Source organism: Hypanus sabinus, chromosome 6 (genome assembly GCF_030144855.1).
Source record: "Hypanus sabinus isolate sHypSab1 chromosome 6, sHypSab1.hap1, whole genome shotgun sequence".
In the NCBI taxonomy this organism is placed as follows: domain Eukaryota; kingdom Metazoa; phylum Chordata; class Chondrichthyes; order Myliobatiformes; family Dasyatidae; genus Hypanus; species Hypanus sabinus.
In genome coordinates, this window is record NC_082711.1 from 163,589,687 (window position 1) to 163,661,775 (window position 72,089).

At 42.1% G+C, this 72,089-nt stretch overlaps 1 protein-coding gene across 1 annotated transcript; it reads left to right on the forward strand.

Annotated features, from left to right (window-relative positions):
• Positions 1-11,114: 11,114 nt before the first annotated feature.
• Positions 11,115-41,499, forward strand: LOC132395111 (trafficking regulator of GLUT4 1-like). Its single transcript, XM_059971420.1, has 3 exons — positions 11,115-13,880; positions 23,166-23,298; positions 40,694-41,499. The coding sequence occupies exons 1-3, from the start codon at positions 13,470-13,472 to the stop codon at positions 40,702-40,704; spliced, it is 555 nt and encodes a 184-aa protein (XP_059827403.1). The 5' UTR covers positions 11,115-13,469; the 3' UTR covers positions 40,705-41,499.
• Positions 41,500-72,089: the final 30,590 nt, after the last annotated feature.

Below are 72,089 nucleotides of genomic sequence, written 5' to 3' on the forward strand. Positions count from 1 at the left end.
TCTCATTAGTACCATCAAGGTACAGAAGCCTGAAGACCCACTCTCAGTGATTCAGGAACAGCTTCTTCCTTTCTGCCATCTGAGTTCTGAACAGACGTTGAATCCATGAACACTACCTCACTAATTTTTTGCACTACTTCTTTAACTTTTTACTTCATACATTTTATAATTATATTTATATATACTTCTTACTGTAATTTACAGTTTTTATTATGTATTGCATTGTAGTGTTGCCGTATAACAACAAAGTTCATGATGTATGCCAGTGAGATTAAATCCAATTCAGATTCTGATACCACTTTCAGTCGACTGTGCACCTGAATTTCTAGGTCTCTCTGTCTCACAACAGCCTCCAGCGCCCCACCATTCACTGTAAATCCTACCTTGGCCTGATCTCCCTAAACGCTATACCTCATAGTTACCTGGATTGAAAGCTAATCTTCTCCCCACATACCTAGCTGATCAAGATCTCCCTGCAATTTTTCATAACCTTCTACACCATCTGCACCACCATCTACCTTAGTACCAGCCACAAACTTACTGACCAAGTCTTGTGCGTTCTCATTCAAATTGTTTATGTACGTTACAAACACACAAAGGTCCCAGCACCAACCCCTGTGGCATGCCACCAGACACAGGCCTCTAGGCTGAGAAACAACCCTTGACCGACCCTCTGCTTACGATCACAGAATCCAATCCACTAGCATTCCACGAAATCCAACTTCCCAGCCTAGCCTGACACAAGGGCCTCGCCAAAGTCCATACAGACAGCAGCCACTGCCCGACTCTCATTTACCTCCTCAAAGAACTACAAGAGATCTGTCACCTACAACTTCCAAAGCACAAAGCTACGTTGACTGTCCCGGGTCAAACCCTGTTTCCCATATGCAGTTAGATTCACTCCCGCAGAATCCCCTCCAAATTCACCGCCACTGATGAAAGGCTCATTGGCCTGTAGTTTCCTAGCTTGTTTTTGCTGCCCTCTTCAAACACGCGCATGTTTTTTTTAAACACACCTGAAGGGAGTAAGAAAAAAAATCACACCAGTTTGTGTACTAGCGTGCATTGCAAATCATGGTTCAAAATGCAGCAATTTTGTTGGACTTGTTATTGAACTGAATAGATTTATTTAATGAAGGACTCCCGTACCAGGGTAGTACCTAATTTGTGCCATTAGGTGGCAACAGTGCTGTCCTAACACAGTGGTAGCATCCAGAGACACTGTTGTTAAACACCAGAGAAATTTATCATAACTAAATGAAAAACACTGAAAAATTGGAAATAAAATATTACATATGCTGACTAGGTCAGCCAACAGCAAAGTAAGAAAGATTACCGTAACCTTCTGAGCAGCATAGCAACTAGCGCGACATTATTACAGCTCAGCGTGCCAGAGTTCAGAGTTAAATTCCAGAGTCCTCTGTGAGAAAGTTAGTACGTTCTTCGTGTGTGTGTGGAGATTTCTCCGGGTGCTCCAGTTTCCTCCCACAGAACGACGATGTACCAGTTAGTAAGTTAACTGGCAATTGTAATTGTTCTGTGACTAGGCTAGGGTTAAATCGGCACAGCTCAGTGGGCTGGACTGCACTGTATTTCAAAATAGATAAATTAATTTTGATCCTTGTTTGAACTTAGATAATTGGGTTGACATTCTAAGAAATGAAATGTGTCTCCACATGCTGCCTAGCCTACTTCTGATAGCAATTTTTTACCAAGGCAGGAAAATGCCCAGCACATGTTGAAAAGTGATGCATAGAGTCTATTTTGCCCTGATATGCCTGGTTTTTTACGAGTACACATCTAAATCTTCCAACAGAACCTTCAAACTGCTCAGGATCCAATCACTCTTTTTGCTTTGCTGCTTATTAATAAAGCTATATCTTTATCAACTGTTGCAAATAAAGACAACGTGACTAGGGAGCAGTTAGTTCATTCAGCCCATTGAGTCTGCTCCACCATGACTGATTTATGTTCCCTCTCAGCCCTATTCTTCTGCCATCTTCCTATAACCTTTGATGCTTTTAGTAATTAAGTACCTATCAACCTCTGCTTTAAATATATGCAATGAAGTGGCTTCACAGCAACCTGTAGCAACAAATTCCACAGATTCACCACCCTCTAGCTAAAGAAATTCCTCCTCACCTTTGTCCTACGGAGACATCCTTCTAATCTGTGGCTATGCCCTCCGGCCCTAGACTCTCTCACTATTTGAAACCCCCTCTGCATGTCCGCTCTATCTAGGCCATTTATTATTTGGTTATTTTCAATTTTCTGATTCTTCTAAACCACAGTGAGCAAGTGTCCAGACCCATCAAATGCTGACACATGAATCCTTTCATTCCCAGGATCATTCTCATAAACCCCAGTATGTTATAATAAAATTGTTAAATAAAGTTTTGTAAAACAAATCAGACCCTGGTTGAAGACCACGAAGTTACAAAATCGCAGGAAATTAACGGGAGTAGTCCACCAGGCCTGTCGGATCTGTATCAGTTCTAAATAAGTGCAATACAGCTAACTTCACGAAGGGTAATGAGAATCAGCACATTTCTCTTTTCTGTTGCTTATCGTGTTCACTCTGGAATGGCACAAGATGGCTGGCAATCTGTATCCCGGTGTTCTGTATTCCATCTGTATCCTAGTGTGCTGGAATTGTATCCCAGTGATTCTGATTCACTGTTAGATACATCTGAAATTCAACACTGCACTGAAATATTGTGACAGTGGTGAAGATTGACTGATAACTTATCCAATTTTGGTTCCCGCTTTAAAGCAAAAGGAGATCTCTACTGGCCTGGCTGGGCTCCAAAGAAGGATATCCTAGCTAAAAACAATCTCCTTTTCCAACACAACTCATAACAATAATGGCTGTAACATCTCAGGAAATGTACCCAGGCTGTAGGGATCACAGAAGAACTAATAGGACATCTCCTGAGATATAACCACAGAACAGCTCAGAAATCATATCAAATAAATTTGATTCTCTAAATTGTAAGTGCATTAAACCATGTGATAGTGGCATATTTAGATTTCCTTAGTAGACGTCATTTCTGTAATGCAGGGTGAGCTTGTTATTGGAAATGACTGTTTATGATAACCCATGCCATTAATGAAGATCTCAGTGCCTTTACGTAATGCTTATCCCACCCATTGTTGTTAGCTGGCCCTTCCCCTGTACTGTAATTATTTTAGTTAATTCTAGGTAAGGCAGGCTTGTCTCAATTTTTCTCTGAAAAATTAATCTCACTAAATGCTTCATTCTAGATAGAATACAGGAAAATGACAAAGGACTTAAATGACTGTTTATAAATTTACCACATGTGTCAATTTTATAAAGCAAAACCTAATCTATGATTAAACTCTAAAGCCTTCTAAAATCAATCAAACTTGCCAATGGGAAAGAAGTTAACAGATAGAGCAGCCTTGAGCAGAATTCATTTATTTTCTAATGGCTGGAAGTAATTTGCTCTCTGCAGAACATGAAAAGGTGCCAGTTTCTTTGGGCACATTACCACAGACACCAGATTCCAAGGACTGATGCAGATAGCAGTGGTCTTAAGAAACTTCCAACCTATAGAAAGCCTGCACACAACAGCAATAGCAGTGAAGTAGTCTCATTTACATCGGAAAATACATCAGGATGCTGAATCATAAAATCATGAATGCTGAGCCGAAAGAGAGGAAAATTGAAGGGGCAACCCAACGTTTGGTTAGTGAGATGGTAAGTGAGGAAATTCGTCAAGGTGACGAAGTTGGAAAGGCACAGACAGAGTTGCGAAGCACCAGTCCAAATCAGAGAAGGACTGCAGCACGTGATTGTGGAACAAAGAGGGGCGGATATGTAAGAGTCTGATCTCTTGAATTGAGCAATGATTTAAATTCAGAAGGCATGAAGGCCTTTCCAATGAAGGAAAAGAAGAGTGAAGTGGAGAATGTTAAACCTTGCATCACGGCAGGAAAGGTGTTTTGTGCACTGGAGAGGGCATGGGCACAGATGAGTTAATAGAAGATAGAGGACGGTTGTCCAGGTGGGCATAAGTGGTCTGAAATGGAAATTAGAGAAACATAAATGAGGGTTTATCAACAGAATAGCCAGTTTAAGACCAAAGCAAGAAGTTTTGCAAAGCCTGAAGTAGAATGCATGATGTCCAGTTTGGAAGATCCACTCAAGGTTGAAAATGGTGTCAAGGTTGTAAATTGTCCAGTTCACGTTAAGAGGACAGGAAGGTGAATGGAATCAATCCTTAGGCGTGGAGTTCATTGTGTGGTGTTTGGTGTGTGGGGTGTGGGGTGTGGGATGGGGGGGGGGGAAACAATTGTTTTGATTTCCTTGCCTTTAACAGGATGAAATAGCAGCTAATTTAAAATAAGATGGAATTTAGCCACTCCAAAAAACATGGAGACAGGAGACAATGGTAGATTAAGAGGAAGCTGGCTCTTACTAACATGTCAGTGGGTATTATTGCCAAGGTAAGGGGACCAAGGAGATCAAATGAAAGTCTTAAAGGCAAGGTAGTTACAGAAACCATTTAAACTGCCTTCTCCCCTTGACCTGCACCCAGCACCATACACCGACCGTCCATGTACCTATCCAAACTTCTCTTAAAAGTTGAAATTGAGCTTGCATGTGCTGGCAGCTTGTTCCACACTCTCACAGCTTCCCCTCATGTTCCTCTTAACCCATGACCTCTGGTTGTAGTCCACCCAAACTCAGTGGAAAAAAAGCCCGCTTGCATTTACCCCGTCTATACCCCTCATAATTCTGTATACCTCTATCAAATATCCTCTCAATCTTCTACATTCCAAGCAATAAAATCCTAACATATGCAATCTATCCTTATAATTCAGATCTTCCAGACCCAGAAAATCCTTATAGTGAATACTCTCTACTCCAGGAAACACCTTGCTGGACCTCTTGGATGAAGTAAAATATTGTAAACTTGATCAAAAAGGGAAAAAAAAAGCCAATGTAGGTTTAGGAAGTTAAAATCAGAGGCACTTGGGGGATATAAAGGAATTGGAAAGAACATAAACTCGGAATTTGGAGGGATAAGACGTGGCCAAGAAATAAACTTGGTAGTAGAATTAAGGAGAAGTCTGATTCTTTTTAAGAATATATTAGAAACATAGAAAGCCTACAGCACAATACAGGCCCTTTGGCCCACAAAGCTGTGCCAAACATGTCCTTACTTTAGAAATTACCAAGATTTACCCAGAACCCTCTATTTTTCTGAACTCCATGTACCTGTCCAGGAGTCTCTTAAAAGACCCTATCATATTCGCCTCCACCACTGTCACTGGCAGCCCATTCCACACACTCACCACTCTCTGCGTAAAAAACTTACCCCTGATATCTTCTCTGTACCTACTTCCAAGCACCTAAAAATTGTGCCTGCTTGTGCTAGTTATTTCAGCCCTGGGAAAAAGCCTCTGACTATCTAAACGATCAATGCCTCTCATCATCTTATACACCTCTATCAGGTCACCTCTCATCCTCTGTCCCTGCAAGGAAAAAAGACCAAGTCCACTCAACCTATTCTCATAAGGCATACTCCCCCAATCACAGCAACATCCTTGTAAATCTCCTTTGCACACTTTCTATGGTTTCCACATCCTTCTTCTAGTGAGGCGATCAGAACTGAGCACAGCTGCAACATTACCTCTTGGCTCCTAAACTGAATCCCATGATTGATGAAGGTCAATGCACCCTATGCTTTCTTAACCATACAGTCAACCTGCTTGGCAGCCTTGAGTGTCCTATGGACTCCGACCCTAAGATCCCTCTGATCCTTCACACTGCCAAGAGTCTTACCATTAATACTATATTCTGTCATCATTCTTGACCTACCAAAATGAACCACCTCACACTTATTAACAGCAAGAGGGAAAGGGTATGTCCACTCAAAGACAAAGAAGGGAATTTACGCATGCATCTAAAGGAAACGGGCAAGATCCTTAATGAGTACTTAAAATCATATTGACATCAATGATGGTGAGACCTGGGAGGGAAATGTTGACATCCTAGGACATGTTATTAAGAAGGAGATTTTGAATCTCTTTAAAATATTAAAGTGGTTAAGTCACAAAGGTCTGGTGAGATCTAGTTCAGAAATCTGAGAGATGCAAGGGGGCATATTGCTTAGGCCTCAACAGAGAGATTTGTATCATGTTCAGTTCCAGATGAGATACTAGAAGGCTGGAGAATAACCAATGGTGTTTCAATGTTTAAGTCGAACAAAAAGGAAAATCCAGGAAATAAGACCATAAGACATACTGTAGAAGCAGATTTAGGCCATTTGACACATCCAGCTTCCCTTCACTATTTGCTCATGGCTGATTTATTTTCCCTCTCAACCCCATTCTCCTTCCGACATAATTATAGACCAGTATGCCTTATATCACTGGCAGTGAAAGTACTGCAGACAATTCCTAGGGAAAGAACTGATTCACATTTTGAAAAGCTTGGGATTGTTAGGGATCGTCAGCAAGGCTTTGTGTGAGGGAGGTCCTGCCTCACAGACTTGACGGAGTTTTTTGAGGGGTGACAAAGATGATTGATGAGAGCAGGGCAGCAGTTGGTGAGTTAGTAAGTTGGATCCAAAGTTTGCTTGGACACAGACTGCAAAGCAGAGTGGTAGAGGGGTGCTTTTTTTGCTGACTGGAGATCTGTAACCAGTGGTGGTAATGAAGGCATATGGCATGCTTGCCTGCTTTTGTAGGGGCAGGCGTTCAGCATTACAGAAGGTAAGCCATGTTACAACTTCAGTATATAACACTTTGGTTGGGCCATATTTGGAGTATTGTGTGCCAATCACATCAGCACCCTATAGTAGATGTTTAAGAGAGGTTGCTGAAGAAGTTCACTAGAATGTTGCTATTACTGGAGAGTATTACTATAAGGGGGAGTTACATTAACTTGTTTTTGCTGGACCATCATAGGCTGACTGGCTTGATAGAAGTATATGTTATAAAAGGCATAAATATAGTAGTCACAATCTCTTCTACCAGGATTTGAGGGAGCAATGTTGAAAGCTGCAGATTATGGAGTCATAAAGTCTATTCAAGTCAGAACCATTTCTCTCCTCAGATCACATCAATACTTCCCAAAGGACTCACTGAGTTGCAGTAGCAAAAATCTTTGTTAAACTCTGCCCTTTCTGAACCTTGAAAAACTGATCCAGTAAGATGGTCCACTCTCCTCTCCTATCAGATTCCTTCTTCTTCAGCCCTTTACCTTTTCCGCCTATCACCTCCCAGCTTCTCCCTTCAACCACCTACATCCACCCCTCACCTGGCTTCACCTATCACCTTCTAGATTGTTCTCCTTCCCCTCCCCTCACCTTCTTAAAATGGATTCTTCCCACTTCCTTTTCAGTCCTGATGAGAGATTTCAGGCCAAGACGTCGACTGTTTATTCTCCTGCTTATGCTGCCCGGCCTGCTGGGTTCTTCCAGTTTTCAGTGTGTTTCTACTACCCAGCAGTGCACAGCCCTTCAAGGAACTTAATTTTACTTTAAATCAGAACAGGAAATTTGAACAAGTGCCAGAGTAACAATAAGGATCAAAATATGAGCAGTATGCGTACAGAAGAATTTTTTTTTTCTCTGGTATAGTGACAATAGCTGAGCTACAATGAAATAATGGGACCTTTGTATTTGCTGACCACACAAGGCTAATGAGATTCTGTTAATGTGAAGCAACCTTTTCAGCTTCTTAATTTTAAATGAAGATTCCAGTTACAAAAGCAATTTCAGATACTGATGGATTTCCTCTGACAGTGATTACTGTAAGTCAGAGGGTGGGTTGTTTCATATTGTGGATTTTCCAAGTACCAATCAATTATTTGCCCCACCCAGATGAGTCAATGTCCCACCCGAACCTCCCCATATCTTGGAGACATAAGAGACTGCAGATGCTGGGATCTGGAGCAACAGACAATCAGCTGAAGGATCTCAATGGGTTGAGCAGCACCCGCGCGAGGAAGAGAAATGCCGACATTTTGGATCTAAACCTGGCATTGGGACTGATGGCAGAGAGGCGAGACCAATTCTTTTCCTCCCATAGATGCTGCTCAACTCTTCAGCAGATTTGTTCCTCCCCATATCTCTCAGCATATTGCCTATGTGCAAGCTCAGCTTTTGGCCTTACACAATCATTGTCTGGAAAGATGTAAATTAACCTGTGCACTTCCAGGTGAATAATGTCCTTGGGGTCAGAGGTAATACAGCCTAGAGGCAAGGCCTTTGGCCCACCAACTCTGTATCAGCCATCATGCAGTTATTTACATAAACCTCATTTTATTCTTCCTTGTCCCCCAACATTCCCATCAACATTCCCCCAGATTCTACTACTCACCAGCGGGAACTTACCATTGCCAATTAATCTACCAACCTGCATGTCTTTGGGATGTGGAGCCCCCAAGGGAAGCCCATGCGGTCACATGGAAAATGTGCAAATTCTACTTAGAGAGCACCGGAGGTCAGAACTGAACCCGTGACATTGGGTTAAGGGAGGCAGCATCTCTACTATTTGCTACCCACCAAGCTGTGCCAACGTATTCCCATCTAACTGCACCTCAAGATGCACAGCATGGACCTAGAGAGCAATACCCTTCTTTCTAGGTTTCCACGGCTATGGCTGTATCTCATTTTCACTAATTCTCCTGTATCTCATTGAGGATATTTCCTACACCAATCCCACCTGCAGCCGTCCCAGAGAAGGTCTCCTCCCCCCAACATCTTTTCCCCTCTAGACAGCAGAATAGGTAGCCGATTCTGTGTGACCGATAAAAATGCAGCACTTTGCAACTCTGGTATGATCCAGGATTATATGATCCTGATTACGTGGCCACAGAGACTAGGCAATCTCTGAACGGTATTTATAATGGCTGGGGTCACTCGTCTTGTGAAGACACTGCCCAGAAGAAGACAATGGTAAACCACTTCTGAAGAAAGATTTGCCAAGAATGACATGGCCATGGAAAGACCATGACTGCCGATATCATATGACAGGGCACATAACAAATGAACGATGATCCCGGAAAGCTATAAGCTAGTCTTTTATAATGATCATTCTATTTAAGTTTGAATTAAACACATCAGCAGGAACTAAATACAGAAAGAGGGCTAGAGGAAGAGATGTGCATTATACTAAATATACAGCAACCAAAGAAAACAGTTCAGGTCCAATGCCAATGACTGAAATATTCTGCACAGAATTCAACTGAACCAAAGCTGAATGCATTTTCCTCCCATTTGGGTGACGCTTGAATCGCTCAGAAATGCTTCATGTGGACAACAATTGTTTGGAACCAGTTGGCTTTAAAGAAAATAAGATGGTCCTCCTGGAGAAAGTTGCACAAGCAACAAACCATAAATGCAAGAGATTAGGCAGATGCTGAAAATACAAAGCAACCACACAAAATGCCGGAGGAACTCAGCAGGCCTGGCAGCATCTATGTAAATGAGTGAACAGTCAACGTTTCGAGCCGAGGCCCTTCATCAGGACTGGAAAGGAAGGGTAAAGAAGCCAGAGTAAGATGGTGAGCATGGGGGAGAGGAAGGCCTTTCCTTTCCAGTCCTGGTGAAAGGTCTCGACCTAAAACACTGACTGTAATTCCTCTTCTTCGATCAGGGGTTCTCAACCTGGGGTCCATGGACCCCTCAGTTAATGGTAGGGGCCCATGGCATAATAAAGATGGGTAACCCCTGCCTTACATGCAACTGAACATGCTGAGCTCCTCCATTTTACTCTGGATTTCCAGTATCTGGAGAACCTCGTGTATTTATGACTTGCCAGTCCCACTACGAAGTCTCTTTGAGGTACGCTGACCCAGAAAAAGATTGAATCTTCTCTTTGACAGGGGTTTAGTGAGGTCCTCTCTCACCACTTCCCCCCACCCCTTCATGATCCCTGCTACTCTCTGATTCTTTGTTTCACCTGTCACCTGCTAGCCTGTACTCCCTCCCCTCCCCCCACCTTCTTAATCTGGCTTCTATCCCCTTCCTTTCGAGTTCTGATAAAGGGTCTCAGCCTGAAATGTCATTGGCCAATTCCTCTTCCTAGATGCTGCCTGACCTGCTGAGTTCCTCCACTACTTTGTGTGTATTGTTCAAACAAATAAACAATTATATTTCTGTGACTGAGGGCCTTTTGAGAGTACTCTGCTTAAAGTCAGAAGGTTTTGGGTTCAAGCTTCATGAAAAGCTTTAGCAGGTTACTTAAATTTAGAGTCGGTGCACCGTTGAGGCACGATGCACTGTCAGCAGAGATGATAAGCCAAGGCTACGTCAGACTAAAAGGATCGCTTGGCATGATTTTCATCATAGTGAGTATGTTGGCTAATGCTTCTCCCTCAGCTAATATCTCAGCAGGTCAGAGAGAAATGGTCAAGAGAGAGATTTAGAATAGATTAGAGATAATGCTTGAGACAGGTGGCCTTTTGTCAGTACACAATTGTGAAGAATGAAGCCTTTTCTCCAATCGTGGATGCCGATTGTCCCGTGGAGTATTCCTAGATATTTTCAGACAGAATTGACAAGGCTTGTATATTCTCTAGAGTTAAGAAGAATCAGGGAAGAATTCATTGAAATGTACAAAGTACTGACAAGCTGGATGAAGGGAGAATGTTTCCCTAGGCTGCAGGGTCTAGAAACAGTCATAATTTCAGGACAGACAATAATACTTTTATGAATGAGATGAGGAAGAATGTTTTCTCTCAGAAATTGGTGAATATGTGGAATTCTATGTCACTTAGGCAGTTAAGATCACTTACTGAAGACGTTTAGGAGGAGGTGGACAGGTTTCTAGACACAAGATGCATCAAAATATATGAAGGAAGAGTCAGGATTTGGGTTTGAGCTAGAGGATCAGTCATGATTGCATTGAATCTCAGAGGAGGTTAGAGGGCTGAGCGGCCTACTGCTCTCACTTTCTCGTTTCTATGTTTCAGCCGTGTATATGGTCACTTTCTTGCATGGGCTCCTGCTTTGTACAAAATGGCTCGCAGCGATATGCAAAACAACTTTTATTTTACTTCAAAAGAGAAAATACCCATATAAATTGAAGTTATTTCAATCCACTCTGAACACGTTTGCAATAAACTGCAGGTGCTGGAAACCAGAAACAGAACAGCAGAAAATGTTGGAAAAGCTCAGCAGGTCAGGCCACACCCACAGGGTGAGAAGAGTTAAAATATAAGGGCAGACACTCATGGTCAGTTGTATGGAAGAAGCCATGGAATGTGTATTGATGAAGGGAACTCTGGTCTAACACCCATAGGACAAAGTCAGAACCTGGTCTAACATTTAGAGATGGTGGGACACAACAAATCGGAGAATCTCAAGCAGGATCAGGGGATGGGATATTTGGTTCAAGGAAGGCAGGAGGAGAATCCATAGGAACAAAGCAAGTTGATAAAATGCTTTGGAGTAAGACTGTAAGACCGTAAGCCATTGGAGCAGAATTAAGCCACTCAGCCCATTGAGTCCGCTCTGCCATTCCATCATGGCTGGTCCATCATTCCTCTCAACCCCACATTCTCCTGCCTTCACCCCGTAACCTTTGACATTCTGACTAAGCAAGAACCTATCAACCTCTGCTTTAAATATACTCAGACTTGGCCTCCACAGCTATCCACCACAATGAATTCTACCAAACTTACTCCCATGCTAAATGCACATTTCTCTATTCAGAGGCTGTGCTCTCTGGTCCTAGACTGATAGGAAACACCCTCTCCACATCCAATGTATTTAGGCCTTTCAATAGTCAATTAGCTTCAAAAAGTTTTCCCCTACACACACACTATTCTTCTAACCTCCAGCGAATACAGGCCCAGAGCCATCAAGAATGATGTTAACCCTTTCACTCCCAGAGTCATCCTCATGAACCTCCTCTGGACCCTCTTCAACATGCCAGTATATCTTTTATTTATTTATTTCTGTATTGAGGTACAGGCCCTTCAAACCACACCACCCAGCAATCCCCGACTTAGCCTAATCATGGGATAATTCACAATGACCAATTAACCCACCAACCGGTATGTCTTTGGAGTGTGGGAGGAAACCGGAGCACCCGGAGGAAACCCACACAGTCACGGGGAGAAAGTACAATCTCCTTACAGACAGCGGAGGGAAGATAAGGGCCCGGAACTGCTCACAATACAGTACTCCCAAGTGCAGTCAGACCACTGCCTTATAAAGTCCCAGCTTTGCACCTTTGCCTGTATACTCTGGTCCTCGGGAAATGATTGCTAACAATCCCCTTGCCTTTCTTCCCTGCACAAGGTGTCTCAAGTCCCTTAGCACCTCAGATTTTCAAATTTTCTCCCCGTTTAGAAAATCAGGGGAAGCAGAGCAAAGGAGAATGGTTTAATTGCTTTTCTGCACATAGACCAAAACAATCTGACAAAACAGCTTGGATTAAACCATCAAATGGAACAATTTGCCAGTTCAATTTTCTACAGGAGGAACCTGTTGCAATCAAAGTCATAAATCTTGAGGTCGATCCTAATTAGTCCTATGGGTGTCACAGTCTTATACTTAAATGTTAAATCTGAATACCGTTATCTGTACAACTTTAATCTTAAACAGTGACCAGTGAGATTAAACGAAAACAATTAGCTGACAAGCGAGCACACTTATCATTCTATTCGATGGACTTGGAATTAGTTACCTCGAGTGTATAAACTCTGACAAATACACATATATAACTTAATCCTGAAACATTTTGTGTGCGTTACCCTTGATTTTGTTGCATACGGTTCAAACGATCGCTTTTAAACGGAGCCTGACCATCTGAAAGCATTAGCCGGAGTTACTTGTAATATCGATCAATCTTTTTTTTCAAATGGAGTTCTGTGGCTCCGCAAATACAATTGTATGAATTATGTAGAAAGCAATCATAGTGCAGCGAGTGGGGAGGAGGAGGATGTGTGATACAGAGCCTGACTCGGAAAGAAGCACGCTTTAAATGCAAGTATTCCCCAAGGTCTGGCAGCGGAGGGAACGGGCAGGTTGCAGACCGCCTCGTCTGCCTGTCGGGCAAAGGCATTCACAGGCAGGTAGGGAAGAGGGACACGTGGAGTCGATTCCATTCACTCGTCAGCGCAGGATCCGATTATTTTCCTCCCTAATTGTCTTAGAGGTTCGTGGAATTCCGCAAGTGGAGAGGGGACAGAGGAGTCCGCGTTGCAGCTTCGGAGAGATTGGAGCGCTATTTCTGACCAGCCCACCACATCTGCATGGGTTCGTCTGGTGCGAGGGAGCCCAGTGTGTCCACGCAGAGGGTGGCACTGTCAGACTGAGGAGAACGGCGGCTCGTGGCAAGGCGGGAATCTTCACCCTTTACCTCGCCGTCCACTTTCTTGTCCCCACCCCGACCATTTCAATGACCCGCGTGTTTGTTTAATCCCTCCGTTTCCTCCCTTCCCGAGGATGAGACTGTAAGACCTGCGCAGCGAGCGAGCAGCGATGGCCGTAAACACGGACGCGGAGTTTGAGAAGAACTTGGGTGAATCTGGGGACTCGGCTCTACCGAAGGATCACCAGGAGATGGAGAAGCTTCTGTTGAGCACGTCGCAGGCAAGCCTGGGGAATGGCATCAAGAACTCCAGGTCGTTCACTGTTAGCCTGCCGAACGCCAAGGAGCTGGAGGCCGAGCCCAATGGCCACAACATGAAGTACATGTCCTCGGAGTCAATGTCTAAAATTGGCGCCACACCCACTTCGCCGTCCCGGGTGAGCGTGGGAAGGGCATCGTCCACGGGCACAGGTAGTGCCCGGGAGCAGGCCCGGCCCAGGGATTACCTGATCCTGGCCATCCTCAGCTGCTTCTGCCCGATGTGGCCCATCAACATCGTGGCGCTCGTCTACTCCATCATGGTGAGTGTCCGGCGCGCTTTATCAGACTTAGTGTGATGCTGTGTTTCACAAGTTGGATCCCACGGCAGTGGAGGACGCTTGTGATGTTCCTCGTCGGTGAGGAGGCGATGATGCGGCGGGGGTTCTGTACTTAGCCGGGGAAGCCCGTGCGAGGGGAGGATGTGGGACGGCGAGGCTGCCCACGGGCGAGAAACCAAGAGCAGCAGGCGGCTTCCGGGGGCAGTCTCGAAGCGTGTACAGTTAGTTATCAGTGGATTCCCCCCGGAATGCCCAGACCAGCGAGGGGATTACCAAGAGATTTCTCTAATTTCACGGCCAGCCTTAACAATTTCCAACTCTTGAGTTCACGCCAGTCTTCAAGTAAGAAAATTATCGGGAGTCCCGGTCCAGAAACGGACCGCATTACCGGGGGAAATAAAGCTACCCACTTTAAACTGTGGAGAAAGTCGCCCGAACGGGAGATACATTTCCCCTCCAACCCCAGACGATGATCACCTTTCCTTAAAAATATTTTACTGGGTAAAGCATTTAATGGAAAGTAATTCGCCGAGTAAACTCATCGACAAGCGTCTTTTGCTTTCCAGATGAGAATGCAATTGAATCTGGAAATCTGAAATTTAAAAAAATAAAATAAAATGCTGGAAAAACTAAGCAATTCAGGCAATGTGGAAAAAGAGAGTTGATTTTTCAGACGGGAGACCTGCTCATTGGCAAGGTTTCCGACCCGAAGCGTTCTCTCCCTTTTCTACACGTGTTGTCTGACTGGCAGAGTTATTCCTGTACTTTTTGTATTTATCTTGCTTTGAAGAAGATGCAGGGATCTTTCTGCCTCCCTCACGGTCGAGAGGGAGACTCGAACCGCTGCCGGAGGGTTTAGCTGGGAGAACGCCTCCCGACTCGGGTGGCGGTGTGAGGTGGGAGCGGCGTCGCGCCCCACGCGGGTTGCTGAGTTTCGGGGTGATATCTCTGTGCCGGCAGAGCTGGCAGATCGGTCTGAGGATTAGTCTGAGATCGAGTTCGGGCTGGCGGCTCTGCCCGCAGCTGTCCGGATCCTGTCGCTGTTGGTTCTGGGTTCCCTTCGACCACGGACACCTCGGTTAATTGTAGAGGGTTCGTGGGGACCCCTGGCTTGGATTTTGAGACTCTCCAGTCGGACATTTCCCGATAGAAGACCAAGCCAGACACCCATTTCTGCTACAGGCAAATTGGCACTGATCTGACATTACTTGGGAGTCGGGGTCTGGCCTGCGGCTGTTAGAAATGATCCAGAGTCGTGCTCCACTCCCCTACAGTTTACAGGGAGCACCCGCCCTGTCCCAGCCCATTCCATCCATCAATTCTCAGCCCACCTTCACTTCTCGTCGACCTGACTGGATGAACACAGCGCTGGGCTACCTTTTAGTGGAAAAGAAGTCTCCTAAATCTGGTATGCTAAATGACAATATATGCAGTTCCCCTAAATTAGCATCTCAGCTCCATCTGCCAAAAGCAGAACTTCCCTGTAGCCCAATAATTTACATTTCCTACTCCCGATCTGAGATGTAGGTACATGGCCTCCTCTTGTGTCACAAGGAGGTCACCCTCAGGGTGGAGGAGCAATATATTCCCTCTCAATAGCCTCCAACCCAGATGGCATGAATATCAATTTCTCCTTCAGGTTAAAAAATTCCCCGCCCATCCTTCTATTCCCCAATTTGACCTCTTATCTCTTCTCACCTGCCTATTACCACCCCCAGTGCTCCTTCTCTTTCTTCTATAGTCCATTCTCCTCTCCGGTCAGTTTCTTTCATCTTTGGCTCTTTACCTTTCCCACCCACCTGGCTTCACCTATCTCGCTCTCTAGCTGCCACCTTCCAGCTATTCTTCTTCACTTCCCTTCATCTTCTTATTCTGGCGTCTTCCCACTAAAGACGTGCCCCTGCTGGAAATATGGATTGTTCATTCACTTCCATAGATGCCGCCTGACCTGCTGAGTTCCTCCAGCATTTTGTGTGTATTGCTTTGGGTTTCCAGCATCTGCAGAATTTCTTGTGTTTAAAACAGAGCTTTGCCAGTCATGTTAGGGTTAAGTTTAGGACAGGTTACCTCAGTCAAAGATTGTTTTAAAGAGCATCTTTAGGGTGTGGCAGAGGAAATTTCAAGCCTGAGGAAGGTGTCAGCTGTAGGACCATTAACAGTTGTAGAGTAATTGGGTTCAGAAGCTGAAATATCTTGGGAGGGTTATAGATCTGGAGGAGATTAAGCCAAGGATTTGAAAATAAAAGAGAATTTTGAAATCCAGTCATGGCTTAACTGGGTCCCATTGTAGCTGTCACAAAAATTGGAGGACAGAGCATAATTCTGATTTTTTTTGTGACCGCTTAGCTGTATTGCTGTTTTAATATTCCTTTATCCTTCACCTCTTCAGGTTTAACGTTTGATTCAACAATTAACGTTAACAAATGCTTAAAGAACTTTGGGTTGCAGAGATCTGGCGGCCCTTCCTATACCAACTGTTCATTGATTAATATCATTGCCTTGTAAAAATAGTTTAGATTGCTCTCTCTTTTGTAATATTCCACAACAGAGAGAGAAAGCATAGCAAAAAAAAAGAATTCTTGTGGGTTTTAACTGTACCCATCCCTAAAATTCTGTTTCGTTTACGTCCTTTCAAGTCCATGATTCGAGCTATTTTGGAGTGAGTCAGTGTTCCAATCTCACAGTAATCACCACAGACAGGGTATATTTCTCAGTTCAGTCAACAATTGCTTTTAGTTCAGCGGTTCCTTTCCCTGCAGACATTGGATTGTTAAAATGCTCGACTGGCTCAGGACAATATTACTGGTTTCCATAAAATTAAATATCCATGGCATAAATGGAAATATTCATTAATAATCGCTAAAGTCGAGCCTTAAGGTAGCAAATGTGCATTAGTCTTTCCAATAATGAAAATATGTTGTCATAAATAGGATTGGATAACTACTACAAGCACTTTCCCTTCTGACATCTTAAGTATAGAATCTTTGGCAGGTTCATTAGTTCTTTTCACCAGGAATTAACAGATAGAAATTATGAAAATTTGGAAATTTGCAAATGGTTTATTGATTTTATCTTAACTTGGACGGTTGCAATTCAGTTTACAAAAAGCTGCTTATAGATCAACATTAAAGGTACAATATGACTGGTTTATAGATTCAAATTACAAGAGAAATAAATAAACAATATGTCATCCGGCAGGTGTACAGTGCAGATTGACACACCCATTGTCAAAAGGATGTACCATTTGAAATGTAATATAATCTCTTATTTATAAACTGACCGTAAATCTAAACCGTGTTGAGGTTCTGTTAGAAATAAATCAGTCACTCAGATGGTTGCATATTTTGAGGCTTTCTCTGGTTGAATGCCTTTGACAGAAGTAAAATTCAAAATGAAATATACTGAGAAAAACAAATGCCTTGTATGGTCCTCAGCCGCCAATAAAAGTGCTTGTTTAGATTTTATAGTTTTTTAATGTTATTATTGGTGAGGCAGTATTATTGGTTTGCAGAAAATAAGATGAGGATAGCTTGTGCAAATGTACAGCTAATGCTTGCTCTGCCTCGTAAACTTCCAGGATAATTTCTAATTGATGGGGTTACTCATTTCAGGATTTTATAGCTTCTGGACCACATTTAACATCAATGTTCAACAACAGGGAGACTAATCAGCCTAGGCCTATTGTTCTTGTTTGCTGTGCCTTGTCTTTTTTTATATGAATCAGAAGATGCAGTTGTGAAGTCTTCAATGAACGTGATAACTACCGATGGTACTTGCACAGCGAGTCTGTATTAAAGGCTGGTCATTATTTTTGGAGTTGCGCCAAGCAACTAAGTGCCTCAAGAGGCAGAAACAATGATGGGAAATGCTGGAAATTCTCAGCAGGTCGTGCAGCATCTGTTGAGAGAGAAACTGAGGTTAACATTTCCAGTTGAAGTTTCTTCATTTGTCTCCAATATTAATTCTGTTTCTCTGTCCACAGATGTTCAAAGGTTCATTTATTATTAAAGTATGTATCCATATACAAATCTGAGATTTCTCTTCTCCAGATAGCCACAAAGCAAAGAAAGAAGTTACAAGTCGTTTAGAGAGAAACAGCAAACCAACTCTCCCTCCCCTGCACAAAATGGAACAAGAACATTAACCCCCCCAGACAAACTCCCCCCTGCACAAAAAAGCTAACAGAACACAACAAGAACATCAACCCCTCCCCCAAGATCAACTCCTGTCGCACAGCAAAACAGAAAAAGAACGAGTGATAAAGAACACAATATAAAAACCATAAGTCTGAAACAATCCACGGTCCACAAACTGGTGCATTTCCGGTATTTTCTCTTTTTATTTCAGATTTCCAGCATCTACCTGTTCTTGAGTTCCCGAGTTCCCTCGAGAGGAGATTATAGTGAGCAAAAATGACAACTTAGTTAAAATTTATGATTTGAATAAAACATATCCTTGTATTTTTTTTAAAAAGCTTTGACTTTTGCTTAATTACATCTTGATTAATATTACATTTATGCTAATTGCAATTGTAAGCAATAATGAAAAAAAAATGCCCCTGGGTTCACTGGGGATTTTAGCTCAACAGGGATCATGTTGTGAAGCTGGGAGTTAACCTTGGCTCTGGAAAGCCAGTTTCGGTGTAAATAACACTGCTTTAAGCCCAGCATTACCTCCCAAATTAATTATTTCTGTTCAATATATCTGTTGATCATTCCAACTTCAGATCGTACAATGAAAAGTCAGTGATTCTGAGGTTGAATGGAGTTCTCACAAGAGCAACCATAATCTTTTTTATCCAGGCAGAATACCTCCTTTAAGACTGCTGCAATCTAATAGAATGTTCTCTACTTAAGCTATTGTTACGGTGAAGTGCAGTGCTCCAAGAGAACTGTTAATGCAGATCCGTAGCTGTTGTCCAAGCTGTAATAATTTGCAAGGAAATGCAAAACTGTGAAACCAGACCTCTTGGTTCAAGTGATATTACATTAATGAATGCTTATTGATTTACTGTAATAACTTGTGGCATCATTCAATCCTAATTTAATCTCTAATGGAATACTTGATGCCTTGGCCAAACATAATACCACACCCCTTCCAAAAACCAAAATTCTTTTTGTCATCCACTATTTACCTTGGGCTCTAAAACTCATATGACAATGATTTCTCTAACTTCCAGTAATTTTTCCCTCTTCTTCATTCCCCACTCTGGCTCTCCTCTTACCTCTTCTCTTCTCCTCACCTGCCTATCACCTCTCCTTGGTGGCCCTCCTCCTCCTTCCCTTTGTCCCATGGTCTACTCTCCTCTCCTATCAGATTTCTTCTTCTTCAGCCCTTTACGTTTTTCACCTCCCAGCTTCTCACTTCATCCCCCTGCCCCCTCCCCACCCATCTACATTCTCCCTCACCTGGCTTCAGCCTATAACCATCCAGCTTGTACTCCTTCCCCTCCCCCACCTTCCTTTGCAGTTCAGATGAAGGGTCTTGACCTGAAACATCAAATGTTTATTCTTTTCCATAGATGCTGCCTGACCTGCTGAGTTCCTCCAGCACTTTGTGTGTGCTATTCTGGATTTCCAGAATCTGTCTTTCTAATTTATTCATTTATGGGATGTGGGTGTCGCCAGCATTCATTCCCCTTCCCTAATTGCCCCTGAGAAGGTGGTGATGAGCTGCCTTCTTGAACCGCTGCAGTCCCTGAGGTGTAGGTACACCCACGGTGCTGATAGGGAGGGAATTCCATGATTTTGCCCCAGCGATAATGAAAGAACAGTGAAATGTTTCCAAGTCAGGATGGTGAATAACTTGGACAAGGGTTTTCCAACTAGCTCTGCTCCCAGGGCTCAGTTGTCTTCATCCTTCTAGATGGTAGTGGTTGTGGGTCTGGAAGGTGCTACCTTAGGAACTTTGGTTTGTTGTTGCAGTGCATCTTGTAGAAAGAACACACTTCTACACTCGTGTTTATGACATAAGACCTCCAATGTCACTTTTCTTTAAACAAGGATTTAGATTGCCCGATAGCAACAACTCCCATTCGCAGCTGAGAAATCAGAGAGGTGACTTGTTCCCATGCTTTTTCTTCAGATGGCACAAGATTGTCCTTTATTCACCAAGTTTAACTTGTGCAGAAATTCCATACAACTTCCTGAATGTTTGGCTGAAAAAACACACTCACTGTCTGCTGACGATTGATGTTATTGCGATATGGCAAACCCTGCTGTCAAGCCCAAGTTGTTGGATTGACAGTGCTCTGTCTAACTTCCAACAGTGCAGAAAGAGGCCACTCATCCCATTGACTCTGTGCCAGATCCCAAGAGCTGTCCCATCAGTCCCTCTCTCTTTCTTTATTTCCCCATTTTCCTGCAACGTAATTTCAAACATAGATGTCCACTAACTCCCCTTTGATGTTGGTTTTTTGCCACTAACCTACACCACATTGTAGCTATTGAACCTAAATACCTGTCTTTAGGATGATAAGAAATCAGAAAACCTGTGGGAAACCCACATGGTCACTCCATAGGAGTATTATTTATTGAGATACAGCACAGAATAGGCCCTTCTGGCCCTTTGAGCCACACCACCCAGCAGTACCCAGATTTAAACTGAGCCTAATCAAGGGACAATTTACAATGCCCAATCAACCTCCCAACCTGTACATCTTTGTACTATGGGAGAAAACGGAAGCACCTGTTCATGGGGAGAACGTACAAACTCCTTACAGGCAATGGCAGGAATTGAACCTGGGGCACTGGTATTGTAAACCATTGTGTTAACCACTATGCTACTGGTACCCATATTCTTCCCATATCTCGTCATGATACTGGCATATCAATATGATGGATGTCAGTACTGAGAGATAAAATTACTAATGTTTATTAGTATTCATTTGTACTTGTTGCCTTTCATTGTGTAAGGACTAGAGTATAAGAGCAAGGAAGCAATGCTAAGGCTTTATAAGGCACTGGTCAGATTGTACTTGGAGTATTGCGAGCAGTTTCGGGCCTTTAGCTAAGGAAAGATGTGTTGGCATTGGACAGGGTCCAAAGCAGCTTCACGAGAATGATTCTGAGAATGAAAGGGTTAATGTATGAGGAGCATTTGATGGCTCTGGGCCTGTACTTACTGGAATTTAGAAGAATGGAGAGGGGGATCTCACTGGAACATATGAGTATTGAAAAGCCAAAATAGAGTGGATGTGGAGAGGATGTAGTGGGGAAGTTCTGGGAATGAAAGGGTTGAAGTATGAGGAGTATTTCATGGCCTTGGGTCTGGACTCACTGGAGTTCAAAAGAATGAGGTGGGGATCTCATTGAAACTTATTAAAAATCAAAAGGTATAGACAGGCTGGGTGTGAAGAAGATAATTTCAATAGCAAGGGAGTCTAGCACCTGCGGGCACAGCCTCAGAATAGAAAGATGTCCCTTTAGAATAGAGATGAGAAGGAATTTCTTGAGCCAGAGAACAGTGAATCGGTGGGATTTATTGCCACAGATGGTTGTGGAAGCCAAATCATTGGGAACATTTAAAGCAAAGGTAGATAAGTTCTTAATTAGTAAGTGTGTTGAAGTTCAGGGGAGAAGGTAGGAGAATGGGGTAGAGTGGTGGAGCAGACTCGAAGGGGTGAATGGTATAATTCTACTCCTATGTTTTATGTTCGTATGATCTCATGTCTTATTATCAAACATTGTCCCCAACATAGTCCTTGCGTAAGTTAGAAGAAGGACAAGTTGTTTTTAATAATGCCCCCAAAATGATCCACAAAAGCATGGTGTTCATTTTACCTTTATCAAAAATACCAATTCCTTACTTGAGATCAAAAAATGATTGATTTGCTGCAAAGTTTAAAGGCATGAATTGGTACTCATTAGCGAACGGCTTGCCAATGGATACATTCATTTTACCGAAGCCTCTTTGCAATTCAAGACCTTCACCCGAAAGATGGATTGAAATTGTAAAACTATGCATGAAAGAACTGTGCACTTTTAGTCTGCTGAGTCATTTTGTTCTTAGAAACAGCGTTCCTGGGAAAGTAGGTCCAGCCTTTTCAAGAAATCTTCTATAGCAACTTTTATTTAAAGGCTTCATCTAAAACTTTGGTTCATATTTATAAAATTCCAGAGCTTTTAACAGTGAAGTGAGCTCATTAAACCGCCTTTGATCCTTTACCTGACGATCTCTGAGAAATTGAAATCTAATTATAAAGCGAAAAGTGACTTGATGATTAGCATGCATGTGTTTGTTCGAGCTGAGAAATGCCACATAAACAATAATGGCAGCAGGAACAACTCAGCTACCCATAGAGGTGTTCCAGCTCAGTACCTCTGGATTCAAGGAATCAACAGGGGAATGACAGCATAGAGCACAGGCAGGTCTTGTTGTAGGACATTTCAAACCATTTAAATTAAAATCTTTGTCAGAAAAAAAGTGGACAATTTCAACACAGTTATAATAGTCCGGAGAGCATCATGCATCACTAACCAGATTTAATAATATCCATGAGGTACATCTATTCCTTTCATTAATTTTAAAGGTTCTCAGAAATAATCTACCGGTTTTGTAAACCTTTTGCTGTTCCTTAAGACATAGGAGCAGAATTAGGCCTTTCAGCCCATCAAGTCAGCTCCACCATTCCATCTTGACCGATATATTATCTCCCTCAACTCCATTCTCCTCTCTTCTCCCTGTAATCATTGACACCCAGACTAATCAAGAGTCTATCAACTTCCACTGCAAATTTACCCAATGACTTGGCTTCCACAGCTGTCCATGGCAATGAACACCACAGATTTGCCAGCCTCTGGCTAAAGAAATTCCTCCTCTTTTCTGTTCTAAAGGGACGTTGTTCTATTATGAGCTGTGCCCTCTGGTCCTGGACTCCCACTTGGAAGGGGTCATTTGGAAAAAGTTATAATAAATGTCATGTTATTAGTGGACTATTTCCATTCCTGATCTTTTATAGTTTTATGCAATAAAACATCTGTATTAAAGTAAAATGAGGATTCCTGTTTGAAATTGTGTTTTATTTGTTTTCTAAGGCTTCCTTTTATTTTCAAATCTGTACCAGTTCTTTCTGTAATTGTTTGCTTCACATCCCATTTAGCTGCTGTACCTAGCAAAACAGCTCTTCATGATTTGGGTTTATTCCTTTCCATTAATGCTGCCCGACCTGCTGGGTTCCTCCAGCATTTCCAGAATCTGCTGTTTATTCACTCTTTAAAGTACCTTTCTATATAATAAATATCTAATGTCTGTTTTATTTTCCAACAGTCCAGAAACAGCTTACAACAAGGGGACACGGATGGAGCCAGGAGACTGGGACATCTTGCCAGATTACTAAGCGTTATAGCAATAGTCCTGGGGACGCTCATCATAATCACTTACTGTGTGGTCAACTATGCAGGTAAAGGAGGTTGAGGGATGTCACATTTGAGGTTTTGCTTATATGTACAATGTTTTGTAGAATCAGGATTGATATATTATAAAGTTCTTGCTCAAATCAATCTCAAATTACTTTGTAGAATCAAAACACATCAATAGTTCAATGGTTCCACTTAATATCAGAGAATGTATACAGTATACAATCACGAAAGAGGAGAAGAACCCCAAAGAATGACAGAAAAAACATAAGAACCCTCCCCACCAAACACCCCTCCCCCTTCCCAAGCACAAGCAGCATCAAAAGCATCAACCCCCACACTTGTCCCAGCAGGAAGCATTACCCCCACCACCAACAAGCAAACAATAGCAAATCAGTCAAAGAGGCCCTGATCTGGGTCCATCAGAAACTGTAGTTTGTAACCCAGCACTTTGATGTGCCAAAGGTGCACTCTCTCTCACTCTCTCTCCCTCCCTCTCTCTCTCTCCCCTACTCCCCTCTCTCCCCTCCCCCTCCCTCTCCTGCCCTCTCTCTCTCTCCCCTCTCTCCCCTCCCCCCTCTCCCCTCTCTCCTCCTCCCTCTCCTGCCCTCTCTCTCTCTCCCCTCTCTCCCCTCCCCCTCCCTCTCCCCCTCTCTCTCTCTCTCGCTCCCCCTTCTACCTCTCTTTCCCACTCCCCTTCCCTCTCCTGTCTCTCTCTCTCTCTCCCCTCCCCCTCCCTCTCCCCCTCTCTCTCTCACTCCCCCCTCTCTCTCTCTCGCACTCCCCTCTCTCCCCTCCCCCTCCCTCTCTCCCCCCACTTCCCTCTCTCCCCTCCCCCTCCCTCTCCCGCCCTCTCTCTCTCTCTCGCACTCCCCTCTCTCCCTCTCTCTCGCTCCCCCCTCTCCCTCTCTCTCTCTCTCTCCCACTCCCCTCTCCCCTCCCCTTCCCTCTCCCGCCCTCTCTTTCCCTCTCTCCCCCTCCCCTTCCCTCTCCCCTCTCTCTCTCTCCCCTCCCCCTCCCTCTCCCCCCCTTCTCTCTCTCGCTCCCCCCCCTCTCTCTCTCCCACTCCCTTCTCTCCCTCCCTCTCTCTCTCGGAGAGAGAGTGGTGTCACCTCTTCCAGAGTAAGACGGGAGACCGAGAAACAACTCGCTTTTCCAATGTTACAGTCTGCAGCATTGCTTTAATCCGAAGTTCTCTGATTCGAGAATTGGCAGCAAGCTGTCTCACCATCATGCGCCAGAGGGAGAGAGATTGAAGCATCGCAAAGCTTAAATCCCAAGTTAATTAAAAACAAATTAAACAATGAATTGCATTAGTTAATAACTGTACAGCAATTTCTTTATACCCTCCACACCTGCAACTTTGTGTTCCATTTGTATTGTCTGCCTACATCTGCACAGCAGGGCATTTACCACTTCACTGAGCAATTATTTATTGCCGCCAATCAGGGCAACAGCAGAAGATGAATAATGTCTGAACTCTGTTGTATCGTATATCTTGGTTGTGCTGGTTAAGGAGTGTGGATGCATACTCAGAAAATTCATTGAATAGAATAGAATAGAGTGAAGCTGGCTGCATGTCCTCCAAATTCAAATGGACATCTTGTCCCACTGAGGCACTGAGTCTATTTTGTTGTCATTGATGTCGTGGGAGATGGTGCTTGGGTCTTCCATCATTAGAAGTGTTTTTTTAGCTGAAGTAAACACAAGTTAATTCCTCATCCCCAATCCATGCACTGAAAAGTGAAAGCCTACAGATCCCAAAAATCTAAAACGAAAGAAAAAAATTGTTGGAAATACTTAGCAGGTCAGGCAGCATCGACAGCTTCTCCTTCAACAGGTGCAGCCTGGCCTGCTGAGTACATCCAACATCCCTGCTTTTCTTCAAATCTGCGCATTGTTCAGCTCCTACTTAAATATGACACAGGATGCATTATCAGAGAGGTCGTGATCAAACTTGCTTCTGTGTACTCTTATTAAAAAAGCTAATTTTCCTGTCAAGCTCTTAAGCAGAAAAGCAGCAAAGCACCGTTGCAAATAAACATCAATGTAAAGTAATTATGTTGGACAAACGTTTGTAGAAAATATTTCCAAGGTTTCAAGTTCTTGAATGTGATTACTGTCTGAGACTTAAGTTAAAAGCTCATGTTTGAGGACTGAATAGTGAGATTTAAAAGACTTTTTATTAAATAAAACATACTCTCTAAGTTTTGGTTTGATCACAAGCTCTCTGATAGTGATCTTGTGTCTTGTGGAAGCAGGAACTGAACCACACACTGATCTGAAACGTTAGAGGTACTCGGCAGGTCAGAAACACCGGCTGCAATCTACAGTTGCTGCAGAACTTGCATGTCTCCAGCACAAAGGAGTGGGCAGGGAAAACCGTTGTGGACACTACCCACCCTGCAAATTGCCTTTTCCAAAAACTCCCTTCTGGAAAGTGCTATCTGACTGCTAAAACAAAAATGTTGTTCCATTTTAGAAGCTTCCCTCCCAGTCAGTTAATCTGATCAACCATTCTAGTTAGCCTCCCCCAAACCCCTCCAACCAGTACCTGTGTCACTGCACTGTAAACACTTTAAAACATTCCTATAATAAAATTTATATTGAAAATACATGCCGGTATTTATGTATTGATGCATATTTTATTTCATATCTGTACTTAAACCTCTAACTATATTTTTTATATAATGCTTTATTCTTTATAATTGCTGAATTTTTTTTTGTTGCATGACCAACACACCACAGCAAATTCCTAATATATGTAAATGTATATGGCGAATAAAGTTCCTTAATCCTTGATCCATTGAGGGGAAAATGGTCTGCAGTCAATGCTGCCAAGTATTCCCAGCATTTCTTGATTTTATTTTAGATTTTTGGGAACAGCATATCTTTGTTTTTCAGTGTAAGGATTTGGGCTGAGAAATGAACTTGCACTTGTATCAGTTTAGAACCACCTCTGACCACGGAAAGTTCGAACACCATCTCCCACATCTTCAGTAACACCAACACACTTGCAGTATCCATGTCCCAGAGATGATTGTTAATGGGACAGATCGTATCAGCGCTGCCTACCAAAGCAGATCACCGGCTGAGTATTCCAAGTGACCACTCGTTGCCACTGTACTATTGCCAAGCTTCAAATCGGGATTTACCGTGACTCTTGTTCGCTGCTCTCGAGGGACGGTGTCTACGTTCAAGTGGTTTCTCTCTGTCTCTCCCTCGATGCTGTCAGAGGATGTGACCGGAGTTCTGCGATTTATAGATTGGACTGGAGTCTTTCAGTTAGTCGTTTTTTATATTCTGTGTTTTTGCCTGTTCTTTCTTGTTGCTGTTTAGCGCGATTTGTTAGATTTTTTTGTGCAAGGTGGGGAGTTGGAAATTGGAGCTTGATGTTCTTGCCGCTTGCACGATTTGTTATTCTGCCTGGGAGGGGTTTGATGTTTTAGTCCCTATTTGTGTGATTTTTTTCCACATCGGGGAGGGGGTCGGTTGATAATCGCGTTGCCGTTTGTGAGATTTTTTTATTGTGTGGGGGAGTTGGCGTTTTTTCTGAATGACTTCCATGGCTTTCTTTGTTTCGTGGCTATCTGGAGAAGACAAATCTCAGAGTTGTATACTGCATACATCGATAATAAATGAAACTTTGAACCTTTGACTCAGTGAATGTGGGCACTGGAAAAACACGATGTTTGTTGGAACCCAGGCGGAAGCATCCTACTAAAGTCAATATCCAATCCTTCCATCCTGACAGCTGCACTAAAACAATGTTTACAGGAAACATCACAGCAAAAAACATCCCTTTGTAAACTTCTCTTTGCATGGCAGATGGAATACCGTGCAGGGAAGTGTATGGTCATCCACTTTGGTGGAAGGAATAAAAGCATAGACTGCTTTCTAAGTGGGATTAAATTTAGAAATTGAAAGTGCAAAGGAACTTGGAAGTCCAAGTGTGGGATTCCCTAAAGCTTAACTTGCAGTTTTGTCTGTGGTGAGGAAGGCAAATGCAATGTTAGCATCCATTTCATGAGGACTTATGTTCCAGATGCTGGGAGAGTCCAGTACCAGAGGGCATGCTTTGAGAATAAGGGGTAGGTCATTTAGGACAGAGTTAAGAAAAAACTTCTTCTCCCAGAGAGTTATGGGGGTCTGGAATGCACTGCCTCGGAAGGTAGTGGAGGCCAATTCTCTGGATGCTTTCAAGAAGGAGCTAGATAGGTATCTTATGGATAGGGGAATCAAGGGATATGGGGACAAGGCAGGAATTGGGTATTAATAGTAGATGATCAGCCATGATCTCAAAATGGCGGTGCAGGCTCAAAGGGCCGAATGGTCTACTTCTGCACCTATTGTCTATTGTCTTTTGACTAGACTAAGGATATAATGCTAGGCTTTTAAGGCATTGGTCAGACCACATATGAAATATTGAGGGAGGTTTTAGGCCCACATCTAAGAAAGGATGTACTGGCATTGAAGAGGGTCCAAACCAGGCTTAGGAGAATGATTTCAGGAATGAAAGGATTAACATCTGGGGAGCGTTTGATGCCTCTGGGCGTATATTTGCTGGAGTTTAGATGATCTATTGAAATCTACTGAATATTGAAAGGCCTAGATTGAGTGGCTGTGGAGAGGATGTTTCCAATATTGGGAGAGTCTAGGACCAGATGGCACAGGCTAAGAGTTGAAGGATGCCCCTTTAGAAAAGATATGAGTAATTTCTTTACCTAGAGGATGGGGAATCCATGGAATTAATTGCCATGGATGGCTATGGAGGCTGTCATTAGGTATATTTAGAACAGTTGATAATTTCTTGATTTGTAAGGGCATCAAAGGTTATGAGAAAAAGGCAGGAGAATAGGGTTGAGAGGGGAAATAAATCAGCCATGATCAATCAGGTGGGCAAAATAGCCTAATTATGCTCCTGTGTCTCATATGGTTAACGTTGTGAGAAGCCAAACAACGTTCTTGTTGTCACATTTTCTTAATCCCTGTGTCATAGTTTTGTTTAACCTCGTGACATTTGGTAGTGTTTGCTTATGTTGCTTTTAATAAGTAATGCCTACTAACATGACCATATTTGGCCCTCATTAGCTTTCAGCTGCTGGTGGTGACATGAGCCCAAGGCAGCTTGTTCTGCCAGTTACTTTGCTTTTAGTGTCAGCTTCCCTTCACCTGAGTGGTTTCATGCTACCAAACTGTTTGGCGATAAGGTACCTCTGGGATCTCCCTGTTATGATACTGGCTACCCCACACACTACAACAATTCAGCAATCCTCTTATCCTTATAAAAGTAAAGTAACTTTATTATCAGATACATATATATCACCATGCTCTACCATGAGTTTCATCTACTTGCATTCACAGAGCAAAAAATACAGAAGAATAAATGAACAACTGCACACAAAGATTGACAAACTACCACTGTGCAAAAGAAGACAAATTTCAAAAGACAAATAGTTAAATAAATAATACTGAAAACATGAGTCATAAAGTCATTTCCTTTCAGAGCCACCTTCTGTACAGACTATTTCTGCATTTATTATCATTATTAATTTTTTCTTTTGTATCTGCACAGTTTGTTGTCTTTTGCACAATGATTGTTTGTCTGCCCTGTTGGGTGCAGTCTTTCATTTATTCCTTGATCACTCATCAAACACACTGTAAGGAAAGTTGTTTTGCAATTTTCTTTTTGTGCATTGCACTTAGTAGGTTATTAATTGCAAAAACACGGGGATTTCAGCTCCATTATTTCAGGCAGACTGGTTTTACTGGAAAGATCTATCCGAGCTATAGAAGTTTTATGGTTATGACGCAGGATTGGTACTTCTAAGATTCAGGATAGTTTAATGCCATTTCCTGTACACATAAAGGAGAACAAAATCATTTTTACTCTGGATCTGATGCAGCACAAAACACCCACGAAAGATAAAGAACACAATCATAATAAAAACATGATAAATATAAATACATAAGTTAGTTTATAAAATGTACATTGTATGTACATAAAGTGACACTAGGCTGGATATAAGGGGAATGACAGGAAATGATAAAGTAGTGGTGAAGTTAATCACTTCTAAAATCTGTTGATTAGGAGACGTGTTCAAATCTTGAACCCACTTGACAAACTCTATCCCTTCTAGCCCTTTTACAGTATGGAAGTCCCAGTCATTGAGTGGAAAGTTAAAATCACCTACTGTTATTACTCAATGTTTCTTGTGACATTCTGCAATCTCTACTTATTTGCTCCTCTAATTCCCACTGACTGTTGGATGGTCTAAAATATGATCCCATAAATGTGAACTTAAGCTCAGCCAAATCAAGCCCAGAATGGTAAGCTAATATTGATCACAGTGATGATGGAACTGTTGGACTATTGTTAAAAGCACTGGCATCCTTAATAAGAGGAAATAGGCCTGCTTTACCTAAAATAGGCATTTTGGTGACCCGTGGTCCATAGCTCCTAATGTTTGGAATTGCAATTGGAATCGGATTATTATTGTGACATATACTGAGATACAGTGAAAAGCCTCATCTTGCATACAGATCATATATTACACAGTGCTTTGAGATGGAACAAAATAAAACAGTAGGAATACAGAAGAATGTTAACAGGTACAAAGTGCAGTGCAGCGTAAACAACAAAGTGCAAGACCAAGTGAGATAGATTGGGAGGTCAGGGTTTAGGGAACATTAAAGTCTTATGACAGCCAGGAAGAAGCTGTCCTTGAACCTGGGGGCACATGCTTTGAAGCTTTCCCACCTTCTGCCCGGTGGGAGAGGGGAGATGAGAGAAAGTCCAAGGTGGGTGGGATCTTCGATTATGCTGGCTGCTTCCCTGGACAATGAGATGGGTAGGCAGAGTTAATGAAAGCAAGGATGGTTTCTGTGATATGCAGAGCTGTGTCCACAACTCTGCCATTTCATGTGGTTGGTCACGGCCAGAGCAGTTACATTATCAAACCATTTGGTCAAAGTGCTGGAACATCCTAACCCATCCCTGTGGAACCACAACCCCCAGTTATTCAGGTGTTTTGAGTCAAGGCAGACTAAATACCAGGGCTCTGCAACTGTTGTCTTGTTGACCTCAGTGCCAGGTTGCAAGCTCTGGTGATCTGAGTTCAACCCTGACCTCCGGTGCTGTCTGTGTGGAGTTTGCACGTTATTCGTATGAGTTCTGGGGTTGTCAGTAAATGTTCTAATTTCCTCTGGCATCACCAAGGATAAATCTGTTACTGCTAATTACCTCTGCTGTAGATGGGCAGAGTTGATGGACACATGGGAGAAGTTACTGGGAATAAATGGGGTAGATTAGATTGCTTTGAGAGCTGGATTGACTTGATGCAAATGTAATAAATAATGTGGGAATAGATTAAATGGCAAAGCTTTCTACTGCCCAGTTAATCTCATCAAATCCTAAATACCAGTATAATTTAAGCAGTGTTATATTCTTTGACTAAAATGCCCAAACTTCTGAGTGTATGGATTCTGATTGTCTAGAGGATGGAGCCTTTTGTGTACTAGACCCAGCAATACCCTTTGAAATGGTCATTTCAGCAAATTACTACAAATAGTTGAGGCTGCCACTCACATAGACCTCAGGTGTGAGATGGAGAGCGTGGATTTGGTGGCCAAAGGACCTCTCTTCATACTATACGAGTCTACAACGTTCTCAGGGCATTTAGGGGGCAGTATATACTGGTCTTGCCAGAAGCACCAACAACCATTTATGAGTGACTGTTGGAGAGCTTTCCTATGTTTCCTTAATCCAAACACGTACAGTGTAAGTGACTATAATTAATGAAACATTTAAAGATCTTAGGGCACTGCAGATATATAACTGGAATTAAACCTCAATGTTAATGGTACAGTATGATGTGAACTTCTTGATGCACATCACTAGCTCAGTTTATCATTGAGAGAGATTAGCAAAAGAACCAAAAGTAAAAATACCAATGCATTCAAAGACGGCGAAGCAATGTATCTGACTACTGCCAGCAACCTCTTAGGAGATCATTAAAAATCCCTCCCTCCTTCCTTATCTCTTTCTCTCTTTTTCCATTTCCCCAACTGGCTTCCCTCTTAACCCTTCTTCTCACCTGCCCATTACCCCTCTCTGGTTCTCCTCTCCTTCCCTTTCTCCACTGTCCTCTCCTATCAGATTCCTTCATCTTCAGTCCTTTACCTCCTCCACCTAACTCCTCCCAGCTTTTCACTTCTTCCCCTCTCGCTCACCCACCTTCACTCTCACCAGGTCTCGCTTATCACCTGTTAGCTTCTACTCTTTTCCCTCCATTATCTTGATCAGCTACGTCATACGACACAGCACATGATGATGATGACCTTTTTATCTAGATTTTCCCATCCTTATGAAGGGTCTCAGCCCAAAACGTTGACTGCTTGTTCCCCACCATAGATGCTACCTGACCTGCTGAGTTCCTCCAGCATATTGTGTGTGTTGCTCCAAAAGTAGTTGGTTTGATATTCAATTTTGCACTTCTGAGTATTGTTACTGGTTTGCCACCTCATCTGTCAGTCTCAGCTAGTGTGTACTGGTTTAGAAGTTGTTTTGAATAGGCTTTTTCTAAGCCCTGCCTGATCTGTGGGGACAGTGAACTGAGAATAACAGATTCATTAGCAAGCTCGTCAACACAAACAGAAACAGAAATTTGCAAACAGAATCTTAGCATTTATGAGACATCTTTTACAAACTCAGCACATTCCTAAGGTCCTTCACAGCCAGTGAAATAAAGGCAACTTTGTGGGAAATACTGCAGGCAACTTACTATCAGCAAGCTCCTGCAAACAACACCATGATAACAACAATTATTATTGACTGATTATCGGATAAACATTGGTGATGACAGGGCAGAATCGGGATGGCTGTGACCTCTTGTTGTTCGTGTGGCGTATTGTTGTGTCTGCTGAGCTGTCCTCTAAAACCACAAAAAGGTTCAAAGTAAACTTATTATCAAACTACACGTATGTCACCATATACAACCCTGACATTCATTTTTATGCAGGCATACTCAAAAAATCCATATTAGAGTAATAACCATAACAGGTTCAAAGAAAGACCGCACCAACTTGGGCGTAAAACCAGTCTGCAAAAAAAAAAACAACAAATTGTGTAAATACAGAAAGAAATAATTGTAATAAATAAATAAGCATTAAATATGGAGAACTTGAGCTGAGGAGTCCTTGAAAGTGAGTCCTTTGGTTGTGGGAACATTTCAATGATGGGACAAGTGAATTTATCTCTTTTAGTTCAAGAACTTGATGGTTGAAGGGTTCCTGAACCTGGTGGTGTGAGTCCAGAGACTCCTGTACCATCTTCATGATTGCAGCAGTGAGAAGAGAGCATGTCCTGTGTGGCGTGGGTCCCTGATGATGGACGCTGCTCTCCTGTGACAGTGTTTCATGTAGATGTGCTCAATGGTGGGAAGGACTTTATCTGAGATGGACTGAGCCATATCCACTACTTTTTGTAGGATTTTTCATCCAAGGTTGTTGGTGTTTCCATACCAGGATGTGATGCAGCCAACCAATATACTCTCCACCACATGTCTTGAAAAGTTTGTCAAAGTTTTAGATGACATGCCACATCTGCACAAACTTCTAAGGAAGTGGAGATGCTGCTATGCTCTCTTTGTAACAGCATTTACATGCTGGGCCTTGGACAGGCTCTCCAAAATAAAAGCACTGAGGGATTTAAAGTTGCTGACCCTCTCCACCTCTGATCCTCTGACGAAGAGTGGCTCATGGACCTCTGGTTTCCTTTTCCTGAGGTCAGTAATCAGCTCCTTGGTCCTGCTGACGTTGAGAAAGAAGTTGTTGTGGCACCATTCAGCCAGGTTTTCAGTCTCTCTCCAATATACTGATTCATCACCCCCTTGATTCAGGCTATAATGGTATCATCAGCAAACTTGAATACTTTTATCACAACCTTTATCTGTGGCATTTCCTTATTTCAGATTTCTAATAATGGAGCAGCAAAGCGATTATTGTCACACTTCATAATGCCAGCTATAAATTGTGCCCCACTCGGGATTCAGTTCTCACCTCTGTCTGTAGGGAGCTTGTATGGAGCACCCAGAGGAAACCCACCTGGTAGCGGGATTAATGTATAAACTCCTTACACACAATGCTGGGAACTGAACTCAGGTTGCAGCATTACACTAACCACTACTCTACCACATCGTCCCTTTAGGCCAGGGGTCGGCAACCCGCAGCTCCGGAGCCGCATGCGACTCTTTCATCTCTGTGCTGCGGCTCCCCGCGGTTTGTTAGTTTTTGAAATGTAATTCGAAATTTGAAGATTATGGTGATCTTGTACAATCTAAGTAAAACGTTGTGGCGACCCCATTTCCTGGCACATCCGAACCGGCTCACAATTAGCCACCATTCCGGCTAAGGGAGATAGCCTACGGGGGTTTGTGAGTACGTGTCTTTTGGAGCATCCGCGCCCACGGGGGGCGGGTTGAGGGAGGCTTTAAAGCAAGGCTGTTTAGTTCAAATAAAGTTATCTTTGACTGCAGTGTCGTTATCTTAGCGCTGCGTGTAGCATACCGCCACAACGTGTTTTTTATCGCTATTAATATACGTCACCACTGCCAATCCCTGACACCCACCAGTGCGCGATTTCTTTTAATTTTTCGATCGAAGGTAGGCTAACTATGGAGTAACCTTCAACCCAACGTCTTTTTATCGGAGTTCAAAATGTTTTTGTTGCATGCAGAAATGTAATTTCATTTTCTCTGCAGGAGTTCATCAATTTCATAAATGCAACACATTATAGTTTGTTTATACATAGCATAAAGGCAAAAAAAACCCGTTGTATGCAGTGTTATTTCATTTTAAATGTCAGACGGGTTTTGTGGCTCCCAGTGTTTTCTTTTCTGTGGGAAATGGGTCCATATGGCTCTTTCAGTGGTAATGGTTGCCGACCCCTGCTTTAGGCCATAGATCAAAAGACATTGGGCCTGAATTTACTGCTAAGTTGACAATGGCATCAACAGCATTTAAGTAAAGATTATGAAACATTAGGTAGGCCAAAGTACAGCTACAGGCAAAAATCTGGTAACTTTAGTTTGGGATATACCTCTCCGCTGATACTTTTCCCTACCTGACTCATTGACGTCTGACTCAGTGCCTGTGAACTCTGCGGTGCCTGCGAATTCAACTCACTCTGGGAAGCCAGGAAGTCAAAAATCAATAAACTACAAATGTTAGAAGTGGTACTTTAAAAGAAAATTGGAAGCACGGTTAAGATGGAACTGCACCAGGACTGATGAGAGATCTTCAGCCTGAAACGTTGACTCTTGTTTCTTTTCCCACAGGTGCTCCTGATTTGTCGAGTGTTTCCAGGATAGCCCATTTTAATCTAAATTTCCCTTTTGATCATAAGCTAGAGCTTCATTCCTGCAAACAATTACTCTGGCACTGAAAAAAAAAATTCAATAGTACAGAGTTTTATGATTATTGATTTAATTCTGATTTGTGAATTTTAAAAAAGCATTTTTAAAATTTGGCTTGTTTCTCAAGAATCAAAGGGTTAAACAACACTACCTCACTTCTTTTTTGAACCACTTATTTAGTTTATCAGTATATGTCATGAAATTTGTTCTTTGCGGCAGCAGTTCATTGCAATACATAATAATTGAAAAAAATGTGAAATACATTAAGTATATATATTAAATAAGTAGTTCAAAAAAACATAGTGAGGGTGTTCATGGGTTCAGTGTCCATTTAGGAATTGAATGGCAGAGGGGGAGAAGCTGTTCCTGAATCGTTGAGTGTGTGTCTTCAGGCTTCTCTACCTTCTTCCTGATAGTAGCAATGAGAAGAGAGCATGTTCTGGGTGATAAGAGTCCTTAATAAACTACAGCTATACCCCTTTTGGGTTCAGACCCTGATTTCATACATGTTTAGTGCGAATGAGGCTTTGTGCTACATGAATCTGTTTACCTGGATCTCATCTCTTTATTATCTCTTACGTTTAATCTCTCACTATCTTGTCAGCTGTATCTGGAACATTTGAATCCATTCTACATTATACTTTCTGGTGCAGACTGAGTGAATAATTTGCAGTCTGGATAACGAGACAGACTGGTGCTGATGCTGCTTGTACAGATCGATATCTCATAGCCACTGTTCCATTTATCTCTCACACATGGAAGAGTTTGCACTACACAGAAATTAAACAGGCAGGGGCAAACCCAACAAACACAGGGGCTGCTGCTTTGCTGCATTTTATTGAATAATTTTAAATGTTTGGTGCTTTATTAATTGCAAGAAGAAAGAAGGTTGCGGTCAGGTTGTAGTAGCTTCTGGGCAGGACCTCAGGGTCAAGGATAACTTGTTGTCACTCCAGATCTGTGGAGCTCTGAACTGGCCGAGGTGCACTCAGCACCCTGTGGCAGGAGGTGCCGGAATGGTGAATATTATAGGAACTCTGTGTGTTTCCAACATCATCCCGATGTTCCAGTCTCCATTTTGGCTGACCGAGGGCTTGAGATTCCCGTGAGCCAGTGAGCATGTTACAGTTTCTCCTCGGTCCTCCTTGCTAACCTCTGACCATAACAGAACCTGGAAGAAATGCTACCTTGGCAGAGGATGTGGCACTTTCTGGGGGTAATTGAGCTTCAATCCTTGGTGCTATTGGTTCGGGAGAAGCAGATGATGTTGGTTTATTTATCCAGAATTATTATCCCGACAGAAAGAAGATTGTTACATTTAAGTGCCATTTTTGGGTAGGAGTTTCCATTCTTCTTCTTCAGCCTTTGACCTTTTCTGCCTATCACTTCCCAACTTCTTACTTTAATCTTCCCTCACCTGGTTTCACTTATCACCTACCTGCTTGTACTCTTTCCACTCCCCCACCTTCTTATTCTGGCGTTTTCCTCCTTCCTTTCCAGTCCTGATGCGGGGTCTCAGCTTGACTGCTTATTCCTCTTCATCAATGCTGTCTGATCTGAGTTCCTGCAGTATTTTGTGTGTGTTGCCCGGGGATTTCCATTACTGCCCTCTGGATCAAAACACTTCAAAACCAGACCCGCGACCAATGTAAATCAGCCCTGCAGAGCAGCAGGCAGATGTTGGGGATGTTATTATGGAGAGTTCACAGACATGTATAACACATGAGACCACCCCATCAATCAGAATTTCATTCTGCGCTGACAACTGACATTAAATGTTCCACTTGAGCAGAGATCAGCAATGTAGACATGGCAAGGGTGTTGATGTGTGGCACAGTTCACTGAGATTCAGACAGAAGTGGAGGCATAAGATTCATCGTTTCAGCTCCTCTTAATATTCATGACACTCAAAATAGCAGGTCTCCATGAAGATACCAGATGTTGAATCCTTTCTCAGAGGCGAGACAATGCAATGTTTCTCATCACATTTAAAGACAGAAGTAATATGGACCATTAAAGTACTTTCTTCCATTAATTCTGATGTGACACAATACATTTTCTTAATTACATTTGAGATAATGGCACTTCAGAAGCTGATACTGGAGAAAGCACATCCAAAACCATAGAACTTCTTTGGCACAAAGTTGATCCAAACCTTCTACTTAATACACAAAAAATGCATCTTGTTTACTTAGTAATTTTAAAATCAATCTCTCCCTCCCTTCCCCAAAGGTGGTGGTAGAGGCAGATACATTTGGGCAGGGGTTCCCAACCTATTTTTAGCCCATGGACCACTACCATTAACCAAGGGGTCCATGGACACCAGGGAGTAAACCCCAGCATAAGGGTCATTTAGAAACTCTTAGGTAGCGATGTGGATGATGGATAAAATGCAGGGCTATGCAGGAGGATGGATTAGATTGATCTTACATTAAGTTAAAAGGTCAGGGCAATATTTTAAGCCAAAGGGATGGCACTGTCTTCTCTCCCTGTCTCTCTTTCACACTTCTTGTTCTCCTTCAATTGTCCATCAGAATCAGATGATGTCATCCACTCCTTTAACGGTGAGATCTTTGATGACTATACAGTCCTATCCTGGACCCACAGGCTCTATTGCAGGTGGGACATGTATATGTGGTAGTGATGGCAACCATGGCTGCATTTCTCCTGGCTCTCTTCTGCTGTCTTCTGGTTGTTCTTTCCATCTCCAGAATACGAACCCCATCCCTACACAGCTGTCGCCAAGTGTCATGGTCAGTAGCAGCATCCTCCAGGTCCTCGGGTCTGATCTTGCACTTCATTAAAGCATTCTTCATCTTTCATATGCACATGCAAACACATTACTCACATACATGTACAGTTGTTTCTCATTTTGAGTGTAACTTGTGTAGATTAATTAGCAAGTGAAAATCAAAAAGGAAAGACCCTGCAGATACTGGACACCCAAAAGGAAACAGAAAATGCTGGAAGCAGCAGCTCAGGTTTCATCTGTGGGGAGAGACATAAGAGTTTCAGCAGAGTTCAGCTGGAGATTTTCACTGAGGTTTTTCTCTTAGTACAAAACCAAGACTGTACATGTGGATGGCTGTCCGTGATGTTATATAACTTAATGATATTAATCTAATTAATATAGGTCTAATTTTTTTTGTTATGATCTCATGTCGCTGGAACTGGTGGTATGTGAAAGTTAAATGAGTTTTCTTCAAGTGAATCCAAGGTCAGGTCCCTTGACCCACCAAATTCATTTTATTTGTCTCACATTCCATTTTAACTGGATTTTATAAAGTTGCTGTGTGCTGGTACCGTGCTTTCAAAGGGGCATGATTCCATGTTCTGACATTAATCACTCATGTGCTTGGGGATTATATAACTGCATGAAATGGAAAGCCCATTGAAATATGCAAGGCTCGAGGCCATCTCATCTCTTGGGTAGGCCTCTCAAGCTCCTCTCCCTATTCCTTGAAGAAAATAGTCCATGGAGCTGCACTCTACGTCTGTATCTGCCTTTAATCAAACTTGCCAAGGTTCACAGTCTGTCACCTCCTAAGGGCAATGCACAACAGGTTTAAACAAAGGGGCAAGATTGGTGTCTGGGCCAAAGTGGCACCAACAGGAGTATTGGATGGTTGAACTTCTCAAAGCAATTTTACTATCCTGACTGGTCCTTCTTCCTTCTCCACACCACCAATGCAAAAAAGAGATTTTAACGATTAACTTTATTTGTGACATGTACATTGAAATATCAAAACATACAGTGAAATGTGCCATTTGAATCAATGACACATTGCTTTCTTCTCATTGTTACCGTCAGGAAGGAGGTACAGAAGCCTGAAGGCACACACTCAGCAATTCAGGAACAGCTTCTCCCCTCTGCCATCCAATTTCTGAATAGACATTGAACCCTAAAACACTAGCTCACTACTTTTTGAAAAGTTTTCATTTTTTGCACTATTATCTGAATTTAACTATTTAATATACATGTATATGTTTAATGTAATTCAGATTTCTTTTTCTATATTTATTGTGTATTACATTGAATTGCTGCTGCAAAGTTAACAGATTTCCTGACATATGCTGGTGATATTAAACCTGATTTTGATCTGATGACCAACACGGTGTGAGGATTTGCTGGGTACGGCTCTCGATTGTTGCCATGCTTCTAGCACTACATAGACTGCCCACAACCTACTAACCAATGCGCCTTTGGAATCTGGACTAAAACCAGAGCATTTGGAGGAAGCTTGTGAGTTCATGGGGAGAATGTATAAATTCCTTACAGACTGCAGTGAGCGACCTTGCTCCCTTCAAACTGCCAACTTATAACAATATATAATAAACCAGATCTGTGATATCTATGAATAATTTTTTTTATGTAACCATTTATGGTGTGTGTTTTGTCAATATTGTTCCTCCTGTTCTAACCTATCCCTTGATGTGGCATTTTCAGCTATTTCAGAGGTTATTAAGCATCAGCCATATCATTGAAAGTCTGGAATCACTAATTGACTACATAAGAATAGTGGATTTTCTTTCCAGATAGATATGAGAGAACCAGCTAATACCTTTAATGACAGTCTTAAAACCCTTGGCTTTTTGTTTCGGACCTTTGATCCATTATATGAATTTAAATTTGTTCGGAAATGCTGGAGGAGCACAGCAGGTCAGGTAACATCAGTGGAGAGGAATTGATGTTTTGCACCAAGAACCATCATCAGGGCTCTGAAGGGTCACAGCCTGAAACGTTGACTGTTTATTCCTCTTCAGAGGTGCCGCATAACCTCCTGAGTTCCTTCAGCATTTAGTGTGTGTTGATCTGGATTTCCAGCAGCTGCAGAATGGCTCATGGTCATGAATTTAAATTTCCTGGCTTCTGAGATGCATTTAGTCTCGGGAACCTATGTTACAGGGATTGTTATGTGTAGGGGGTCGGTGATTGTTAATGTGGTAGTTTTTTGCTGCAGTGAGCGGGAGTGGGGGGTAGTGGGTGGATTTCAGGTTCTGTGAGTTATATTACTGTTCTTTTTCCTACCAGTTGGGGGAAGTTGCTGCCTTTTCTTTCATCAGCACCCTGGTCTTTCTGTATCTAGTGGCTATCTGGAGAAGACAAGCATCAGCGTTGTGTTATACATTTGACAATAAAATGAACCTTTGCATGTGGATTACTAACTCTGTCACAGAACCACCATGCTATCAAAACCCTACCATGAGTAGTTTAACATTGTCATTCGGTATAAAATCTAAGCAGATGGGATATGTATTTCACTTTTCACATCCCTTATAGGATGTCCCTAATTGATTTATAATTAAATAGGTACTTTTTGTGGCTCTTCACTACTGTAACAAAGGAAACTAACAGGAGGGATCAAGGATCAACTTTAATTGCCATATACATTTAAATGTATTAGGAATTTGTCAGGGCACATTATGCTAAAAAAAAGTCATTCAACAATTACGGGAATAAAGAATTATATTAAAAAGTTCAAGGTTAAAGTACAGAAATGTGCATAAGTACCAGCATGTATTTACAATGGAAACAACATTTAAAAAAGTAGTTCAAATTGTTGCCACAGGCAGCTGTGGAGGTCAAGTCTTTATGTCTATTTAAGGAAGAGTTTGATGGATTCTTCATTGGTCAGGTCAAGAAGGGATATGGGGAAAAAGCAGGAGATTGAGGCTGAGAGGAAAAACAGATCACCCATGATGAAATGGAAGAGGACTTGATGGTCCAAATAGTCTAATTCTGTTCCCATACCTTATGGTCTTGTGGTTTACAGTGTAGTTCAGTGACAGGTAATAGATCGAGCGGGATGGGGTGGCTAACTTGAATGGTTGATCAGATTCACTGCCTGAGGGAGGAAACTTAACAATGGTTTGAAGTTTTTGTTTTAATAGCGCTATGATGCTTTGCAGATGGGAAAATTTAGAAAAGGCAGTTTGCTGGATGGGCAGTGCCCACAAAATACTTGTAAACAAATGATCCTGGATGCATTTGATTAACCTCTCCTGTCCTCTTCATTTCTTTCAGTTGGCATGTAGAAAACCTGCAAAACCACAAGAGCATCTGGGATTATTCCTTTATGGACTTAGTGAGGTGGAGTCCATCTCTTTAAGGAAAAATCCAGTTTACCAATTCCAGAACAAGATGGAGGGTCTTCACCAGGAGCCACCAAGCTGTCCCAATTTAGCTCAAATATGCATCACTTTCACCTCAGCACAGTGAGAGCTGGAAACTCTTAAGTTGCCATCCGACAACAGATTTCAAAGCTAATCAGCCAATTCCACTTAGGTACTTGAAAAGAGGAGAGCTCTGTGGGATCCTTGTCAGGAATGGCACATGTGCATGCGCCGGAATGGAGAGAAACTTCTCACCTGTTTAGAGAATATGATTATAAACCCTTTTCCATGCTAACACACAAAAACTCGCCTAAATGCGCACTGTGATCTTGGTCCTATGTAGAAATCAATGGGACTTCAAAGCCAAAATTTGCCAGTATAACTTGCACTGGAAAAGAGGTGGATGAAAAGAAGCTGAGAATGAAGAACTTGAGAATGGAACCAACATTTATACACTTGGTTACTTAGATGGCAGCAGTAGTTTTGGTAAATTGCAGGATTTTGTACTTTTGATGAAAAAAATTACTACTTGCATGTGAAAAGTGAACATATTATGGTTAACTAAAGAGAATGAGATATCTGTGGGTGTGGACTTACTAGTCATGATGTTTGATGTTGTATTCTCCTTGTTTCTGTGGCTATATTCACCAAATGAATGAGTGTTGTTTAAATATTTCCGCACTTTATAATTTGCTTTTTGATTGTCGCAAGATGATTGATCCCTCTGGCGAAGTAATCTCCAGCCTGCAGGACCATTACTTGCTTGGCAATCTCCTGGAAGATGATTAAATTCAAAATTGCAATTCAAGGATCCAATTGATTAAAAAATAATTCTTTCTCATTTTAAAAGGAAGCACTTTTTGAAGCCGAGAAATGATTGCGGAAAGATCAATTTTTTCCACCCAATTCATTTTGCTTCGGAGGTCGACCTGAGCAACAGTTCAGAAAATTTACAGCAGTTGCATTGGGGGGGGGGGGGGATGTGGAATTGATTTTGGAACTACTTAAGTTAAATATATGATCATTTATTGAAGAATTCTAGCGATATTGACATGAACATCATCAGTAATGCAGAAATCTGGAATTAAATAAATAGTGTATGTTAAAGATTTTGCATGGAGTAGTACAGTTCTATAGTTCCATTTAATATCGGAGAATGTATACAATATACAACACGAGATTCTTGTTCTTCGCAGGCATCCACGAAAGCAGAAGGGTACTCCAAAGAAAGAGTGACAGTAAAAACATTAGAACCCCAAAGCCCCCCCCGACTTCCTCCCCACGCACAAGCAGCAACAAAGCAATGACCCCCCCCATTCCAATTTACTTCAGAAAAAGAACCATCAACACCCTCCACCCACTGAGGAAACAACAGCAAAGCCCTCAAGAAAGACCATGATCTTCAGTACAACAAAAATTAACTGTTCACCCGACAATTCAACATACCACAGGCTTTCTCTCTCTCTAATAAAGGGGCAGAGAGGTGTCATGCGGTGCGAGGGGAGACTAACTCGAAAAAAAACCCACTGATTTATGGCGCATTTGCTTAAATATTGCATCATTTGGAAATATGTTAATTGCAATGATTTATTAGAACTACTCTCTTAAGTTGGCACATAAATAAATCTCACATTAATAAAAATGATGTCCCTTTCCCACTGGTGGTATAGAAGTGAGTATTTGCTCCTTTTTTCTTACAGAATACACCTCTAAGTCTGTAATGAAGAATATTACTGCTGTCGGGCTGGTGAAGCACTTGCTGGTAGTGTTTTCAGACTGTGTGCAAAGGTACACCCCCCTCCCCCCAAATTTACCATTGGCACAACTACAGCTATGATTGGCTGATGCTATCACTTACTGCAGCTGCTCAGATAATTTCAACCAATCAGCTTCAACTTCAGTCTTGTGCTCTCCTTTATTTCTTGAAACGCAAACCATTTCTGGAGATTTTTTTTTCTAGTTTGTTATCAGGATGTGTACTGCATTGCAAGATTAATTAACAATTAGAGACTCATTGATAATACGGATTCAGAAGAATATTAGTACTTGTACAGTCTGGTGTAATAACAGTACCAGCTTGCCAATCTAGAGTAGGTTTAGGAAACAATACACTTTTAGTGTTACACAGTCAATAAATAGTTTATGCTTCGGGACCCTTCATCAGGAATGTTTATTCCCCTCCCAAGGTGCTACCTCACTTGCTGAGTTCCTCCAACATTTTGTGTGATGCTCATGATTTCCAGCTTCTGCAGGATCTCTTGTGTTTAAGCTTTTAATGTTATCATTGATCTTGATGGAGCAAATATAAGTCAAAACCATACCTTCAAACCCAGTTAAACCTATGCACTGGTAAATCTACATAAGTCTCAATGCTGGCTTCCCCAGGTCAACACATATCTTATTGGCATTCAGGATGCAACTTGGGTAGTACGATTAAGCCGTCAAAGGCCATGACATATAAGCAATTCCTAGCAGATCCACATTCTAAATAGCCTCAGAAAACCCATGTTAATGAGTGGATAAGTTCAGAGCTACATTGATTTGAGCCTCATTTTGCCTTAGGTGACTATCCTAAGAGTGGGCCAAAAGGCAGAAACATGTAGTCTATTGTTGACCTCCACAGAAAACTTACGTCTGTCATTATTAATGCTAAATGTTGTTCCAAATTACTGTCTTTCTCTCCACATAGAAGGGGCCATTTGATTCTCCAAGCCTGTAAAGCTACTCAGTGCAACCAAAGATAATCATCTATCTCAAAACTATATTTCTGCTCTCTACCTCCATACCTGTTGACATTTTAGCATCTAGAAATGTATTCTTCTTAAATATATATGGGTATGTACGGCTATAGCCTTGGTGTAAGTTAATGCAACTGAGCAGAATAGTCCAGCACAGACTAGATGGGCTGAATGGCCTGTTTCTGTTCTGTAGTGTTCTATGATTCTATATTCAGTGGGTTGCCCTCTACTCCCCATGTGGCCGTGTATTCCACAAGCTTACCACATTCCAAGAGCAGAAATTTCTCCTCATAGCCCTAATTTATTGCCCTGTATCCAGAGATTGGTTTCCCACTCGAGATGCCCCAAACAGGAGGCAGCTATATTTCAGTCCATTTAGCCCTTTTAAGAATTTTGAAATTTTCAAATCAGATACCTTCTCCTGGTGAATACAAACCGAGTTGGACTAGAGTGGGTCAAGGCAGCAGCTCACAGCACCATTGCAATCAATGTTGGCCATCACAACAGCTCCCAGATCACAAAAATTAATTAAAGTTAATTTAATCTCCCTTCACATAACAATCCAGGAATCAGTCCCTCAATGTTTCACTGCAAAGTTAATGTCAAAGTAAATGTATTATTCAAGTACATGCCCTGTATGTCACCATATACTACCTTGCGACTCATTTTCCTGCAGGCATTTATATGAAAATAAATATAACAGAATTTATGAAAACTGCACTCCATCTTACTGTATTAAAATTAAGATGTTGTCCTGTTGCCTCCTGGAATCATTAATGCTTAGCCTTCCCTTCTCTCTTGTTACTTGACAGCAGCTAGTTAACACTTAATGACATACCTTGCCCCTTTCACTTTGTTCCAACTTGAAGGGGTCATGAAATATAAGGTTTGTTGTTTACAGTTAATGAAGGTTGTAAAGCAGTGCAAGAGAGTTAACTGTATGGCACAATTCTGCACTATTTTAATGTGCTTGTTACTGCAAGCTACCAGCCAAATATTTAAATCTTTGGGAACTGGGATTTAGATGTCAAAATAACTGATAAACAATGGTCTCTCAGCCCTTCCACTATATGACTTATGTGTGACAGATACAACGTGACTCAGAGTGATCCGACAGGAGCCATCGGAATCATATCCATTGATTCTGGTAGATTAAATTCAAGCGTTTCTTGCTTTATGATTGGATAGGTTATTTATTCATAATTATATGACTTGGCTGTTGCTTGTAGCAAGGACTAGTCATAATTTAGACTTCCATCGCATTAATTCTTTAATCACGGACCTCTAAGGTTTTCCATGTGCTGTAGGCAACGTTTTATCTCCTGTGTTGGTTTCAGTACATCATATCATGTTTCCTGTTTTACTGCAACGTACGAGCATGAGGCTTTTCTTTTCAGTCAGGTTGTATGACCAAATCTTGTGTGACTGTATTCATACAGGAAACCTGCCATAGCATGAACTTATTGGTATCTTTCACATGGTGGGTTGATATATCTGTTGACCATTTTATTGAAACCTAGAAAGGAGAGGTGTGTAGATTTGCTTATTTTGTATAAATTTGCATGGGATGAAATAAAATGTAACATGCACGGTTACTATTTGTGAATTACAATGGACTCACATTAACAAAGATAAATGTAAAAGCTTTGCTGATATGTCACCAATATGCTAATAAAATTTCAACCTTCTAAATCTTTGGTTAAACATTATTATTCCATTAGAAGCCAGAGAACTGAAACAGAAAGAGGTGCTTACTGAGCATGGTCTTTCAAACAAAACAGTATGCATTTAACTGATAGTGAGTGAAGCTACTCCATCTTTCTCCAACCCAGGATGGCACAGAAACGTAGCAGTCAGTGCCACGTTATTACAGCACCAGTGTTCACTGATCAGAGTTCCGTTCCTGCCACTGCCTGTAAGGAGTTTGTACGCTCTCCCCTTGACTGCATAGGTTTCCTCCGGGTGCTCTGGTTTCCTCCCACATTCCAAAGACGTACAGTTAGGGATAGTAAATTGATGTCGGAAATGTGGCAACACTTGCAGGATCCGCTGATTTGATTTGATGCAAGTGATGCATTTCGCTGTCTTGACGTACGCGTGACAAATGAAGCTGATCTTAATCTTCGGCCCTGGTCTTTGGATGGTGATCAGCACTCACTGTTATAACAATGTCTGGCGTCAACTTTGGACAAGAAAGTTAAACATAGGAATACTTGCTAATGGTTGCTCCTTTACAGTCTACACAACAACTTCATACAGAAATCGATGTATTTGCGTAAATTTGGGCTCCTTGCCTGCAGGTTTCCCTCTAAATGAACTTGAACTAGGACTGGGTGTATTCAAATGTAAATGAATTCTAACACATAATAAAAGTTAATTACTCTCAAATAACTTCTGGAGTTTAGTAAATCACAATATACACATGTGCAGTTTCCTTTCAGAAGAGGGGAATCATTGTTTAAAATCTTAATTTTCTTTTCATTATTTCTGTCAATCTCTTTCCTCCTTGCTCAATCTCATTGTCATTTCACAGCCTCTATCTTCCTCACTATATACAATTTTAAAACAATTTATATTTCTTCCTATTCAAATTTAAATGTGGGAAGCTCAAGACGAAGTTTAAAGTAAATTTATTGTCACAATAGTTGTATGTCACCATATACTCCCTTGAAATTCATTTTCTTGCGGGTATTTACAGGAAAATAAATATGATAGCATTTATGAAAAACTATACATAAATAAAGGCTGAAAGGCAATGTGAAAAAGATGAAAAAATATGCAAATAAAAAACTAAATAATACTGAGAGCATGAATAATAGTCTTTGAAAGTGAGTCCATAGGTTGCAGAATCAGTTCAGTGTTGAGATGAGTGAAGGTTTCAGTGTTGGTGTTAAGAAAGTTAAGAATCTAAAATTGATCTAATCCATTTACTAATTTTAACTCTTGGTTCAAAAGTTCTGATTGAACAGCAGTAAACTAGTTCCCAAAGGTTCGTTAACTGTGTAAATTCTAAAATGAGGCTTGGAACTTCACATCTCGCATGTCGAGTCTCCCAACCCTCGGGAAATTCAGCAGCCTCAAGAAAGGGAAGTTAAAGGGGTAGCAGTTAGTACAATGACCTCTGGGCTGCAGTGACCTGGGTGCAATCCAGACCCCTGATACTGCTTGTGTGAAGTTTGCATATTTCCCTCTAACTGTAAGGGTTTATCTCAGTGACTCTGATTTCCTCCCACATCCCAATAATACGTTGGTAGGAAACTTGCCCCTCAGTATAGGTGAGTTGTAGAAGGATAGGTATTTACTTTGTACTTGCTGGAGGTTAGAAGAATAAGGCGGGATCTCAGTGAAACTTATTTAATATTGTAAGGCCTAGACAGAGTGGACATGGGGAGGATGTTTTCTATAGAAGGGGAGCCTTGGACCGGAGGGCACAGTCTCGGAATAGAAGGATGTCCATTTAGAACAGGGATGAGGAATTTCTTCAGCCAGAGGGTTGTGAAATTATAGAATTCATTGTCACGGACAGCTGTGTAGGCCATTGGGTCTATTTAAAGCAGAGGTTAGTAGGTTCTTGATTAGCACTGGTGTTGACGTTTATGGGGAAAAGGCAGGAGAATGGGGTTGAGAGGGATAATATACCAGCCATAATGGAATGGTGAAGCAGACTCGATGGGCCGAGAGGCCTAGTTAAGTGGACAGAGGTAAAGTTAAAGGGAACTAAGACTGTTGGGAACCTCCATACATCTAATGAGCCAATCGCCCTCCTCCCATGTTGTGAGGAAATATAAATACGAGTTATTATCTTACACACTACCAGCCTGTCAGGAGGAGCAAGTCTGTCATCAGCCCTAAAGCTGCTGTCTTCTCTGCAATCCAACTCTTCCCCACTAGACTGAGGATTGATCCCTGAAGAGATAAGACTCCTGGTTCTCCCTACTGCTGAAGAGGGTACATTAATTACTCTTGTGGCTTCCGAGTCACCCTGAGTGCTTTCTGCTGAACTGGAAGCTCAAAGTTGTTATCACACCCAGAAAAAGAAAAAGGTGCTCTTGAAGAAGTTAAAACTTCATGAGATTGAGGCAAGCAGACTCTGCGAAGCCTTTGCTTTATCTGACGGGTTGAAGAAATTTGATGTTTTTTTACCTGTTCACAGAGGCGTTGAAGACACTGGGGAAGGTACCACACTGAGCCAGACTATACGTTGGAATGGATCTGCACTCAGAAGTCTTTGCCACTGTTAAATTTCATTTGGGATTTTTACATTTCACTGTGTGACATGAGGCCTTCTTAATGCTAAAACCCACATGTCATTTTTATTCTAGCCTCCAGGAGGCAAATATCCACAGGATACAGCTTTCAATTCAGCTTTAAATGATTATTGCAAGAGACCTCAAAGCTAGTTAAATTACTTTGTACTGGTATAGTCTGTGCTTTCCCCTAATATGGTGCATTCTGCAGACAGAGTCCTGAATCCGTTCTGTACTAATACTGGGAACGTTTGACACATGTTGCAAAAACCAAAGAATTAAATCTCTCCTCTCATGCACACCCAGGCTTACGGAATAACTGCAGTTACTGCTTTGAGAAGTGTTATTTTGTGACATAAACTCAAAGCCATTGCTACAATAATAAAATTCAGAAGAAGAATTTTTCCACAGGGAGACTATTGCAGCTTCGTCCCACAATATTCGCTTCATTTTACTTAAATAGTATGAACTAATTATTTCAAAGTTTGAAGTAAATTTGAAGTAAATAAACTGATTATTTCAAAGTTTGGAGTAAAAGTGAAGTAAATCAAAGTACGTATTTGTCACCATATACTATCCCGACATTCATTTTCTTCACAGTAGAATAAAAAAATACAATGGAATCAATGAAAAACTCCACACAAAGACTGACAAGTAAACAATTTGCAAAATTAATTAAATATATACAACCTGTGCCGTGTAATTTATAAAACCACATTTTGTCCTTAGGATTTGAATTATATGATAGGATTAAATAAATAAACATTGAGAACCTTGTCCTACTGCCTGTTACACCACTGGCGTTTAGGGCGGCAATGAAGGTCCTGCATCTCTGACTGCATCCTTCATCGTGTCAGTAGCTCAGTTTTCACTACTGTCAGTCATGCAAGTCCCAGGCGGAGACTCAGGAATACCAGACGTATTCTTCATTGCTGTTTCTGTAACAGTTTTGTTTTACCCAGACAGGGTTACCCTGAGCTGAACTCCCAAACCTGGAGGACCTGTGGAACTCTCTTAACCTGGTCTACCTTTCCAACTGTTTGGCATGGGTGAACCTACCAAGAACCAAAACAAAAAGCCCTGACTCCAGTCATCACAGCTCTCTGGGCCATTGAGGCACACAAGCCACCTAACTCATTGACAAGGTTGTGGTCCTCTTGGAGGTAAACTTTGAGAATGTGGATTTAAAATCTGATCGGATTCTGAGGCACGTTTGAGGTGCTGGATGTCCTTGGCTATTCAGTTCCTCAAGCCTGTTCAGCAGCTTGACAAGATTTTGAATTGTCACACTACTGGACTTACTTCAATAAACTGTTCAGGCTGAGGCTGCCTTTTGACGATGTGCATTTATGTTTAGCTGCTGAAAAAAATGAGACCATCACCCCTATGTGACTCCCAACCTACGACAGTGAGGTGAACTATTAACTGACCTAGCAAGCCATATGATTGAATCTGAACCACTGGGCATTGAAGGAAAACCTTTATACAATTATTGCAGTTGTTGGATCTAGAGATGTTTAATCCAGAGATTCGTGGAAATCAAGATTGAAACATAAATCTTGTGGTTACAGCCATTTTATTCGGTGTTCAAAACAAAGGAATGACAGTCACGTACTTTACTGTGAGGAAAGGAGAGAACAGAGAATGAACAAAGAAAAGACTAAGAACAAAGAAGTTGTGGTGCAGATGTTCTACAATTCAGTGGTGGCCAGCATTCTATTCTACCCTGGAGTCTGCTGGGACAGCAGGGTGAGAGCAGATGACGCCAAGAAGATCGATAAACTTGTCAGGAAGGTTGGCTCAGTTCTGGAGGTGGAACTGGATTCCCTGGTGGTTATGTCTGGGAGGAGGACACTGAAGAAGCTACGGAGCATTATAGACAATCCGTCTCACCCCCTCCATGACACACTGGACAAAGAGAGGAGCACCGTCAGAAACAGACTGATTCCGCTGAGGAGCCCCACTGAACACCACAGGAGATCCTTCTCCCTGTGGCTATAGGACTCTACAACTCCTCCTCCTGAAGTATATAAGTATACCGTTTCATTGCAAATCTGTATTTGCACTATTTAACGCATATTTTGTTTTTTTTTTGTACATCAATGCTTACAATTTGTATTTTAAACCATATATTTCTGACTGAGCAACCTTGCAACAATAATTTCCTTTGGGATAAATAAAGTTTAGTCTTCATATCTTATACAGAACTAGCTATACCCCAATTTACTGAAAATTCACTGAACAGTTACCCCAAACAGATGATTATATAAAAAATATAAGCAAGCATAAAGGAAGTTAAACTACAAGAAAAATAACAACTTTGGACTCAAATACAACACATTGATTCAACATGACCACTGTTTCTTGGGCAATAAGGGAGGTGAATTAATATTGGTCTTTCCAGCAAAACACATGATCTACGAACTAAGTTAAAGAAAATAGTTCTTCCCCCCTTTATTTCACTCAAATTATGTGATTTTAATTTAATTATTCTAATTGAGACTTCATGTTTAGATTCCTGGTGTCTCAGTGACAATTCTTCAAGCTGATTGGCTGAAGAGCCATTTTGCAGCTTTTCCTACTTACACATGCACCAGGCATTTATTTTTATTTATTGATTTATAGGATGTGGGCATTGCCAGCTAAGCCAGCATTTATTGCCCATCCCTGGTTGCCCTTGAAAAGGTGGCAATGAGCTGCCTTCTTGAACCGCTGCGGTCCCTGAGGTGTGGGTACACCCACAGTGCTGTTAGGGAGGGAATTCCATGATCTTGCCCCAGTGGCAATGAAGGAACGGCGATATATTTCCAGCTCATGATGGTGAGTGACTTGGAGGGGGATTTCCCAGTGGTGGTGTTCCCAGGTATCTGCTGTTCTCATCCTTCTAGATGGTAGTGGCTGTGGTCTGGAAGGTGCTACCTTAGGAACTTGATAAATTACTTCGCTAACATAATCTTTAGAAACTGTTTTAACTGCAACAACTTGTGAGTGGCTGCCAAAGTGGTAACAGGTTTCCTTGAACCCTTAACCAGAAAACCTTGGTCGTATGACTGATGCTATAAGTATACAGAGCACTGTATCCAATGTACCTGGACTTAGCAGCTGTCTAATAGCTCAGCTGTAAGAAAGGACATAGCTCAGTTCTCAAAAAGCTGGTCATACCAAGTCCTTTGACACACTGAGTCCACACTGACCAACTGAGCACCCATACTGTTTTCCACTGCACATCAAGGATAATTTACCTAACTACGTGATTCCCTCCCATTTCCTTAAGGTGTGGGAGGAAACCCATGTGGATATGTCCAAATTCCACACAGATAGCACTGGAGATCCTGTAATAAGTGCTTCAAGCTTGTGTGACTAGCTTGGGCTCCAAGGTTTTTAAGATGTGAGTTGGTTAAAGATTGTTTAATGAGAATTATTAATCACTTAGAGTTCCTTGTGTTTTTCCCTCAAGTGACTAGCTCTTTGTAATGTGGTCTCTTAGTGTTTTCTGTTTACGTTTGTTATGTTTATTTCGATAGGCTCAGGAATTCCGTGTTACTTGTATTATTTAAGCAGACGCCTGATTAGTGCTAACCGCAGGGTCCTAGTTTTGAGAATGTTACATCTCGCAGTGTCGCTCCACTTAACTAGCGACGTGCTGTTGGAATTCTTATGAATTAGTTCCGGTCACCATCTCTACATTGGAGTCTGTCTTTCCCCCACACTTTGGTTCCGACATTACTAGCACACATTGTGGGCCTAGGTAACTGAAGCCAACAGTCAACAGATCTAACACTGTGCTGCCCCTGTTGAGAAGTCAGGTTTTAGCCTGATGATTTTACTCATGGAAACAGGCCATTAATGAGGAGGAGCATAGAATCATCTGCTGGGATTATACTTCTGATCCATAATAACCGTATAACCATATAACAATTACAGCATGGAAGCAGGCCATCTCGGCCCTTCTAGTCCATGCCAAATGCTTACTCTCACCTAGTCCCACTGACCCGCACTCAGCCCATAACCCTCCATTCCTTTCCTGTCCATATACCTATCCAATTTTACTTTAAATGACAATATAGAACCTGCCTCTACCACTTCTACTGGAAGCTCGTTCCACACAGCTACCACTCTCTGAGTAAAGAAATTCCCCCTCGTGTTACCCTTAAACTTTTGCCCCCTAACTCTCAACTCATGTCCTCTTGTTTGAATCTCCCCTACTCTCAATGGAAAAAGCCTATCCACATCAACTCGATCTATCCCCCTCATAATTTTAAATACCTCTATCAAGTCCCCCCTCAACCTTCTACACTCCAAAGAATAAAGACCTAACTTGTTCAACCTTTCCCTGTATAATCAATAATATATGATCATAATCAATGAGGAGAGGTAGATTTACAGAACTATGATTGCACCAAATAATTTACAAAGCCCAGGAATAAAGAGCATATGCTGTAAAGTAAAGTTGGACAAACTTGGGTTGTTTTATCTGGAGCAGTAGAGACCTGATGGAAGTTTATACAGTTCTGAGGGGCACAGACAGGGCAGACAGCCGGTAACATTTTCCCAGAATCAAAATGTCTAATATAAGAGGCTGTGCATTTTAGAGAGGATGCATTCAAAGGAGATGAGAAGGACAAGCATTTTTTACACAGGGTGACAGGGATGGTAGTGGAGGCAAATAGAACAGGAGCATTTAAGACACTCTTAGATGGGCACATAAATGAGCAGAGAAGGGAGGGTTATGGACGTTATGTCGGGATTAGTTTAGTTAGGCACTTAATTACTAGTTTAATTAGTTTGACACAACATCGTGGGCTGACGGGCCTGTTCCTGAGCAGTTCTATGTTCTATCCCATTTGCATTCCTCTCAAAATCTGAATAATATCTGGAACCAAGTTAAATGTCTCATAGTTCAAATGGGCAGAAATAAATCGAGAGAGGGCATAACATTATCTTCATGCAAAATGTATATTGGAATAATGGCTTCCTGCTAAAATAGCATACTTCATTAACCACGAATGAGAAACTTTAAATACCTTTCAAATTATATTCTACAAAATGGATAAAAGATATTCAAAGAAATTTCTGGGATGGGTAGTTAATGACTTAATGTGTAAGAAGTCAAATAACTTCATCAAATCCAATAACCTAATGCCTTGTTTGACAAATCTATTTGCTTCTAAAGAGACATAATTATTTTTCTGTCTCCTGGACATTTTGCTTCTTTTCTTAATATTGTCTGAATGCTTAATATGTTCAATTGGTTTTAATGTGTCCCTTCCATAAGAACGTGATTTAATTAAAAGCTGCAATTGCAAAAATAGTGTTCTCAAATTAATAAGCCTGCTTCATTATGTTATACGATTGGCTTCCTTTATCCCTGGCTGCACACCCCAGTGCAACTACCATTTATATCATGTTATCATATCTGTCATGTTACTACCAATATATTCTGTAACTGCAATCTTGAAATTATTCATGCAGACTGCCACAGCAACTAGTCTGTGGAGTCAATGATCATGGCTTTGCTTGCATTGCATGCAAAAGCACATCGCACAGATGTTTTTCTAGAAAGATTGGACTAAAAGTGTATATTTTAATATGACATCAAGCCATTATCTACGCCAATCTTTAATTTTGAACTTTTCATCAATCTGAATTGACAAGTTCTATGATTAATTACTTCACCAATGAGTGTAAACTCAAGAGAAGTGTAAAATGTATTTATACAGCCTCCTTCATATCCCTTTCAGAAAGTCCCATGTGGAAGAAGATTACTTTTGGAGAATAGGCTCTGTGGTAATGCAGCAAATTTGCAAAAAGACAAGTTCCCATGAACAGTGATAATGATCTAAATTTTACTAAAAAAGTTCAAGATCCCTTGTACATTTTCTCTTACTGTTCACAATTTGGCTTTGAATTAAATATTCTAATTCCTCCTCTTGATTTTTCTGCATTTTTTAGTGAGAGTTCAATCTGCATAGTTAAGTAGTCAGAACAATACTTGCAGCTTCACGCCGTTTCAGTGGAGGGAATCCAGCTTCGAGTTACTACGTTTATAACACAACCTAATCATTAACACAATGATTTTTGTGGGAACCTACTTTTGGCAAATTGGCAGACACACTTCCAAAAGCACTTCATTCTTCATTGGCTGCAGAATGGTTTACAATGTCAGGGATCTGAAAGTCACTGTCAAAAACTTACCATTTTTTCTGTTCTCGAAAAGCATCTGACGGTCCTTTTGCCATCTGCAAGGGCTTGCAAATGACAATGGAATCAGAAGCAAATGTTTGGTTTTCGCAATATTAGTCAAGAGAAACCATGGAGAACATTTCTGTTCCTCAAAGTAAGGCAGCATTAGAGACAGATATGCTTTGGACAAACCTATCCAGAACCTCCTGCAAGTGGTCCCCAAGTAACCTCCACATTTCTGTTGTACATTCCCCTGAGGATACTGTCTCCAATTTATGCACCCAATTAAACACTTCCCCAAACTGTCTGCTCCCTCCAATGCTAAGGTGAGGGAATTGTCATCTGATAAAGAACATCCCATCAACGTTGTTCTCCTTCAGCAGTGACCTGGAGAGTCACCCTGGGCTCAAGACTCCAAAGTATAGAAAATCATATCTAGCATAGGACCAAGTTCTTTGACCCAACGCATCCAAGCAGATCAAGGTGTTTTCCTGAGCTGCATGTGGCCCATATCTCTCTAAACCAGCGGTTTCCAACCTTGCTTAATGGTATTGGGTATTAGAAACCCCTGTCTAAACCTTTTCTGTCCATATACCGGTCAAAATATTCAAGGCTGAGGCAGACTACTAAAGAATCACAATTTATGGGGAAGGGGTGGGAGGAGTCGAGGCCAACAACTGACCAACCGTGGATGGTGGAGCAAGGTCGCCCACTGCTCCTGTTTGTTTCGTTCCTACATTGTTGTGCGGAGCTTAAACCTACAACACTACGAGCGGGCGATGAGGGTGGCCTCGGTGAACCACAGCCAGCACAAGTAGTTGACAGGTCATCTCACTCATCATAATGCAGACTCTACCCACCCTGCAAACTGCCTTTCCCAGAAGCTCCCCTCTGCAACGCGCAATAGGGTTATTGAAACTAAAACTTCACACCATTTTCCAAGTTCATTTCCCCAGGCGGTTAATCTGATCAGCCAGCCCCATCTATTTATTACCCCCGTCAATGAACTGTAAATACTTTAAACTGCTTTTTATAATGCTGTTCACATTGTAAATATTTGCTGGTGTTTATTTACGCACATTTTATTTTCTTAATAATCGTTGAAAGGTGCCTTTGTTGCATGTTGCACCACAGTGAATTCCTAATACATATAAATGTATTTGCCCAAATAAAGATGGCCATTGATAAGAATCTTCTTCTGGTATTATGTATTCAACACTCTGAAAGACCACAGATATCACATCAGATGTTTCTGGTTGAGTATTAACAATTCCTGCAGGAATACAGATACTTTCCGGTTAATGCTTCAGACCGAGAATGATGGTAAAGTTCAAGGTTCAGGGAATCCCTGGTGCACTGCTCCGTAAATCAACACCTTTGATTGGGGGGAAATAGTCCTGACAATATTCCTGCAGATAAATCGTTGAAGAGCAGGAACACTCACCTTCTCCATTATTGAAGCATAAATGTGATCCTGCAATTAATAATTGATCCAGGGCAGACTTAACTGTAAGGTGCATTGTAATTTTCACTCAGAACTGTTGATGCACAGCCATTTTACAGAAGCATCTCGTTCAGCGCCACCAAGTATCAGAACTGTACAAAGTAGCAGGTCTCAGCAGCTTTTTAAACTGAAAGCAGACTGTGAGCATTGCAGAATGGCAAAGAGAAGTTTTTCCGACGGAGTTAAATTTAATGTAATACACTGGCCCGGGAATGTGGCTAGCGCTGTCGCCGTGATTTGCTGGGACAGGGGGGATGGGTGAGTGGGAGGACAGTTCGTATACTGGAGCAGCACAGTGTATACCTAGAAGAGCTGCTGCCTCACAGTGCCAGAGACCAGAGGCCCCGATTCAATCCTGACCTTGGACACTGTCAGTGTGGAGTGTGCACGCCCTCCTCTGTGACCCTGTGGGTTTTCTCTGATTTCCTCCCAAGTATTAAAGATATGCAGGCTGGTCGGTTAACTGGGCCCTGCATATTGCTCCCAGTACGAGGAATCTGATGGGAGTGTGTGGAGAATGAAAGTGGGACTAGGGTAGGATTAATGCTGGCATGGGTGAACGACAGTCATTGGAGGGTCAAAAGGGGCCGCTGTCTGCCTATGGCACCGATGTAAGTGAACCAGGATTACATTCCATTATCGTATTGATTCGACGCCCAGTCATTATCTCACGGGCTTCTCCTGACATATTTTCTCATGCTGATCAAGTTCCTGAAAACCAGTGGAAGGGAATGGAAAAGTCAAGGTAAGTTTATTCTCGAGCACGGAGATGTCACTGTGGTAGCTGTGATGGAGAATGGTCAGTAAACACAGTCCTTACACGTGCGCATTTACACACACATACACACAAACACACACACACACACACACACACACACACACACACACACACACACACACACACACACACACACACACACACACACACACACACACACACACACACACACACACACACACACACACGAACACACACTTTACCTTGCCATTCTGTGCTGAGTGTGAGCACTTCAATGTCTTCCCCGGTATATTCTCATAATGGCTCCTAAAGGCTTGGCTTTGGGGTGCCTTTCCCGCCATACACAGTAATTCCATTTCTTTAGTGACGGGGATGTGTAAGTGCTTATATGTTGCTTGTATACTGTAGATAGTTCCATCGACTTTGATAATATGATTGTAGCTACTGTACATTGTGGGGTGCATCATATTCTAATTTATGTGTAGTTTAATATTAACTTTGTGGGTAATTAAAGATGGTATGCTCTGATGCCTGATAAATGGGGTTCTTTGCTCTCAGGGGGAAAGAGGGGTCAGGACTGGCAGGAGTCCACTCTGGACAAAGCCAGCATGCAGCTTTTCGGGTAGCTGCCTCTCTGTAACTATTGGCAGCCTTCTTTTCGTTATTTTTGTAAGTTTGATTTTTGACATACCTAATAAACACCCTTGCACAAAAGTGCTAGGCTACCACATAATGGTTAGTATGGCACTTTTACTGGGGGGGGGGGATATCAGAGCTCCTCCGTTGTAAGCAAGTGCGTACGTTCCTTCTCACGTGCACGTGGGTTTCCCTCGGGTACTCTACACTCCAGAGATCTACTGGTTAGTAGGTTAATTGGTCACTGTAAATTTGTTCCATGATTAGGCTACAATTAAATCAGTGGGATGCTAGGTGGTGAGTCCTGTTCTGCGCTGTGTCACTAATAAAAATAAAGTGCTGAGTCTTGACGAAGGGTCTCGGCCTGAAACGCCAACTGCTGTAAACTTTTTTCCATAGATGCTGCCTGGCCTGCTGAGTTCCTCCAGCATATTGTGTCTGTTGGTTGGTTAAGTAAAATACGACCATGAGGTTCATTTCCTTGCGGGCATTTACAGGAAAATAAAGAAATACAAAAGCATTTCTGAAAAACTATACATAAGCAAAGATTGACAAACAACCAATGTGCAAAAGAGGAAAAATTGTGCCGAAAAATAAATAAATAAAAATGACATCGAGAACATGAGCAGTAGTCTTTGATAATGAATGTGTAGGTTTTGAAATCAGTTCAGAGTTGAGGTGACTGAAGTTATCCACGGCAGTTCAGGAGTCTGATGATTGAAGGGTAATAACTGTTTCTGAACCTGATGGTGTGGGACCAAAGTCTTTTGTACCTCCTGCCTGATGGTATTGGTAAGAAGAGAGCTTGGCCTGAATGGTGGAGGTCCTTGATGATGGGCGCTGCTTTCTTGTGGCAACGAAACGTACTCAGTGGCGGCATAAAAGGCCAGCAGACTCCAAGCAACCTGGTAAATTAGTATACGTTGTAGAGGGACTTACAGGTTTTTGCAGCATTTACAATTTACTGAGCAATTATTGTCATAGATGTACATTTGGATCAATTACCTGAAATGGTAAAATCATGTTGCAGCTCTATAAAACTCTGGTTAGATCACATTTGGGGTATTGTGCTCAGTTCTGGTACCTCATTATAGGAAGGATGCAGAAGCTTTAGAGAGGATGCAGAAGAGATTTACCAGGATGTTGCCTGGATTAGATAGATAGAGAGATATTTTATTGATCCCAAAGGAAATTACAGTGTCACAGTAGCACTACACAGATATACAAATATTAGAAGAGAAGTATGAAAGAATAAAAAAATAAGTTACATCAATCAGTTTAACAGGAGGAGTCATCACTTTCCCAGCTATAGTTTGACTCATTGGCCAAGGGTAAGAATAACCTCACATAGCGCTCTTTGGAGCAGTGCAGTTGCCTTAGTCTATCACTAAAAATGCTCCTCTGTTCAGTCAAGGTGGCATGCAGAGGGTGAGAGACATTTTCCAGAATGGCCAGGATTTTCTGTCGGGTCCTTTGTTCTACCACAGCCTCCAGTGTGTCCAGTTTGACTCCTATAACAGAGCCAGCCTTTCTGATGAGTTTATTGAGACTGTTGGCGTCACCCCGTGTTGATGCCATTGCCCCTGAACACCACTGCATAGAAGATTGTACTGGTGACAACAGACCGGTAGAATGTGTGAAGGAGAGACCTGCATGCTCTAAAGGACCTTGGTCTCAGGAAGTAGAGGCAACTCTGGCCCTTCTTGCACACAGCCTCTGTGTTGGAGATCCATTCAAGTCTGTCATCCAGGTGCACCCCTGGGTGCTTGGAGATCCTCACCATCAACAGTAACAGCGCAGGCTTAGTCTTCCTACAGTCCATCACCATCTCCTTTGTCTTACTGATGTTGAGCTGCAGATGATTCAGCTTGCACCATTAGACAAAGTCTTCCTCCAGGACCCTGTATTCATCCTCCCACCCGCTCTTTATACACCCAACTATTGCCGAGTCATCAGAGAATTTCTGCAGATGACAAGCCTTCCTATGAAAGGTTGAGCAAGCTAGGGGATTTCTCTTTGCAATAACAGAGGATGAGAGGTGATTTCATAGAAGCATATAAGATAATAAGAGGCATAATGTGGACAGCCAGCACCTTTCTCCCAGGGTGGAAATGACTGAAACTTAGGATACATTTTTATAGTGATTGGAGGATAGTATAGGGGTCAGGGGTAGATTTTTTACACAGAGTGGCTAGTGCATGGAGTGGACTGCCAAGGGTTATAGTAGAGGCAGATACACTAGGGACATGTGAGAGACTCTAAGGCGCATGAATGAAAGAAGAAAGGAGGGTTATTGAGAAGGGAAGAGTTAGATTGACCTTGGAGTAAATTAAAAGGGTCAGCACAATGTTGTGAACTTGTTTCATGTTTTTTCCTTCACAGAAGCCGCCTATTTTTCTGACCATTCCTGTATTTGCCATCGTATTTTTCCAGTATCCTTATAAATTTCAGTGAATCCACTGTACAGCTTGCAGTAGTTTTATTTTATAGGCTCCCAATCAACCAGGAACTGGGCTGAAGACATTTAACCTCAATTCATAGAGCCCAAAGAGCTTATACAAGTTTCTGCATGGGTTTTCCCCAGTACTCGGTCTCCTCCCACGTTCCAAAAGCATACGGATTAGGGTTAGTAAATTGTGGGCATGCTACGTTAGTGCCAGAAGCACGACAAAGCTTTTAGGCTGCCCCCAGCAGATAGTCATTGATGGAAATGAAGCATTTCTCTGTACGTTTTAATGGTTTTGTGACAAATAATGTGCATCTATATCTAAACTAACCTAGCAAAGCATTTGCCTCCCAGTTCAGATGTTTGATCCCAACCTCAGGTGCTGCCTAGAAGGAGTTTGCACGTGCTTGCTGGTTTCCTTCCATATCCCAAAGCATCTGGTTGCAGGGCTAGTTGGCGAATGGTAGAATCTAGGAGATGTCAACTGGAATATGGGAGAATGAAAGGGATTCAGTGCAGATGGGAGATAAATGGCCAGCATGGACTTTGATGAGAGGGTGTTGTAGTACAATACACTTCAACAGAACTCCGTAATGAACAATTGCAAATGGATTTAAGCTTAACACAGCTGAATCTTATTAACAATGTTGAAGAGAACAAGTTTGTTGGAAACTCTATTTGCAGTCAAGTTCCACAGAGAGAGCTGTGGTCAAGGAATAAGTGTGTTGACAATTTTCTATATGGGGAGCAAATTCAATAATCAGAGGCGCTAAGGGACTTGGGAGTCCTCATGCAGGACTCCCTCAGGGTTAACTTGCAGGTTGAGTCGGTGATAAGTTGGCAGGTACAATGTTAGTATTCATTTTGAGAAATCTAGAATTTAAAATGAAGGTTATAGTGGTGAGACTATAAGGCACTGGTAAGACAGCGCTTGGAGTTCTGTGAGCAATTTTGGGCTCCTTATCTGAGAAAGGATGGGCTGCCTTTGGAGTGGGTCCAGAGGAGGCTCACGAAAATTATTCTAGGAATGAAAGGGTTAACAATGAGGCGCATTGGATGGCTCTGGGATTTAGAAGAATGAGAGTGGATCTCACAGAAACCTATTGAATATTGAAAGGTCTAGATAGGCTGGAAGTGGAGGGGATGTTTCCTATGGTGGGGAGTCCAAGATGTCATCCCTTTATAAAACAGATAAATAGCAATTTCTTTTAGCCAGAGTGTGGTGAATCTGTGTAACTCATTGCACAGGTGGCTGTGGAGGTGAAGTCATTGGGTATGTTTAAGGTGGAGGTTGATAGATTCTTGATTAGTGAGGGTGTCGAAGGTTACAGGCAGAAGGCAAGTGAACGGGATTAAAAGTGATAATAAGTCAGCCATGATGGAATGGCGGAGTGGACTTGATTAGCTAAATGGCCTAATTCTGCCCCTTTGTCTTATAGTTTACTGCCTTCTTATGAACAGACAATTGCAAATGAGGCTAATCTTGACACAGCTGAATCTTAATGACAATGTGAAAGAGAAACAAGACTGTCAGAAACTCTATTTATAGTTGAGTACCACAGAGAGAGCACTGTGGGTCACTGGTTATAACCATCTTTCAAATTTCATTACAAAATTAATGCAGATAAAAAGGAAACTGGGATTGTTGCTGTTAAAATCAACGTTGTTGGATTGGGCTGTATAAGTGTGATGTTCCTTGTAGTTTAACTTTCTTATGTTTGTTTTGTATTTTTATATAATCACCTATATACATGTGATCGTTGGGTGAGTTTTTCAGTGGTTATTGTTGCCCCTGTATTTTTCTGGAAACTTCTTTGTTTTAGTGGTGCATTTAACATTACGTGAATCTGGCTGCTTAATTAGTTAACTGTTATCCATTGGAGTTTCAATGGAATCAGTGATTTGGTGGAAGATGACCAGACATCTTGTTCATTCTCTTTTCGCTTTTTTTCCTTCAGCTCTCTTCCTCAGCTCTTTCCTTCTTCCCTCTTCATCTCTCACCATGCTTCGCCCTTGTCCTCTTTGTTCTTGTAATGCTTAATACAATGATAGTAAGCTTCATTCTTAACTTCCACAGAACCTGTGGATCACAAAAGCATCAGGATCAGACAACGTCAAAGGCAGGAGTGTGCTTCAGGATCCTGTGATTGCAGTGAGGAATCCGTCTTATTTCATTTAGATTTTAAGGCGCATTGTGATCCACAAACGCCAACAGCACCTTGATGCCACAAGCATCATCGATGTTCAACAGCAGCATAGTCACCAGTGACATTAGGACCACAGCCACACCTGTTCACCTTGCAACACCTGGATGATCCTCAGGAGAATCGGTCTGTTGAATTTGAGCTGCTTCTCTTGATGGCAGCACAGGTAGAGAGAGAAAGCTGTGGGACGCTCCACCAGATTACAGAGATCTATGCTGAGTCCAATCAATCGCTTCCTTGCTAATTATAGAATCCATGCCTTGTACCTTTCTCAAAACAAAAGGTAATTTTGTTATTTTAAGACAAATCTAGTGATTTATACAGCAGATACATTCAGTGGCCACTTACACCTGTACATGTGCTCATTAATCTAAATATCTTAGCAGCCAATCATGTAGCAGCAACTCAATGCATAAAAGCATGCAGACATGGTCAAGAGGTTCAGTTGTTGTTCAGACCAAACATCAGAAGGTGGAAGAAATGTGATCTAAATGACTTTGACCATTGAATGATCATCGGTGCCAGATGGGGTGGTTTAAGTATCTCAGATACCTCCTGGGGTTTTCACGTGTAACAGTCTCTAGAGTTTACAGAGAATGGTGCAAAAAAAAAACATAAAAAAACTACAAAGATTGGTAGTTTTGGGGGGGGGGGGTGGTGGATAACATCTTGTTAATGAGAGAGGTCAGAGGAGAATGGCCAAACTGGTTCAAGCTGACAGGAAGGCAACAGTAAGTAAAACCATACATTACAACAGTAGTGTACTGAAGAGCATCTCTGAATTCACAACACATCGAACCTTGAAGTGAATGGGCTACAGCAGCAGCAGATCATGAACATAGGCTCAGTGGCCATTTTAATAGGTACAGGCTTTATCTAATAAAGTGGCCACTGAGTGTATAAATATTAACATATGAATATGGTGACAAGGAGGAGGTACAGGACCCTGACTATTCACACTCAATGATTGAGGAACAGCTTCTTCCCCCTCAGCAGATTTCTGAACAGTCCATGACTCCATGAATCATTATTCTTTTTTCCACTATTTATTTATTTTGGGATTTATAGTATTTTTTCTTGCATGGCACTGTTGTGGTAAAACAACAAGATGCATGTCATAACAGACAGTAAAAATAAACCTGTTATTGATTCTGATTTGGTGTACTTCTTTTTTAAGACATACTGCTCACCTATTGACTTGCGTGATAAACAGACAGACAGACATATTTATTGATCCCGAGGGAAATTGGGTTTCGTTACAGTCGCACCAACCAAGAACAGTGTAGAAATATAGCAATATAAAACCATAAATAATTAAATAATAATAAGTAAATCATTCTAAGGAGGAGTTGATGGCCACAGACAGGAATGACTTCCTATGACGCTCAGTGTTGCATCTCAGTGGAATGAGTCTCTGGCTGAATGTACTCCTGTGCCTAACCAGTACATTATGGAGAGGATGGGAGTCATTGTCCAAGATGGCATGCAACTTGGACAGCATCCCCTTTTCAGGCACCACCGTCAGAGAGTCCAGTTCCACCCCCACATTGATTCTGTTGGTGTCTGCTACCCTCAGCCTGCTGCCCCAGCGCACAACAGCAAACATGATAGCACTGGCCACCAGACTCGTAGAACATCCTCAGCATCGTTCGGCAGATGTTAAAGGACTTCAGTCTCCTCAGGAAGTAGAGACAGCTCTGACCCTTCTTGTAGACAGCCTCAGTGTTCTTTGACCAGTCCAGTTTATTGTCAATTTGTATCCCCAGGTATTTGTAATCCTCCACCATGTCCACACTGACCCTTGGATGGAAACAGAGGTCACCAGTGCCTTAGCCCACCTCAGGTCCACCACCAGCTCCTTAGTCTTTTTCACATTAAGCTGCAGATGATTCTGCTCACACCATGTGACAAAGTTTCCCACCATAGCCCTGTACTCAGCCTCATCTCCCTTGCTGATGCATCCAACTATGGCAGAGTCATCAGAAAACTTCTGAAGATGGCAAGACTCTGTGCAGTAGTTGAAGTCTAAGGTGTAGATGGTGAAGAGAAAGGGAGACAGGACAGTCCCCTGTGGAGCCCTAGTGCTGCTGACCACTCTGTCTGACACACAGAGTAGCAAGCACACATTAAACCTTGTAATCATACAAGGCTAGTATCAACAGCTAGTCTGGAACAACAGTTTGTAGAATTAATGCTTGGATAATTCTTAATGCTTAACATCGTTAATAAAGCATCTTTATTGGAATCCATTGAGTCCACTTGCATTCACATACACCACTTACAGAGGAAATTACAAACATCTCAAGCCTGGATAACTGAATCTCATTTATAATTTAATTTTCCTGTTGCCTGGAAATTCTGTCAGCGTGGGCCTACAGTTTAGGCACAATTATTTTATTGCATAAATTCTAAAATCCAAATCTGAGATTTTGTTTGTCACCTAAAATACTCAAAAACTTCCACAGATATACCCTGGCGAGCATTCTGACTGGCTGCATCACGGTCTGGTATGGGGGTGCTGACTGATTTTACAATTCTCTGCAGCTTACTCTGGAACTCAGATCCTGCCTGACCTGTTGAGCTCCTCCGGCATTTTGTGTATGTTGCTCAATTTTTCCAGCATCTGCAGAATCTCAAGTCTGGGAAACACTGTCACCTTTGGATGGGAAATCCTGCAAGAAGTAGTGGATTCAGCCCAGTACATCAGGGGCAAAGCCCTTGTGGTGAACTACAGCCCTCCCAACCATTGAGCACGTCTACATGAAACACTGTTGTAGGAAAGCAACATCCATCATCAGAGATCCCTCCCGCCCAGATCATGCTGTCTTCTTGCGACTGCCATCAGTTAAAATGTACGAGATCCTCAGGACTTGCACCACCACACAAGTGAAATGATCTCACTTTCAATATCTCTTTATCTCACGTTCTCATTGTCTTCTGCACTTTGATTGACCTTTCATTTATCCTGTTATAGTTACAATTCTATAGATTTGCTGAGTATGCCCACAGAAAAATGAATCTTAGGGTTGTATATGGTGACATCTATGCATTTTGAAAATAAAATTTACTTTGGTCTTTGAAAGGGAGCAGTTTTGGCTGTGACCATTGGCACACACCATTGAGCACATCTGAGCAGGGCCTCCGGACAAAGTATCAGAGCCTCTGCAAGAGTTATGCAAAAACATGAGACTTAACAGCATTCCTTAAGTCTTATTTCCCCTCCCTGTTTTAAATTTTATTTTCCCTCTCTGACAGATGAAGTACTTGAAACATGTAAGCTCACTATCAGTCAGCTGTGTGTCTGGCAGCTAAATGTTTTCCTTGGCGATTTCCTCCTCCACACTCCTGCCCTCCATCCTCACCACCCCACCCCTCACACATTCAGCTGGGTTGAGGTAATAGCTTTGAAATTGAGACAGAGTCTGTTTTTCCTTGATATATTTTTAAATGCTGCAGAACCAGAGATAGTAGTGCACCAAAAGTTTTATGCAAGATTAGAATTAGGAGATTTTTCTTTCATTTCAGCTCAACTTCACAATAAAGTCAAGTGTCTTCTTTACTCCTAAAAAAGGAAATTGTTACCAATTAACGGCGTGCTTTTGTGTTTGACATTTTTACAGCTGCTCTGTTAACAAACAGGGCTTTACTTCTTCTCCCCATCTGTACAGCATCAATCACTGTCACTTCTCTGTATCACACAAGAGTTAGCCTTTCATGCATCACATTTCAAAGCAGTTCCCTGCTCCCCAAGGCAAAAGTAGATCACAAACGACATTTAGCTAGCGTGACGATGAACAGCATGCAATTCTGCTGACGAAGCAGAACTTATAAATGTAGAAGTTCAGGGACTCTCCCCAGACAGTATTGTTATAATCCATGACTAAAGGCTTCCTCACAGTATAAGGTTCATGTCCATGTCCTGTCTTACTTTCAGCCACTGACTGCTCAGCGACTTGCAGCTACGGTAGGGTTGGTAACGTTGCGATTTCTGAGTCAGAAAATCCTGGGCAGAAGTTCCATTCAAAGTCAAAGAAAAATTATTACCAAAGTAAGTCACCTTGAGATTTATTTTCTTACAGGCATATTCACAGGAAATGAAAAACTTACAAAAAAATGACACATAAATAAAGAGTGACAAGCAACTGATGTGCAAAAGAAACCAATTTGTTCAAATATAAATAGATAACAAAAAACTGTGAATATGAGTTGAAGAGCCCTTGAAATGAATTTATAGTTTGTGGAATCAGTTCAGAGTTGAGGTGAGTGAAGATATCCACACTGGTTCAGGAGCCTGATGTTTGTAGGGTAATAATTATTCCTGAACCTGGTGATGTGGGACATAAGGCTCATGTACTTCCTGCTCAATAGTAGTAGTGAGAAGGGAGCATGGCCTGGATGGTGGGCTCCAGGGTATTACACAAATACTCAGGGGGTGCTAGACTGTCAAAGGTGTCAAACTCTAAGGGGCTTTAAACCAAGTCTTTGTTTACCTTGGCAGCTAGTGCAATGGGTTCTATGGTACTAACTTACACAGGAGGCGGTACTCTCAATATTCTGGCCAATATCACTAAAGCAGTCACATTAATCAAATACCCCACCCACCCAGACATTCTCTCTTCCATCGAGCAGAAGACAGAAAAGCCTTCAAGCAGGTATTACCAGGCTCAAGGACCGCTACTCCACTGTTATAAGACTATTAACATAGTTCTCTAATTTGATAAGATGGAACCTGGACCACACACAAAATGCTGGTGGGACACAGCAGGCCAGGCAGCATCTATAGGAAGAAGCACAGTCGATGTTTCGGGCCGAGACAGGCCCAAAACGTCAACTGTACTTCTCCCTATAGATGGTGCCTGACCTGCTGCATTCCACCGCATTTTGTGTGTGTTGCTTGAATTTCCAGCATCTGCAGATTTCCTCGTCTTGACCTCACAGTCTACTTTGCACCTTTTTCTCTCCCTACACTGCACTTCCTCTGTAACTGAAAGACTTTATTCTGTTATTTATGTTACTGTTTTACTGTTCTACCTCTATCTTCTGTGTAATGATCTGATCTATATGAAAGTTATGCAAAAGCTTTTCTGTATCTCAGTACATGTGAAATTATAAACCTACTCGAATTCCAATATCGTCCCCTTAATCACATCCCCACAGAGGCTCTGTTCGTTATCAGATGGTGGTGTCCTGTTTAAGGCGGCCTAGTGATACAGACAGTAGAGCTGCTTCCTCACACCTCCAGTGACCTGGGTTCATCTCTGGCCCCCAGTGCTGTTAGTGTGGAGTCCGCACACTCTCCCGCTGACTATGTGAGTTTCCTTCGGGTGCTCCGGTTCCTCACACATTCCAATTGTGCCAGTTTGGTAGATTAATTGGCCTCTGTCCGTTGTGCATAGATGAGTGACAGGATTTGGGAGGGGGTGGGAAAGTTGATGTGAATGTGAGGAGGAGAAGAACAAAATGGGTCGGGGTAAGACCAGTGTAAAGGTGGGTACCTGATGGTCGGCACAAAGTTAGTAGACAAATGATCAGTTTCCATGATATATCTCTCTGTGACTCTATTCATAAAACTCTCAATGCTCATAATATACTGAACAGGCTGCAAAATACTATGGAATCTCCTGAAAGATGCTTTGTAAGTGCAAATCACTCTAGCACTTCACTGCTATATTACTGATTCCATTGTACTGAAAACACTTGGGTTGGATCCTCATCATATTGAGAATGCCAATCTTGATCAACAAGGTTGAGTTTATTATGAATGTAACTGATGCAAAGAGAAATCCCGTGTATTAGGTCTTTCCAAGCACCTTTGACTCAGAATTTTGCCTTTCTTTTGAAATTATATCCATGCAAGTGGATATATAACTGGCCTTCACCCTAACTCCCTTTGAGAAAGAGGCTACTCATATTTACAGTCCAGCCTGCTGTTGGAACCTCCAAGAGGACCACAATCTTGCCTACCCCAACGACCCCGAGAGCTATGTTGGCTGGAGTCAGGGCTCTATGCTTTGGCTCTTGGTAGGGTCACCCATACCAAACGGATCGAAGGGTAGAGGACAGATTGAAAGTGATCCACAGATCCTGCAAGTTCTGGGTTCAGCTCAGGGCTAACAACTCTGACTGGTAAAATAAAGTTTGTACAGAAACAACAATGAAGAGTTCTTCTACATCTGAGTGCGATGGTGTTCCTGAGTCTCCACCCAGATCTTGCATGACTGACAGTGGTGAAAACTGAGAGGAAGCTACTGACACGATGAACGTCGCCAGAGATGGAGGCCCTTCAGTGCTACCAGCGGTGTAACGGGTAGTAAGTCAGTCCGTTGCTGTTGGAAGGTGGACTTCTGTCTGAGACAAACTTTCTTTTAGGAAACCACATATCAGTTTAAGCCTAGGAATGTTTTAAAGGATGGCAGAGAGAACTTTAAACATGCTGTCAGGACTTTTATTTCATCTAACCAGTCTTTGGTACACTGTATCCTAACGGATTACATTTGTTAATTTATCAGTAATATTAAGAGACTCTTGAATATGTGGAATTCCTAATACCATAATTTTTAATTGTTCTTTTATGTCTGATTTAGAATTGGATGCTTCTAGTCATTTTAAAGAACCATTTCAGTAAATCAAATCATGAATTAAAGTCCTTAAAGCAATCAAAATAATTGTTAAATCCTTATAAATAATTCTATTGCTAGAAAGAACACAAGCTCTTTCTACAGACTACAATTCTACCTTGCACCCAGTGACCAGGATGCTTTCTGTCTGGTTTGATGCACAGGGCAAATTGCTGGCAAGGAAGGCATTCCCAGGAGAGCAGACACTCTGGTTGAAGCTGAGCTGAGGAAGACCCTGGCCAGGGCCAACGCATGCTTTTCAAGGAGGCAACCATCATTCCAATGCCAAAGACGGTGACAGTAACCTGCCTAAATGACTATTGTCCTGTGGCATTAACATCAACCATTATGAAACGCTCTGAGTGGTTGGTCATGGGGCGCATTAAACCTTTCTCCCTGTCTATGTTGATGCCTTCCAGGTTGCTTTTCACTCGAATCGATCCACTGACAATGCCACAGCCTCCGCCTTCGACTCTGTCCTGTCCCACCTGGAAAATGGGGTGTCATATCCCAGGCTGCTGTTTATAGACTTCATTTTGGCATTTGCCACAAGAGGACACAGGTTTAAGGTGCTGGGGAGTAGGTACAGAGGAGATGTCGGGGTAGGTTTTTTACTCATAGAGTGGTGAGTGCGTGGAATGGCTGCCGGCAATGATGGAGGAGGCGTGTACGATAGAGTCTTTTAAGAGGCTTTTAGATAGGCACATGGAACTTAGTAAAATAGAGGGCTATAGGTAAGCCTAGTAATTTCTAAAGTAGGGACATGTTCAGCACATCTTTGTGGGCTGAAGGGCCTGTATTGTACTGCAGGTTTTCTATTTTTCTATGTTTCTATGTTAACACCACCATACCCCAGAAAATGGTGGGAAACTGTCCTCGCTGGGTCTCAACACCTCCCTCTGTAACTGGATCCTTAACAAAATCCATATGGGAAGAGACGCTGGGCACTGGCGCTCCCCATGGCAGTGTGCTCAGCCCCCTGCTGTATCACTGGATCCAACTCAGACCGTTCCATCAAGTTTGCTGATGAGACAATAGTGGTTGGCCTCATCAACAACGATGTCAAGTCAGAGCACAGGGAGGAAGTGGAGCGGTCGGTGGACTGGTCTGGAAACAACAACTTAAGCCTGAACGTGGAGAAGACCAAGGAAATGACTGTGGACTTTAGGAAGACGCAGATGAACCATTCCCCTCTGCGAAGACATGGCTCCTCCATAGAGGGAGTTAAGTGCGCCGTTCCTGGGAGTTCACATCACGGACGACCTCACCTGGTCGCTCAGTGTCACCTCCCTGATTAAGAAAGGCACAGCAGCGCCCCCCCACTTCCTGAGGAGATTGAGGCAAGTGAGGCCCCCCCCCCCACCTCTCCATCTTAACTGAATTTTACAGGAGCACCATTGAAAGTGTCCTGACAAGTTGCATCTCCATCTGGTACGGGAGCATCAGACTGGAACTCCCTACGAAGGACAGTGAGAACGGTTGAGAGGATCAGAGGGGTCTCCCTACTGTCCATCAGGAGCGCTGCGTATGCAGGGTCCTTAGTATTATCAAGGATCCCACCCACCCATCCAGCATCCTCTTTGGCTTTCTACCATCAGGCAGGAGATTCCGATGCATAAAGACAAGAACGGTCAGGGTGGGAAACAGCTTCTTCCCTCAGGCCATTAGGCTTCTGAACTCCCTGCTGCATCGCATTCAAAGTGTCACTGGATAATTTGCACTGTACCCTACAATATTCAATCTATGCACTTCACTTTGTTTATCTATGTGTGATTCATCTGTAGATTTAATTCCTAGTTTCCTAAGTTATTGTGTTATGTTTTAATGTGTACTACTTTGATTTACACCCCGGTCTGGAGAAACATTGTCTCGTTTGACGGTATACATGTATGTTGTTAAATGATACTAAACTTGACCTGACTGAAGATTAAAGGGTAGTCAACCTGTAGCATTTGCAGTTCAACATAAGCAGGGAACCTAAATGAATTTTAGAGGGATAGAATACTACAACAGAGAAGTCGGCCCTTTGGCCCATCAAGTCTGTGCCAGCCTGGCCCCATCTACCTGCACCCAGACCATAGTCCTCCATACCCCTCTCATTCATGCACCTATTCAAGCTGTTGTGATGGAACCAACATTTTACTCATGGTTTTTACAATATTGCTTTAAGAAGCTAAAACATGTTCTTGTGAATATGGAACTGTTTATTCTTATTGATGAGCAAGCAATTTCATCCTGGCGTCCTGATGACGAAAAAAAGAGCAGACGCTATCTTTTCAGTAAATATTGGACTTGGGCTATTTTCTGTTGCAATTCAGTATGGCATCAATAAGGAATGGTTTTGTCGGCAAAAGGAAGAATTCTTACATAGCAATTCGGTTAAAAAAACAGGTACTTGTTTCTGCTCAGCATTTGGGGTATCATCAATTCAACAGTCATACAGCATTGAAACAGGCCTTTCAGCCCACTGAATCTACACCAATCTACTGTTCAAAGTAAAATTTATTATCAGAGTACATACATGTCACCATATACAACCCTGAGATTCTTTTTCTGTGGACAGACTTAGCAAATCTGTAGAACGGTAACTGTAAACAGGATCAATGGACAACAAACTCTGCAAATGCAGATATAACTAAACAGCAATAAATAACAAGCATGAATTAATAATATAACGGTCTTTAAAGAGTGTAGCTATCCCCTTTTGTTCAAGAGCCTAATGGTTGAGGGGTGGTAATTGTCCTTGAACCTGGTGGTGTGGATCCTGAGGCTCCTGTAGCTGCTTCCTGGTGGCAGCAGTGAGAAGAGAGCATGGCCTGGGTGGTGAGGATCTTTGATGATGGTACTCTGATGATGGTTTCTACGGCAATGTTTCATGTACGTGTGCTCAATGTTTGCGAGGGTTTTACTCATGACGTACTAGGCCCGAATCCACTACCTTTTGTAGGGGTTTCCAATTAAAGCATTGGTGTTCCCATACAAGGCCGTAATGCAGCCAGTCAACACACTTCCCACTACACATCTGTAGTAGTTTGCCAAGGTTTTCAAAGACATGCCAAATTTCCTCAGACTCCTGAGGAAGTAGAGGTGCTGTTGTGTTTTTATACTAATTTGATATTGTTTTTTAATTCTTTCCACATTCTCATCAACTTCCCTAGAACCTAACATTTAAACGCTAGTCCAGATAGACTGGGACTTTACTGCATTTTTGTCCTGCTATCCGATGAACTGAGATGGCTAATATAAGAAGGCTTGGGCCTATTCTGGCTGCTCTGGGGAGCCAGAGGATTCTGGGGATTGAATCTAAGGATTCAATCTGTTGCTTACTCCCATTTTTGTATGATATGTATTCTTTTACCTCTTTTATGGTCTTTTTTGCAGTTGGGTTCTGATGCACCATCAATAACTCTCGGAGATAGGAGGCGAACGATAGGCTTTTATTAGCAGCAAAATGGGGTACAGCATCTCGGAGACTGAGGGAGGAGCAGTGCCTCCAATCGCTTTTATACCGGGGTCTGTGGGAGGAGCCACAGGAGCAGTCAGCAGGGGGTGTGTCCAGACAGGTATATGTAGTTCACCACAGGTTCTTCGTGATTATTGCTTTGTAGCTGCCCATAAGCAAACAAATCTCAAATTGTATAATTTATATGTTGTTTGATAATGAATGCACTATACTTGATTCACCTACATGCTGCGGCAATTCACAGCAGCCAGTTAACTTGCCAACCGGCTGTCTATGGGAGAAAACCAGAGCACCCAGAGACAGCCCACACAGTCAGAGGGAGAATGTACAAATGCCGGACAGACGGAGCCCATGGTCGGGAGTGAAGCTGGGTCAGTGGTGAAGAGGGACAGAGCTGCGCCACTCTGCCTGAAGTGTTCGGAGAGCAGTGCAGACCCATGAGACTGCAGGCACTGGAATCCAGGGGGATATACAATCTGCTGGAGGAACTCAGCAAGTCGAGCAGGGTCTGTGGGAGGCAGGGACTGGTG

Bases quoted from the DNA above. Each gene is read 5' to 3' on its own strand.
- LOC132395111 (XM_059971420.1), top strand. From the start codon at position 13,470: ATGGCCGTAAACACGGACGCGGAGTTTGAGAAGAACTTGGGTGAATCT. The intron at 13,881-23,165 runs GTGAGTGTCCGG...ATTTTCCAACAG, and splicing joins CGCTCGTCTACTCCATCATG to TCCAGAAACAGCTTACAACA.